The sequence below is a fragment of the Dipodomys merriami genome, unplaced genomic scaffold (assembly GCF_024711535.1).
Source record: "Dipodomys merriami isolate MVZ:Mamm:240054 unplaced genomic scaffold, mDipMer1.0.p SCAF_78, whole genome shotgun sequence".
Lineage (NCBI taxonomy): Eukaryota > Metazoa > Chordata > Mammalia > Rodentia > Heteromyidae > Dipodomys > Dipodomys merriami.
The window spans coordinates 3,025,115-3,092,342 of NW_027206379.1; the positions used below are offsets into that span (position 1 = coordinate 3,025,115).

General features: G+C 61.1%; 3 protein-coding genes, 1 long non-coding RNA gene and 1 other non-coding gene across 6 annotated transcripts; 3 read left to right on the forward strand and 2 right to left on the reverse strand.

Moving 5' to 3' along the window:
• The first annotated feature begins 4,788 nt into the window (after positions 1-4,788).
• Ccnd1 (cyclin D1) lies at positions 4,789-14,862 on the forward strand. Its single transcript, XM_070009706.1, has 5 exons — positions 4,789-5,193; positions 6,514-6,729; positions 7,193-7,352; positions 10,082-10,230; positions 11,835-14,862. The coding sequence occupies exons 1-5, from the start codon at positions 4,996-4,998 to the stop codon at positions 11,997-11,999; spliced, it is 888 nt and encodes a 295-aa protein (XP_069865807.1). The 5' UTR covers positions 4,789-4,995; the 3' UTR covers positions 12,000-14,862.
• Positions 14,863-19,486: 4,624 nt separating this feature from the next.
• Positions 19,487-26,380, reverse strand: Lto1 (LTO1 maturation factor of ABCE1). Of its 2 annotated transcripts, none has more exons than XM_070009729.1 (5): positions 26,197-26,380; positions 24,436-24,541; positions 21,860-21,930; positions 20,694-20,808; positions 19,487-20,493 (listed from the first exon to the last, which is right to left on the reverse strand). In XM_070009729.1, the coding sequence occupies exons 1-5, from the start codon at positions 26,244-26,246 to the stop codon at positions 20,425-20,427; spliced, it is 411 nt and encodes a 136-aa protein (XP_069865830.1). In that variant the 5' UTR covers positions 26,247-26,380; the 3' UTR covers positions 19,487-20,424. The 2 variants fall into 2 exon arrangements, with proteins under 2 accessions (XP_069865830.1, XP_069865829.1); XM_070009728.1 differs by having other exon boundaries at positions 20,694-20,811; positions 26,197-26,379.
• Positions 26,381-26,527: 147 nt separating this feature from the next.
• On the forward strand, positions 26,528-30,968 carry LOC138818694 (uncharacterized). Its single transcript, XR_011369204.1, has 2 exons — positions 26,528-27,257; positions 28,821-30,968. It is a non-coding gene; the product is annotated as an uncharacterized lncRNA (long non-coding RNA).
• On the forward strand, positions 29,645-29,717 carry Trnaa-agc (transfer RNA alanine (anticodon AGC)). The gene has a single exon. It is a non-coding gene; the product is annotated as a tRNA-Ala (tRNA).
• An 8,145-nt stretch (positions 30,969-39,113) lies between the features above and the next one.
• Positions 39,114-42,087, reverse strand: Fgf19 (fibroblast growth factor 19). Its single transcript, XM_070009606.1, has 3 exons — positions 41,862-42,087; positions 41,642-41,745; positions 39,114-39,392 (listed from the first exon to the last, which is right to left on the reverse strand). The coding sequence occupies exons 1-3, from the start codon at positions 42,085-42,087 to the stop codon at positions 39,114-39,116; spliced, it is 609 nt and encodes a 202-aa protein (XP_069865707.1).
• Between the last annotated feature and the right edge of the window lie 25,141 nt (positions 42,088-67,228).

Here is a 67,228-nt window from a genome sequence, read left to right on the forward strand (position 1 = left end):
GTCTGTCCGGGACACACGTGCAGTGGCCAGAACAGGGTGGCCAACTTCCTGACTTTGTTCTATAATAAGATTCTCTCTTTCCTGTTTTTGGTTTTTGTGTTTTTTTCTCCTTTTGGAGACAGTCTATGTAGCAGAGGCTGGTCTCAAACTCACAATCCTGCCTCAGCTCTGGAGGCATCTGAGGAGCCTGGATCCGTTCTGACAGCACCCCAGGCCCCACTGCCCACAGCCGGGCGCCACTGCCAACCCTGAAAACGTGGCTTCTCCCTACCCCATTTCCCGACCTGTGAAATGCAGGAAAATGACGAGCTTGTCAAATACATGGCAAAAGCCAGGCACAGCGGCTCATGCGTGTAACCCTGGCTACTTGAGAGGCAGAGATGGGGGGATCGGAGTTCAAGGCAAGTCAGGGCATAAAAGCTCACAAGACTTCATCTCCACCCAGGGCAGGCACCCCAGGGCAGGCCTGCCATCCTGCAGATTCACACACACCCACAAACGGGAGGATCAAAGTCCAGGCCACCAAATGGAGACCCTATTCCAAAAATAACCAACGCAAAACGGAGCTGGACGTGTGGCTCAAGTGCTAGTGCACCTGCCTAGCAAGCTCAAGGTTGCTGAGTTTAACCTGAGTACGGGGGGCCCATCGGAGAGATTCTGGGGACGCTGTATTTAAGGTGCACAGAAGCAATTAGGCCTCACTGAGCAGCAGGAGCGGCTTCCTGCTCCGGTCTCCTAGGACTTGCACGGGTGGGGAGCAGGGGGTCATACCCCGGCTTGGCTCACCTCCTGGCCTGTGAACAGGTCAGCGGTGCAGGCCTCTGGGGAGCTCTGACGGATCCTCAGATCCCGTACGTGTAATCCCAGCTTACTCAGGAGGCTGAGTTCTGAGGATTCTGGTTTGAGACCAGACCAGGCAGGAAAGTCCTGGAGACTCTTATCCCCAGTCAACTTCCCCAAACTCAGGAGAGGCGCTGGGGCTCAATGGGGCTCAAGTGGCAGAGGTCTAGCCTGGGGCAGAAAATAAAAACAGAAAGCGTCTCCGTCTCAGAGCCAGCACCCAGACGCCCAGTTCCAGCCCAGGCCCAGTTCGAGGCCAGGCCCAGCAAGCATGCCAGATCGTAGCCAGGTGGGGAACATCTTTCTGCTTTCCAAGCGCCTTCCCGACTCTCGGCAAACCGCAAGCTCCGGTGCTGGGGCTGCAGATCCGCGGAGCGACCCCTGGGCACCCCCGGGGGCCCGGCCTTCCGGCGGGCCCGGGACTGCGTGCGCTCGGGAGCGGTCGTGCGCGTGCTCTCCGTTCTTTACGGTAACCGAAGCGCGCGCAGCGACCACGTGGCGGCGGCGGCACCCGGGCCGGGCGGGAATGCGCGGAATGCGCGGCCCCGCGGCGCGTCCCCGCCGCCCCCCCAGCCCGGGCTTCGCCCACCCCCCCGTACCCCCCCCCGCCGGGCCCGGAGCCCAGGGGAACAGCTCTCGCCGGCGCCCCGCTCCCGGGGGCCCCCAGGGCCAGCCGAGGGGTGCTGCCGACCCAGGGCTCTTCAGGAGGGGGGCGCGGGATGCGGGGTCCTCCCCGCAGACAGATCGGGAGAGGGGCCCCCGGGGGCCGGAAGGCTAAGGGTCCCTAGCTCACTCTGGGGGAGGAGGGGGTCGCGCTGGGCAGCACCGAGCAGTGAGGGTTTGGGGGGACGGGTACGCCAGGCGGTTCCTGGGGTGTCACCGAGGCCGGGCCCCGCGGCCGGGGAGTCGCGCTCGGCCGGGGTCGGGGCGGGACGAGCCGATCGGCGTTTAGCGGACATTAACCGATCCGGAGCAGAAACGCGGGGCCGGGGGGGCTCGGGGGTCCCCGCGGCCGGCGTCCCCACGCGGGGCTGCTCCGGTAGGCGGCCGGGCCCGGGGGGGGGCCGGGTCTGGGGCGCGGGAGATGGGCGCCGCGTGGCCAGGGCGGAGCCGCCGCCAGCACGTGGGCCGCCATGCGCGCCCCGAAGCACGCGGCGTGGGAGGAGGGGAGCCCGAGCGCCCCCGGAACCCCGGGCCCGCGGTCGGAAGCGTTTTCCAGGGAGACTTCAGGGCTTCGCCGCGGCGAGCTCGCCGGGCGGGAGCGCGGCGCTTTCAAGTCGCCGCCAGGTATGCGGCTGCGTGACCCCACCTGGGCGCGCCCGCGCCGGCCCCCCCCCCCGCCCCCTCGGGGAGGCCCAGGCCGGGGCCCGGCCGCCAGGGGCCCCCCCGGCCCGGGGGCCGCGCGCCCCTCCCCGGGGCCCCCCACCCGGGGCCGCGCGCGCAGCCGCGCTGCGCCCCGCTCCCGGCTCCTGAATGAACGCGCTCCCCTCCCCCGCGGAGTGAAGTTCCCACCGCCAGGGACGGTGGCGAACTCGCGCTCCCGGGCCGGGCCCCGCTGGGGCCCAGGGCGCAGGGACGCCGGGGACGGCTTCAGTCCGCGGTGGCGTGGGGGCTTTTTGTGCTTCACGTTTTTGTGCCGCCGAGGTCGGGTCACTGGCCTTTGTTTCCCAAAGGTCACCGACGCCCACCTGGCAGGGCCGAGCGCTGTGGCCCCAGGTGCGCGGTCCCTGCTTCGGGGTGGGGCCCACAGACTGGCGGGAAGGTGGGCCAGAAAAGTTGTAAAAGTGGCTTTTTTCCTCTCTTGGGGCAGGGGGGCAAAGGGCCGCTTTGGCCCCGCACACCCCCCCCCCGCACCGCCCCTCCCCAGGCCCGAAGGACGGCCGGGGCCCCGCGGGGCTCCACGCGGTCCGAGCAGGATTCCCAGGGTGGGGGCGGCGCAGCTGGCGCTTCCCGCCGGGCCCCAAATTCCAGCGCCTCCCCCGCGGGTTCCTGGACGGCGGTGCACGCCCGCCGGCCGGGCTTGCACTTTTGCGCCCGTCCCTGAGCGGGGAGATGAACGGAGCTCGGCGCCGAGATCTGCCCGGCCCGCCTAGTAACAGCGCGGCGCCCCCATTGGCTCATGCTAATTCCAGCCCCGCCGTCTTTCCCGCGGCTCGGGGCGGGGGCCCCCGGCTGCCGGGTGGGCGAGCGCTCCCCCTTATGCCCCGCCGCCCCTCGCCGGGGCGCACGCGGGGCCCGACCCCCCCACTCCCCTCGGCCCCCGCGGGCGGCGGGGAACCGGGCCGACGGCGACCGAGCGCGGCCCCGTAAATCATCTGGGCGGCCGCCCGGCCCGGATTTATGAATGAAAAAGCCGCCGGGCCGGCCTCGTGCGCCGGCGGATGCGGCGAGGCTCCGCGGGGCCCGCGGGCGTGGGCGCCCCGAGGGGACACGCGGGGGGGGGGGGACGTCCCCGTCGGGCCACCCACCGCCTCCCGCGCTCCCGGGAGAAGGGGGGCCGCGCCCTCCGGGACCCGCGGTACGGGCACCCCACTTCCCGGCGGGGGTGGGGAGGGAGCGGGAGGAATGCGCCCCGAAAGAGGAGGGGGCTGTCACATCTTAGGGTGTGCAGCGTGGCGGGGGGGGGGGGGTCGCATCACCCCCCACACCCGCTTGACTGTTGGGGGACCGGGTGGTTTGGTGACACCGAACTATTCGGGGGAAAGCAAGTGAAGCTTCCTAATTTGGGGACGGGCTTGTAAAAGATGAAATAGATACAGCGACGGAAAGCCGCGAAGCTGGGCACCGCGTGCTTTTGTTTAAACGCTAAGAGGCACCCCGAGAACGGAGCCCCACGTCCCCCAGCGCCGTCCTCGGTGCCGCGCTCACTTCGCGGGATGTTGGGGGACCCCCTCCTACCGCCCCGGCGGGTCCGCGGGGCCTGCAGCCGGGCGCCCGCGCCCGGGGTCGGGGTGGGGGCCCGCGCCCGCCCGCCCGCCACGCATTCCCGGCGCGTCCTGAGGGTGGGGGCGGCCCCGGCCCGTAACGTCTTCCCAACCATGGAAAGTTCTCCATTAAAAAGTGAGGGGCAGAGACGGCCTGCGTCCGCCTTGCCGCCGGGGAGGGGGCAGTGAGGAGCCCCCCCCGTGCGGGGCCCGTCCAGGTGGGACGTAGATCCCCCCCCACACACACCCCGGCCAGGACGGGGTGAAGGGAATGCCGGCCACCATCTTGAGTTGTTGCTGGAATTTTCGGGCATTTATCTGGTTTTCTGAGCGAGCACATGCCGGGCTGAAGTCCCCTTCGAGGTTCCCCGCTCTCCCCTCGGACGCAGGCCACGACCCCCCCTCCCCGCCGTCCCTGCGCGCGCGGCGGGGCGCAGCCTGGACCCGAGCTGCGGGCTCGGCCCCGCCACCCCGCGCGCGAAACGCGTCCCAAGTGTCACACGTGTTCGAGGAAAAGAAAGGAGATGCGGGTGCCGCGTGGCCCCGCGCCTCCCCGGCTGCGGGGGGGTGCCCTCGTGGCGACGTCCGAGGACACGCGCCCGGTTCTCCCGGCTGGGATCGGGGGCGGCGCCGTACCCCCACATGGCCCACTCCTCAGCCTCCCCCGACTGCGTGTGGCCTGCCCGCCTTCCCAGTGGTCTGTCCACGAAGCCACCCCACCCCCTCCAAGCCTGAGGGGGGCAGCCCCACACACCCGCACCCCTTTCTTCCCCCCGCGGGGGGAGTGGGGGAGAAGGGCCCGCCGGGGCGATTTGCATTTCCATGCAGCCCGCACTTCGGGGGCCCGGCGGGGGTGGGGGGCCCGGCGCGGCGCCCGCGGGATGGCTCCCGGGCTCCGGGCCTCGCGGCTGCCCGCGCGCGGCGCCCCGGCCCCCTCCCCCTGCGCGCGCCCCGCCCCGCCCCGCCCCCGCGCCGGTTTTCTGCCCGGCTTTGATCTCTGCTTAACAACAGTAACGTCACTCGGACGACAGGGGAGTTTTGTTGAAGTTGCAAAGTCCCGGAGCCTGCACAGGGCCGTCGGCGCCGCAGCAGCAGCGAGCAGCCGAGCGCGCATCTGCGGCCAAGGGACCCCGGGCGGCGGCGGCCAGAGCGGAGCGCGGCGCGGCGCACACCCAGCCCAGCCCGGACGCACGGCCCTCCCGCGCCCAGGCGCCCCGGCGGAGCCCCGGCCATGGACCACCAGCTCCTGTGCTGCGAGGTGGAGGCCATCCGCCGCGCGTACCGGGACACCAACCTCCTCAACGACCGTGTGCTGCGGGCCATGCTGAAGGCGGAGGAGACTTGCGCGCCCTCCGTGTCCTACTTCAAGTGCGTCCAGAAGGAGATCGTGCCGTCCATGCGCAAGATCGTGGCCACCTGGATGCTGGAGGTACCTGGGGCGCCCCTCGTGGGCCGAGCCCACCCTCCCTTCGCCCTCCTCTCCTTCCCTTCCCTCCCTCTCCAACTTTGAACTTGGTTACTAGAAACCTGGGTTCTCAAAAGCGGTCGGCGCAGGTATTTTTTGAACGAGAGAGGTGGGGGGGTGGGCGCTAGAAGTTCCTCCTCCCGGTGGGGGGTGGTCTGCCCTCGAGGTCCTCGGGGGGGCGCGGGGGGCGCCGGCGGGGACACCCTGCGCGGCCCCCGTTTGCGCCCCGGCCCCGCTGTGCCCGCTCTCCGGGCCGCCCGGAGCCGTCCGCTCTGGGGGGGGGAGGGGGTCACAGATTTGATTTTTAAATTAATATCCATGGACACGTATGCAAGGGTTGCTCGTGCCAGTATTATGCGCCATCTTTGCTCTCTTATTCCGAAGCAAAAGTGTTTATTAATAATTGGGGCCTGGTGGGGGCGGGGAGCGGCCGGCGGGGCGCCGGGGACCCGCGCTCGGGGCCGCGCGGCCGCCGGGCACCGGAGGGAGGGGCGCGGGGACCGTATCGGAGGGGGGGACCCCCGCTCGGGGTAGGAGGGGGGCCCCTTTGTTCCCGCGGCGGGCCCCGGGACTCCCCGCACGGGGCACGGCCCGGCCCGGAGAGCACGCCGGGCGGCAAGGTCGCGTGGCCCCCGGGTCGCCGGGGGCTGACCCCGCTCCGCGCGGGTCCCCACGCCGGGGGGACCTGCCCGGGGCGAGCGGGGGGCCCGGGCCACGTTTTCCGGCTGTTGGCGGGTGGCTCGGGGCCCCGGAAGTATTTTTAAACCATTTTTGAAAGTGCGGCGCGGTGCCCTTGCGAGAGGAAAACGGCGCCCGCGCCCAGGGCCAGGGGGGCCCCGGAGTTTGAGTTCCCGGGGCTCCCCCCGAGGCCCAGACCGAGCCCCGGACCCCCGGTTCGGATCAAGGACCCCCCGAGGGTCGTTTTCGGGGGGTTTCCGGGCCCCGGACTATTTTTTTGATATTTTTAAACATTTTTTGAAAAGATGACGTCTGGGAAATGCGGCGGGCGGTCGGGGACGCCACCTTTGTGTGCGGCGCGCGCGCGAGCGCCGAGCGCGGCCCCCGGCCGCCGGCCCCGCGGCGGGGGCTGCGGCGCGCGGGGTGCGGGGAGGGGGGCCCGCCGCCCCCCGCGCGGGGCCCCGCCCGCCACGACTTTCCCTTTCAGTTTCGGGGCGGCGCGGGGCTGCGGAAGCGCCCCCGGGGGGGAGGGGAGGGGGACGGGAAGGGGCGCGGGGCTGGGGCCCCGGGGCCGCGTGCGCCCCTCACCGCCCGCCTCGCCCGCAGGTCTGCGAGGAGCAGAAGTGCGAGGAGGAGGTCTTCCCGCTGGCCATGAACTACCTGGACCGCTTCCTGTCGCTGGAGCCCCTGAAGAAAAGCCGCCTGCAGCTGCTGGGGGCCACCTGCATGTTCGTGGCCTCCAAGATGAAGGAGACCGTGCCCCTGACGGCCGAGAAGCTGTGCATCTACACCGACAACTCCATCCGGCCGGAAGAGCTGCTGGTGACCGCGGGGCCCCGCACCCCACCCGGCCGCGCCGGGACCCCGGGGAGGGAGGGGGGAGGGGACGGGGAGGGGGGGGACAGCGGGCTCGGCCACCCCGGGCCGATCGGCCTGCCCGCGGGAGGCCCGGGAGGACCGCGGCGGGGGCCGGCGGCGGGGACCCCCGGCCCTGCCCCGCACCCGGCCGCCGGCTCCCGCCGAGCTGCGGGCCGCGCGCGCCCCCTGGCGGCGCGCGGGCGGCAGCGCGGGGCCTTTTTGTCCCCGCCGCCAGCCTGTCTGCCCCAGAACTTCTCCACTCGCCCCTTTTGTGCTTTGGTCTGGGGTCTCAGGGCACACCCCCCAAACACCATCCCTTCGTCTCTTCCCACTCCAAGACCACACCAAATGCAGGGGTTCGTGGCTGGCGTGTCAGGTCCCCCCCTGGCCCTGACCTTACTCCCCATCTACGCCTGTCCCCCCCCAGCAAATGGAGATGCTTCTGGTGAACAAACTCAAGTGGAACCTGGCCGCCATGACCCCCCACGACTTCATCGAGCACTTCCTCTCTAAAATGCCGGAGGAGGAGGAGAACAAGCATGTCATCCGCAAGCACGCACAGACCTTCGTGGCGCTCTGTGCCACAGGTAGGTCGGTGCCCTCGCGGGGAGGATCCTAGTGGGGCGCTCGATCTCCTCCCTGGGCCCCTGGCCACCCCCACTGTGGGGGCTTGGAGCCCCGGTGGGGAGAGCCATGCTCCTGAGCCTGCGGTCCCCTGCTGGCCGTCGGCACTCCACGCCGACAGGCTTCACCTTGGCAGCCTGGCCGCCTGCCCCGCCTGCGTCCTCGAGGAGCCTGTGCCGCTGGGCCCCCTCCCGGCCCCTCCCGGGCTGGGGCGCCTGCCAGGGGCGCCTGCACCACGTGCTCAGACGGCCTCAGTGCCCCAGTGCGGGGGCGGCCCGCGGAGGAGCCCGGCCTGAGGCCCTGCCAGGGGCGCCTGCGGCCAGCTCCACTCAGCCCTGCCCTGGGAGGGCCTGGCTGGGTCCCGGGGGTCCTCCCTGCAGTCTGTCCTCACTTGGAATAGGCAGACATGTGTACATCGAGTCAGGCCCACGGGGGCCTGGGTAAGGGGCTGTGTTTCAGCAAGCAAGGGCCACAGGGCAAGGTGGCACCAAACGGACCTCTAGCACCTGGCTGCAGGGACAGAGCCCCCCACCATCTGCATCTCCACCCGCCCCCTGCTGTGTGGACTCATCTCCCCCCCCCCCCAGAGGGGACTCTGGTCTCTACCCTCCTCCACCTGCTAAGGGTTGAGCCCCTCCCCCAAGGCCTGCCAAGCAAGGCATGGGGGGAGCGTGGGGCCTGGCGGGCAGCAAGGCGTCATCTGCCTGGGGCGCTTTCAGGGAGAGGAGAGCAGAGGGGAGGCCCAGGAGGCTCCGGGCAGCCTTTTATGGAGCTGAAAGTGGCTTCAGAGAAGCAGTCTCCTGGAGACAGCTCGAGGGACCCAGTGCGGGGCCTCTGGGGAGGCTTGGGCCGCAGAGCCCCAGGCTGAGGGCAAATGCCCCGGGCTGCGCAAGGCTCCCCGACCTGGCCACTCTAGGGCCGCTGGGAGCAGGTGGAGGTGGACACACGGCGTGGTGGCCCTGGCACCAACTGCAGGACCAACTGGTACCAACTGTTACATGCACCACAGAGAGGAACGTGGGGATGAAGCGGAGGTGTGGGGGAACGTGGGGATGAAGCGGAGGTGTGGGGGTCTGGGAAGACGCTCTGGTCCCTGCAGGGGCAAGCACGCCACTGCGAGGAAACAGGAGGCTGAGGGCTGAGGGCCGCGGTTCAAAGCCAGCCCGGGCATCTCCACTTAACCACCAAAAAGCCAGACGTAGAGCTGTGGCTCAAGGGATAGAGCATCAGTCTTGGATGAAAAAGCTAAGGGACAGGGCCCAGGTCCTGAGTTCAAGTCCCAGGACTGGCACCAGGCAAATAAAGCGCACTGGAGGGCATCGCTCCTCTCCCTCCTTGACAGGGCCCCCAGACTTTCAGTTCCTGAGCATGTGGGTTCCCTGTTAGATTAACTTGCCTATCCAAGTGTGCCCCAAGGCTGCTTCGGGAAGGCTGTGGAAGGGGGGGGTCGGTCAGCCGCCACCAAGTGCCATCGGCACTGGTTGATGACCAAACATGTGTTGGGGTGAGAATTCCCTGCGGTGGCCACGCTCTGTCAGCACAGGGTGGGATGCTGCACCGAGGGACGGGGAGGATGTGGCGGCCCCCCCCTTTAGTAACAGGCTTCTCTTTGGGTGAAGGATCCACCCCCAGGATTGTGTGGAGGCCTCTCTTTGTGGTTTCATTAAGCTCATTCCTGGACACTTGTTGGCATGGACGATAGCAGTGAGGGCTGACACATCCCTTCCCACGTCCATCCGCTCTGGTCTGGGAACCCCTGGTTCAACACCTCCCTTCACGGTGCAGCCACGTAGAGGAGAAGTAGGTGTGTCCTCCAGTCAGGGCCAGCACAGGAGACAGCCTTGCAATGCCTGGTGCAGCGCCCCCTAGCGGGCTGTTGCTTCTCCTTCGGTTGGTTTTCGGTGGGGAACCCATAGGGTTCACTGGGTCAAGATAACAGGAAAGGCCTTGGACTACTGAACAGAGAAGAGGTGTGGGGGGGATCCTGGATTGGCGCTCAGTGAAGTCCAGTGGGAAAGGGGCATGGCCGTGGAGAAGGCCTGGCACCCTGGAGGGCCCAGCCCAGGCCCACCGCCCCGCCCCTCCCTGCTGCTGGGCATTGGTTGCAGGGCAGCGTGTCCTTGTCCAATCCCTGTGGCCAGGCTTCTCGTTGCTGGGAGGACTGCCTTCTCCTTTGCCCCATAGGACTGGCGTGAGGTGGGTGCTGTCTGCAGGGCTGAGGAAACCCAGGGCCTCTAACATGCTGGGCAAGTGTGCTCTCCCGCAACTGCACCGGGCAGTTGGGAGGAGTGTGCATGTAAGAGTCTGTCCTGGGGCTTGAACTCCATCTCTCATGCGTGCTTGGCTTTTTTCTCTCAAGGGTGTCTCTGCCACATAAGCCACAGCAGCTCTGTTTCCAGCATTTTTGGTGGTTTATTAGAAATAAGAGTCTCACGGACTTTCCTGCCTGGGTCGGCTTTGAACCGTGATCCTTGGATCTCAGCCTCCTGAGTAGCTAGGATGACAGGCCCAGGTCTCAACCAAGTGGCAAGGCCCAGGGTTCCATTCCCCAGCAGCCTCAGGCTGGCCTTGAACTACACATCCTCCTGCCTCAGCCCTCCCCTGGCACCCGGCACCGTGGGCGGGGTGCACTGGGCATGGATGAAGTCCACGGTTCCCTGCTCACGGCCCCTTTTCTCCCTCTCTGCTGCAGACGTGAAGTTCATCTCCAATCCACCCTCCATGGTGGCGGCCGGGAGCGTGGTGGCAGCGATGCAGGGCCTGTACCTGGGCAGCCCCAACACCTTCCTGTCCTGTTACCGCATGACACACTTCCTCTCCAGGCTGATCAAGTGTGACCCTGTGAGTGGGGGCAGGGCGGCCGCCTGGGGTGCGGGAGGCCATGGGATACAACTGTGCTGTCTCTTCGGACCTCCCCAGGGCCTCTGGGACCTGGCATTGGTGGGCTGGGGCCCAAGTTCCAGACATTCAACCCCAAAGACGCCTCTTGGCGTCTTATTGTCATTTTATTGTCAGCTCTTGTAAAGAACTCAAATAAGCCAGGTGCCGGTGGCTCACGCCTGTCATCCCAGCTACTCAGGAGGATCGGGGTCCAAAGCCAGCTGGGACGGGAAAGTCCATGAAATTCTCATTTCCGATTAGCTATCAAAAAAGGCAAAAGTAGAGTTATAGCTAGCTCACGGGTAGAGCACCAGCCTTGAGCAAAAGAAGCTTAGGGACAACAGGCCCTGAGTTTATGCACAGCTGTATATACACACAGCTATGTATCTGTGTTTTTGTTTATTTGGTGATAGTACTGGGGTTTGAACTCAGGACTCTGCTTTTTCTGGGTAGGTACTCAATGCTGCTTGAGCCACACTTCCAGCCACTTTGCTTTGAGTTCTTTTTGGTGTTTTTTATACAGATACTGGTGCTTGAACTCAGACTGGGCACTGCCCCGAAGCTTTCTTTTTTTGCTGAAGGCTGTGTTCTACTTGGATCACAGCTCTAGGTCTGGCTTTTTGGTGGTTAGCTGGAAATAGAGTCTCACAGACTTTCCTGCTCAATCTGGTCTTGAACTGCCATCCTCAGATCTCTCTCGGCCTCCTGAGTGGCTAGGATTAGAGGTGTGAGGCATTGGCGACCAGCAGAGGCCCTCACTGGGGGTAGCTGGCAGCCCGGGGTCCGAGGACAAGGCAGGGAGTCCCGAGTTGGGCCCCAGCTTGCACTTCTACCAGAGGACTCTAGAGTGGCTCAGAGCTGCCATTCCCTGGGATTCCTAAGAGCTGTGGGTAGAGTTCATGGACAGCCTGAGGCGGTCCCCATCTGTGAGATGGGCTCATTTTTGCCAGCCTTGCGTAAGGACTACATATGGCTGTCCTTGAGTTCCCCAGCCCATCCGTGTGCATACTGCTGCTTGGGGGCAGGGCTAGCCCTGGGTACTGAGCTGGGCCCACAGGCCAGGGCCGCTGGGGAACCAGCTCACAAATCTTCCTCCAGGATTTAGAGCGGCCTCAGAAAGGCTGGTGCGGCCTTGCTCCTTACCAGAAAAATATCCAGGCAGCTGCCCGTGTCTCATTCCTGTATTCCTAGATGCTCAGGAGGATGAGATGTGAGCATGGTGGGGTTTTTTGTTTTTGTTGGTCATGGGCCTGAACTCTGGGCCTGGGCGCTGTCCCTCAGCTCTCCAGCTCAAGGAAACACTCTACTACTTGGGCCACAGCACCACTTCTAGTGGAGATAAAAATCTCACAGACTTTCCTGCCCAGGCTGGCTTTGAACAGTGATCCTCAGATCTCAGCCTCCTGAGCGGCTGGGATGACTGGCGTGAGCCACTGGCACCCAGTGAGGATGGTGGTTTGAAGCTGGGCCAATCAGGAAAGTCAGTTCGGGTGTTGGTGGTGATACCTGGCGGTGGTAGGGGCTTTTGCTGAGATCCCTCCCCTCCCCTCCCCCCCGCCCCCCAGGACTGCCTCCGTGCCTGCCAGGAGCAGATCGAGGCGCTGCTGGAAGCCAGCCTGCGCCAAGCCCAGCAGAACCTGGACCCCAAGGCCTCGGAGGAGGAGGAGGTGGAGGAGGAGGAGGTGGATCTGTCCTGCACACCCACCGATGTGCGCGACGTGGACGTCTGAGGGCCCCACCAGGGCCGCCGAGCCGGGAGCGCCCTGGGGCTCCTGACCGTCCCTCACAGGACATTTCGCTACACCAGAAAGGAGCGGTTCACTCTCCTTGCTGGTTTGGGTTTTTTGTTTTTGTTTTCTTCTGTATTCTTTGTCTTTTCTGTCTCTGACTTAAGCAAAAGGAAAAAAATTCCCTGAAAATGGTCTTTTAGAGGGAGAGAAAGAGAGAAATAGAATTTGTATAGCCCTCAGTGGCTTGTACTATAGAGAGGATTTTTCTAGGCTGGTAATGAACTAGTTTTCTCTCGGTGTTGTTTGAGTTTTAAGAATAGTTGTTGTTAACACACAAGATGTCTCTAGGGAAGACTAGAGTTGATTTGTGTGTGTGTGTACGCGCGTGTTCAGGGGAAAAAAAGCATAAAAGATATTTTAAAAAGAAAAAAAAACGCAAGAAACCTTTTTTTTTTCTTCTTTTAAGTAGAGGAGGCTTTAGGTAGAGAAATGTATTCTGCTTTCCTGAGGAGTTGTCTTCCACACGGCCCTCGTCTCTACCTGCCCGCTCAAGTAGCCAGTCACTAAGCAAGCGTCCTAGGCATATTCTAGTAGAGGAGACCTCTTCGCCTGGCCCACGGCTGGTTGGTCTCTGTCCAGGTACCAACCGGTGTCCCAGTGGTAGTGGGAAAAGCCATCTTACTCGGCCAGCACGCGCCGGCCGAGGCAGGCAGCAAGAGGGACAGAATATATTCTATTTTTATAATCTCGCTATTTTTGTAGTCACCCTGTTGATGAGATGCTGGTTCCCCCTTCCTCCCCCATCCCGTCCCCCACGGCCCTGGAGCCTGCCTACATCAGGTTAAACCCACAGCTACTTTTGTCTTGTTACTCCTTTTGTCTGTTCTCCCTCCTGGGTATTCTAAAACCATTCCGTGTCAGAGCACTTTGGTCCGGTGGTGGGAGGCAGAATGGGATCTGCCACCTTGGCGGCAGGGGGCAGTGTTTGAATGGGATGGTTTGGGAATACATACAATCCTGCTTGTGCAGACGGGGCTGCACCCTGAGTTCGAGTCACTGTGCTGTTAGCCAGGGGTGGGGAGCTGTCTTGAAAGTCAGGAGAAAGTCCTTTTGTGTTGTGTAGAGAAGTTCAAGTCATAGGAGTCTTGGTGCCAGCTGGAGTTTGGAAGTAGGGACCTGGAAGGTACGTAGATACCCAGTAGTTTAAGGTTTACCTTTAGATGTTTCATGACGGAAGGTTTTTAAACACTAAAATATATAATTTATAGTTAAGGCTAAAAAGAATATTTATTGGAGACGATGTTGATAAGGCCAGTATGATTTATAAAGTAATGCAATCTCCCCCTGAGTTTAGACACACAGACTTTTTTGCCCCCAAAGTTTTAGAACTGTTTACAAAAGATTGATCCTTTTATAAGTAAAGGGTTTCAAGGAAAACCATGCCAGAAAATGACAGATTTGGCCTGCTTGGAATTCCCCCCCAAAGTGGTTTGATCCAAGCATCAAGGAAATTAGGGTTCAGTTCTAGCACATTCTGCCCTCTCTGTGAAAAGAAAGATATATATATATATATTAGTGACAGGTAGATAATTTGCACATCTTGGCTCTTACCTTTTATTTGAGGGTGTGGAAGGGAGGTGTGGAGGGCTTGAGGCTGAGGCTGAGGGGATGGGGGAGCAAGGGAGGGAGGACGTCTCAAGGGGAGGAGAGACAGGCTGTGGCTCCGTCTTAACTTCGCTGCTACCGATGAATTCCTGCCCGGTTCGGAAGCAGACTTGCATAGCTTCTCTGAATCATCTTTCACGTTGTTTTGCTGCTATTGGAGGATCGGTTTGTTTCTGTTTTGTTTTGTTTTACGATGTCATATACTGCCATGTTCTCGTTTTGATTTCCTCATAGAAAATTGTATTGCATATGCCCTTTTTGTAGGTTTTTTTTTTAATGTGATCAGTTTTGACTTAATATGATTACTGCTCTATTCCAAAAACAAAAACAAAAAAAAGGTCTGTTCACAATACCTCATGCTTTCTTTAGCTATTGTGCAGGTCCAGTGGTCAGACTCTGTCTGGTCCTACAGACAGACACGGACGGGATCCCAAACAGGCGGGCTGAGGCCTGGGAGGCCACGAGGCCCCGGGCGCCGGGCTGTGCCCCGCTGGGCCCTCCCTCCGTCTGAGCTGGGGCGTACCATCAGTAGTTGGGACAGCTGTATCATTCTGTATGTGTAGTTATGAACATTGCATTATTATTATATTATTATTATTATTTTAACAAGTCAGTCTCATGTGCCGGCGTGGTGCTGAGCCCCGGGACGCCGTCCTTTGGGGTGATAGAAATCGCTTCTGGAACTTGTTCAAGTGTTGGGTGGTTTCATCTGTTGTTTCGGACTCCTGTTCTGTCGGTTGATACTTTGTACATTACGATCTCAATGCCAGGTGCTCACGGGTCCCCTTTAGCCAGCTGCCCAGTCAAAAGGATTTGTGACTGCTGGTGCCCTGCCGGGGGTCAGCCTGCACCCCCAGGACGGTGCCTTCCCACCCCTCAGCTTACCTCAACCACCCTGCCTCGGGGTCCTGGGGGGATGGGGCGGTCCTCAGCGACAGACGGACACAGGCAGAAGCCTTGGATGCCGTGTGTGCCCAAAGGCCAAAGGCTGGTGGCAGGTCCACAGGGCACACGGAGTCGGTCCTGCGGCACGCCGGGCTGTGAGCGTCCAGTGGGGGGGGGACGGGTGGCAGTTTGGGGTCTGTGTGTTCCTGACAGATAGCAGGGCACTTCTCAGCACAGACATGTAACCGGCACGTTTCCAGCAGAAAACAAAGGACAAATGTGGAAAGTCTAGAATAAAATCGATAAAATCCCACTGTGGTGTCTGTTTTTTTTTGGGGGGGGGCTGATGGGAAGACAGAAGAGGCTGGAGGGCCTGCCACCTGTCCACTGGGCTGTCCCAGAGCCCATCCTAAGGAGACACTGCAGGTACATCCCCTGGTGTTTGGGGGGGCAGGGAGAAGGTACCAGGGGCTGCCCCCCAGGTGGGTAGGAGTCTGTGGGTTGCTTTTGCTGCCAGCCCAAGGGCAGGGTAGCCGAGGGAGGACAACAGGGCCAAATGTGCGCTGGGCACGGGCGGTGGGCCTGGCGCCCGTGGGAGGCAGGAGGGCACCTGGGTGGGCTGCTGCGTTTCACCACCAGCTAGAGGTGGGAGGGTCAGTGGTGTCCCTTCAGCTTGGGGGCTGATGACTAGTCATTCTGGAAGGTTCTCAGCTTGGTTAGGCGATATTCTGCTAACCTTTACCAACCAGCTGTGCTTGGCGCACTTAACACCCCTGGATGTGGTATGAGGGTCCCTGTTCTGATCAGGGGCAAAGCTGAGAGTCAGCTGACCTGCCCCCCATCTTGTAACCCTCTTCTTGCCCGCTGCTTAGGCAGGATCGCTGCGCAGTGAGTCTCGGCCTGTCTGATCTCTGCCCACCACTGGGCATTCCGCTCCGGGCCTGGCCTGCCTTTCCTCCCTCAGTTCTGGCACCTTGGCCACCAGCTGGAGGCTGGTGACCGCAGACTGCCCAGGCTCCCACTCCAGGTCGCCTGAGTGCCGGAGCTGCCCTGGCCATCGGCTCCTCTAGAGGGTGGGACTCGGTGAAGATGCCTCCCGCTCTGGCCCAGCTGCCGTTGTCTTCCCAGGCCTCACCCTCGAGGGAGAACGGTGCGGTGCGTGGTCTCAGGTCCCTGTGTGTGGGAGTGGGGGCGGGGGCGGGGAGAGCGTGCAGGAGGTGGACAGTAGCGCTGCCCAGAGCAGCACCCATGGTCGTGAGGACAGCTGGGGCATGGGCCTGTGGGGTGTGGGAGGGGTGGAGTGTGTCTATGCCCACAGAGGGGCAGAGTGCCCCCCCCCATGCTGCCCAACCTCTCTCCTGGGGCCTCCCTGTCACCCCAGGAATGCCTTTGATCTGGGGAAGGCAGCCTGGACCTCTAATCCCTTCCCACAGCCCCCTGGCCCGCCCTCAGGCCCCACCGCCCGCCGCACCCCAGCCGCACCGCAGGGCAGACAATAGCAGCTTGGGCCACGGGCCTTGGGGCCTGCATCCGGGGCCATTGTCACTGCCACTCACGGGGGCACACAAGGAGGCCCGGGCCTCGGTGGGCCTCGAGCCCTTCAAAGGCAGTGGCATCCATTAATCCTTTTGTCACCTGGTGACAGCTGAGCCAGCTGTCAGTCTGCAGCCACTTCAGAGCTGACCGAAGAGGCAGGCCCTGGGCGGGGGGCCCACGCGGCGGAGACCCCGGCCCAGGGCGAGGGGCAGCCTTTGTTCCTTCTCAGCTTTCCTGGAGAACGCGCCCCTAGCAGCCTCTGCTCGTGAGACACCCGGCAGGCAGCGAGGACCCCACCCAACTCCTGCCAGGGGTCAGGGACTTCTTTATCCTTACCAGGCAGCTCCAAGTGGTTGGTCCCTCCACAGGGACAGCGACGCAGCCACGGGCACACCCGCCCTGTCCCCAGCGCCATTTAAACCCATGGCCCGACTGGGCTGAAGCGCTGTCCACAGTCCGCGTCCCCACCCATCACCAGGTCTCTATTTGGTGACCGAACAAAGAACTCCTGGGGTTCGGAGCTGGGGTCCAGACACCAGCTCCCCACCAGTAGGGAGGCGGGGAGGCTGAGGCTCACGGCTCCCCGCGCTGGCTCCCCGCGCTGGCCCGTGGGTCCTCCATCTTCTGAGGCCTCCCCTGACAGGTAGCAGGGGAAACACCCACTCTGCCCTCTGGAGCCAGACAAGGACTGTTCAGGCTTTGTTATATTTTGGTGAGAGCAGCCAGATTGTGAAATAAATGCACAAGAGAGGCTGTGTGCCCATAAAGCTTTATTTATAAAAACGGGCAAAAAGCTGGGTATCAGTGGCTCACACCCGTCATCATCTAGCTACTCAGCAAGCTGAGATCTTAAGATCATAGCTCAAAGCCAGCCCAGGCAGAAAGGTGCATGAGACTCATCTCCAACAAGCCAGCAAAACCCTGGCAGTGGAAGTGTGGGCTCAAGTAGAACAGCAGCCAAAAGAGCTCAAGGACAGCACCCAGGCCCCAAGTTCAAGCCCCAACAGGAACACACTCACACAGTAAAGGAGGGACTAACAGCGTCGCAGCCTCGGGCACACTGCCAGCGAGGCCGAGTTGCGTCCCTGGGCACAAACACGGCCAGCCTGACCCCCAGCTTTCAGGGGGCTGTGGCTGGGGAGGCAACTAAGGAGAATGGGGGTCACTCATCAGGTGGCCCTAATCGCCCTTGGCTGGGTCCTTACAGGAGGACTCAGGCTCACAGGACGCAGGACAGATGCCATCTTCAAGCCAGGGTGGACTTGGCTTGGGAGAGGCCAGCTTGGGACCCCTGGATCCCAGCCTCCAACCTCCAGGGTGTGGGAAGATGTCTGTCTGCCGTGGGAGCCACTCAGGGACGGCCCAGGGCACGCATCACCTATGGACAGTGCAGGCAGATCACAAACACCTGGAAAAGATGAGACCACCTGCATCCACAGCCCCTAAGAGCCAGCTTCTGGGGAGGCTGGGATGGGAGGCCCATGGCGCCGCTCCAGCCAGGGAAGAAAGTCTGTGAGACTGCATCTCAATGAAGGAAGCTGGGCATGGCTGGTCGCACCTGTGATCCCGCCGTTTGGGATCAGAAAAGTTCATGAGACTGGAATCCCAGCTACAGGGGAAGCTGGGATGGGAGGGCTGCAGTTCTAAGCCAGCCCCAGCAGAAAACTCCATAGAACTCCATCTCAACAGAGGGCAGCCAGGAGCAGCGGGCACCACCGACAGCTCAGCTAGGCCAGGACCCTGCACCCAGGCAGGAAGTGAGACCCTGTGCCAAAAACAATAGAGATATGCAGGACTGCAGGCAGGCAAACATACCTCAGAGGTAGAGCACCTGCCCAGGAAGCACAAGGCTGAGTTCAAAACCCCAGTACTGTCAGACAGGAAGGGACAGGGAAATAGCGAGGGAGCTGGGAAGACAGCACACAGTCCTGTCTGCAAACAAAGGAAGCCAAACCCAACAGTGCTGGGCCAGGGGAGCGCTGAGTGGGCCCCAGGGCACTGGAACACAGGGCGGGCCTGCATGCAGGCTGGGGTGCAGCAGGCGTAAGGACGCAGATCCTGTCCGGTGCTGCGCTCTCAGCCCTCTGCTTGTGCGACGGCGGCTGGGCGGCTGGCAGGGGGCTGGCCGGGATCTCAAGGCTGTCCTGTCTAGAAGTAGACTGCCCTCCCCTTACGGTCACTATTTTTTGAAGTGCAAAGGGCTCAAGTAGTAGAGCCCTTTGCCTAGCAACCTCAAGGCCCTGGGCTCAAACCCCAGTATTGTCTAAAAAGTTGCACAAAGCAAAACAGCAAGAAAAAATACACTCAAATCAACGTGAGTTTGGTGCAGGTGGCTCATGGCTACATCCTACTCAGGGGGCAGAGATCTGAGGATCACGGTTCCAAGCCAGCTGAGGGCAAAGTCGTCCCTGTGTGTGAGACTTCTCTCTAACCACCAGAAAACAAGAGGCACTGTGGCTCAAAGTGCTAGCCTTGACCAAGAAGAGCTCAGGGACAGCACCCAGGACCTGAGTTCAAGTCCCACAGCTAACAAAAAAATGAAACAGAAACAACAAAAAAGCATGATAGTACCCTGGAAGTGTAATCAGAAAGTGAGCATCTAGAGTCTATATTATACATATTAATATGAATATAATGTAGCCTCAGGAGGCTGAACTCTGAGGATGAAGATTTGAAGCCAGCCTGGGCAGACAAGTCCAAGACTCTTATCTCCAATAAACCTGCAAAAAGCTAGAAGTTGAGCTGTGGCTCAGAAAAAGCTAAGGCCTTGAGTTCAAGCCCCACTGTGGGTGGACACATGTGTGTGTGTGTGTGTGTGTGTGTGTATGTGTATACACACACATAGATGCACACCTATACACATGTAAGTACAACATGCATGGAAGTATACTTCAGATACATTTATAGATCACATTAATATGTAAGTGTGTATATGACCACGTAGATGATTATGTGTTCGTATATACTTCTGGCACTTTCTATCACACTGAGGATCAAATCAGGGCCTGCTGAGTCACTCCCGGAGTCTGGTACCAGGTCTGGACCCAGGCCTCGTGTGTGCGGGTGCCAAGGGCCACAGCCACAGCCGTTTTCACTGGTCACTTTCCCGAGGGCCTCCCTTCCATGTGGGTGCACACCTTAGCCAGGACCTGCCCACTCTGGGGGCTCCTGTGCTGAAGTGGGGTGTCTGCGCGAGGCCTCTTAGCTGGCGTGCGCTGGGCTGGCGCTCACTCTGGTCACTGTGTCTAACCCAGGACAGGCGCCAGACGCGGCTGCGGTGGTGGGATGAGCTGCGGGCCAGGGCGATGCCGGGGGAGCCCTCGTCTGCACCCACACAATATGAGGCTGTGGCCAGGCAAGGCAGGCAGCGGCCGGAGGTCACTGATGGCCCCAGACAGGTGTGTGTGCTAAAGTCTGTTTATTTTTTCCTCCAGTTAGAAAACACACTACACACACTAGTAACAGAACACACAAGAACACGCCAAGGAAAGCCACAGCCAAGGGTCCCTGGACACGCACGCAGGGCGTGTGGCCGGTGCTGGGGACCGGGGCACGCCACCCGCTCCTGGCTCCCTGTGAGGGTGGTCTGGGCCTGGGGGAGGGTGGTCTCCCGCCCCCTGGACCCAGCTGCGGGCGTCCACCAAGATGTCCCGGAATCTTAAGAGCTGCTGTCTTGGTGGCTCCTGCCGCTCACCCCGCGGGTCCCAGAGGCGGTGGGAAGGTCACGAGTTCCAGGTGGCGCAGCCACGTCGACACTGTCCAACAGGAAACACGGGCTGCACAGGCGCAGGGGCCCCACGGATGGGCCTCACTGCGGCCCCAGAGAGCTTCAGACCGCAGCGGCCCGAAGGTGAGGCCCACAGCCAGGATCCCTGCCCTGGCTGAGCCCGAGGCCGGGGCACACACGGGGGTGTCACCCTCAGGGGCAGCTGGGCTCCACCACAGGGCCCCCACGGGCCAGCCCTGCCGTCCATCTCATCCGTCCCCGGCAACAGTCCCTTCTCCCCTTGCGTGCGGGAGGCTGGACACACCCACTGCTGTGCCAGTGGCCGTGGACTGACCTCGCCCTGTCCTGCCTCTCCTTTCCCCCCAACAGTGCTTCCCTGAGTAAGGCCTGGTCTCAGCCAGGGGCCAGCTGAAGCTCCAGCTCTGGACAGACCCCAGCAGCCCGCAGAGGGCAGGCGGGAGGGGCGTGGCCATCTCGGTGACCCAGGCAAAAGCTCAGGGAAGGAGGCCGGGCGGGGACCCTGGCCGCTTTGTTTGCCTTTAATCACGTCTGCGAACGCAGAACACACAGACATCTGTCCCTTGAGATTTCTTTTCTGCTCATCTGTCATTCTCAAAATGAAAGTCCAGAACCTTCCGTGGTGATTTTAAAGTCAGGCTGAACGTTGAGCAAGGAACAAAGCTGGAAAGAAAAGGTGGTTGAATCTCACTTGTACTGTCCACCTTACACGCGTCCCCTCCCCACCCTGCCCTCCACGTTGCCCCGGGCTGTCCCGGGCTGTCCCACTCAGGAGCAGTCTGGGAGGCAGGCAGAGCCCGACAGTCACCAAGCAAAGGGAGCCTGAGCCAGCCCTGGAGCACAGGCTCCGGCAGCGGACAAACCTGTTTAAATTTCCCCCGGATGCTGTCCAAGTCCTCGTGCAGTTTATCGTACGTGGCATCCTCATAGGGAAAATTCTCTATCATTCCAATCAAGGCCTCTGCCACCTTCACCTTCCTGCTGCAAACAGAGACACAGAGACAGCCCTCCTCCCACACCGCCCCTCCACCCACCCGCCCACAGACACGGGGAGGCAGTACCTCCACCCACCCGCCCACACCTCCGTGGACGGGAACCACCCAGTCAGAAGCCCAAAATCCAGCCCTTGAGTTAAATGATACATGTTTATGTAGCTACACGCGCAGACCTGGCCCACCCACGGCCTTCAACGCCGGCCTCCACCGCGCCATCAGACTTGGACCACAGGCCAGGCTCTGCTCGGAGTGTGTCAGCGGGGAGCACGCATGCTCACAGCCTCGGGCTCAGCCACAGGGACCTGGCCTCTCCCCACCAGGGTAGCACTGTCCCGGGGCCCGAGGCCAGGCCCCTCTGGGAGCAAGATGAGTGTTGCAGAAAGGTGCACAGAGAGGCGCGCAGCACCCCTGCTCCAGCACAGGCGGTGACCAAGCCCCAGGTCTCAAACCACCCCGCCTCCCCTTCCCTGAAAGTCAACTGAGGAAGGCGGAGGGATGCAGGTGATTCCTGAGGCTGATGGGGGACCTCGGGGCCCGTTGCCGGGAGGCGCCGGGCCGGCCTGCCAGCACCGTGTGCTGCTCAGAAGGGGCTCCCCAGGCATGGGGTGCCAGAGCCGCATCCTACCCAGCACACAGGGCAGGTGACATGGGCAGACCCGGCGTTCCCCAGGGGCCTCCAGCCATGCAAATGTCACGTCGTCGCGCTGTAACAGCAAATTGCTCCCTGGCATGCGGGGAGCCACACCCACACCAAACTTCCAGCTTCCAGTTCCGCAGACCCACCCGGCTCTGAAGGCGGGTGGACTGAGCTAGGGAGCACCCACAAGAGGGCATCAGCCGATGAGTGCCTCCTCCGTCCCTCCCAGGGCTGGAGGGTGCTGGACACCCACTTGGCATGCTGGTGACGCAAGGAGGAGAAGAGGGAGAAGTAACCGCGGCCCGCGCCCTCCGCCCAGCACCCCACGGCCGCACACCTCCCAGCAGCACCCAGGCGGGAGACCCAGGCCCGGGAAGGAGGGGCAGCGCAGCCTCACCTGTCTCTCCCGGCGCTGCCACTGTGTAAGAGACACTTCCACGCCAGAGCAAAGCCTTGGTAGCAACCAATCTGCAAGGTGAAAATACGCACAGGTCCACGAAGGAGCCCAGCTCCCTGTCCACCACACCGAGCGCCCACCAGCCACGCTTCTCCTGCTCCTGAAGGGCCTGCTGAGCCCCGGCCACGGGGCCTTGAAAGCTGCCTTCAGCCCAGCACCCTCCTGGGTGGCTGGAACTGCCCACAGGCTTGGGGGGGGGGGAGCAGCAGCCCCCGAGTGAGGTCACTTCTGCCCTGCCCCTGGCGTCCCAGGTGGCCGCTGTCAGGCCAGTGCACCAGCCACAGGTGGCAGCTATGATGACAGCAGTGCTGGGGGACCCCACGGTGGAGCAGAAGCACCCTATCACGCAGCTCCAAACTGCTGAGCCCTGCAGCAGGGTGGGGACTCAGGGAAGTGGGGTTTGGTGGCCCACTCCCTACACCTGTCACATGGGGTGCAATATCAAGCATCTAATTGCCCACACAGGGTCTGGGACAAAGAGTAAGAATACCAGCGGACACACAAGTGCTGGAATGAGGACTGGGACAGCACATGACACCACTGAAGCCCTGGTGGCCACGAGGCTCCCTCGCCTCTGGCTGCTTGGCCCTCCTCTCTCCACTGCTACACCCCGGGTCAAGCCTTCGTGGCTCTCCAGTCTGTTTACTACACACAAAGGCTCACCATGTCTTTCTTTTTGTCTTATGCCAGTACTGGGACTTGAACTCTGGACTGGGATGCTATCCCTCAGCTTTACTGTTCAAGGTTGGCACTCCACCACTTGAACCACAACTCCACTGCCAACTTTTTGGTGGTTAATTGAAGACAAAAGTCTCACAGAAGCCGGGCGCTGGTGGCTCACGCCTGTAATCCTAGCTACTCAGGAGGCTGAGATCTGAGGATCGCGGTTCAAAGCCAGCCCGGGCAGGAGAGACCGTGAGACTCCTATCTCCAATAAACCACCAGAAAACCGGAAGTGGCGCTGTAGCTCAAGTGGTAGAGCGCTCGCCTTGAGCTGAAGAGCTGAGGGACAGCGCCCAGGCCCGGAGTTCAAGCCCCATGACCGACAAAAAAAAAAAAAAAAAAAAAAAAGTCTCACAGACTTTCCTGCCTGGGCTGGCTTTGAACTGTGATTCTCAGATCTCAGCCTCCTAAGTAGCTAGGATGTCAGCTGTGAGGCACAAATGCCCAGCTTTGAAGATCTGTAGTGTTGAGACTTGATTTCCTGGCTCAATCCCACTGAACATCACACTCAGTCATAAACTGCAGATGAAAAAGATCCCCCCCTTCCCCCCCCCCCGCCCCCCGCCAAGTTGTCAGGGATGGCACCCAGGGCCTTGGCATATGCCTTGTTACTGAGCTACATACGCCATACACCGCCTGCCTTTGAGACAGGGTCTCAGTATGCAGCCCAGGATGGCTTTTTTTTTTTTGGTCAGTCGTGGTGCTTGAACTCTAGGCTTGAGCACTAACCCTGCGTTTTTCAGCTCAAGGCGAGCACTCTACCAGTTGAGCCACAGCGCCACTTCCGGTTTTCGAGTGGTTTATTGGAGACAAGAGTCTCACGGACTTTCCTGCCCAAGCTGGCTTTGAACCGGGATCCTCAGGTCTCAGCCTCGAGCAGCTAGGATTATAGTGTGAGCACACAGTGTGTGCCCGGCCCCAGGATGACTTTGAACTTGCAATCAGACTACCTTTGCCTCCTGAGTGCTGGAATTTGGACTGAGAATGCAATTTGTTTACTTACTTTGGGGCTGGTACTAAGACTTGAACTCAGGGCCTGGGCACTGTCCGAGATTTAGTGCAAAACTATAACCTGGGGGGGGGGAGGCTGGGAAGGGATGGGAAGGGGAAACAAAGGAGAAGGCTACAATGCTTGATAAGAAACATACTCACTATCTTGCCCATCTAATTGTAACCCCTCTGTACAGTATTTTCACAATAAAAATTTAAAAAAATAGAAAAAAAAAGAAAAATGAAGTTTACAACTTGGGGGGATGGGAAGGGATGGGATGGGGAAACAAAGGAGGAAGCAACAATGCTTGATAAGAAATGTACTCATTGGGGCTGGGAAGGTGGCTCAGTGGTAGAGCGCTTGCCTTGCATGCATGAGGCCCTGGGTTCGATTCCTCAGCACCACATAAACAAAAGAAAAAAAAAGCCAGAAGTGGCCTGTGGCTCAAGTGGTAGAGCGCTATCCTTGAGCTGAAAAGCTGAGGGACAGTGCCCAGACCCAGAGTTCAGGCCCCATGACTGGACCCCCCCAAAAGAAATCACAAGAAATGTACTCATTACCTTGCTCATGTGATTGTAACCCCTCTGTACCATATTTTCACAATAAAAAAAAATTAAAAAAACTATAACCCTACCACTTGAGCTATAGCTTTTTGCTGGTTCACTGGAGATAAGAGTCTCACAGACTTCCCTGCCTGGGCTATCTTCAAACTGTGATCCTCAGATCTCAGCTTGAGTAGCTAAGAATACAGGTGGGAGGCACTGTGCCTGGGTCTCCTTTCTAAATGGGAGTTCCCACTTACCTCCGATCCCACTCTGGCCCCATGTACGGTGCCATACTGCCTTCCTTCAATTCTGCCCAAAGTGCTGCCTTCCTCATAGCCTTCCCGATAGCCCTCACCATGGAATCTGTGATGGAGAAGGAAGAGTCAGCCAACAAGGGAGAAGGCCAACTTTTCCTGCAAACGGTTTCCTTCGGGATTATGCACACCCTGTGTGACAGAGCACCTTACGGTGGGAAACACCTGAAGCTCAAGTCCGAGGATGGGCGCTCCAGGCCCAGCTCCTCCGGAGCCTCCCACCAGGGCTGTACCTCCAGAAGCCAGTTTCTTTCACGGACACAGAGTGGGCTACATGAGAGACATCTGTCCCGTGGAGCAGCAGGGACAAGCAGGGAAACTTAAATTCAGGGCTCCCTCCCCATAGTTAAATCCAGAATAGAAGGGGACTCTGGTCACCAAGGAAGCCAAGTTCTAGGTTTCCCAAAAACTCAGGCATGTGTCCCCAAAAGACTGTAATGCATTCAGGAAGTTTCCTCGGTCAGCAGATGACGGTCTAACGGGACCTGTGGGACGGGGAGTGGGATGAGGGTCGTGACCCCCCCCCCCAGCCAGGGCCCGTGTGCCCCGAGGGACACAGACAGCAGAGCATCAGGTCCCTGTCCACAGGACAGAGGCGGACCATCAGACGGGGGCGGGACTGAACTTTTCTTCCTGGAGTGTCCCTGAAAGAGCAGCCACAAGGCGACCACCCGGTCCCCGCCCGCGGCGCTCCCCAGGGGGCTGGAGAGAGAAAGGGGTGACCCGGGACCCGCGGAGGGGCAGGCCCGGGAACGCCGCCGTCTGGCCCCGGACGTCCCACAATCAAAGAACGAGACAAAGTGGCGGCTCCCAGATGGCAGAAGCCCGTGCCACGGGCGGCGGGGGTCCCTGCGGGCCGCGGGCCGAGCAGATGCCGCAGGGGCGGGGCGGGGCGGGCGGCTGGCACGTGCCAGGGGGCGGGCGCGACCCACCGCGCCGGCTGCTCTCCCGCCCCCTGCCCGCCCCTCCTCCGCCCCAGCACCCCCGGACACGCCCCCCACGCAGTCCCCCAACCGCCCCAGCACCCCCCCAACACCGCCCCCCACGCAGCCCCTCCTCCGCCCCAGCACCCCCGGACACGCCCCCCACGCAGTCCCCCAACCGCCCCAGCACCCCCCCAACACCGCCCCCCACGCAGCCCCTCCTCCGCCCCAGCACCCCCCAACACCGCCCCCCACGCAGCCCCTCCTCCGCCCCAGCACCCCCGGACACGCCCCCCCACGCAGCCCCTCCTCCGCCCCAGCACCCCCCGGACACGCCCCCCCACGCAGCCCCTCCTCCGCCCCAGCACCCCCCGGACACGCCCCCCACGCAGTCCCCCAACCGCCCCAGCACCCCCCCGGACACGCCCCCCACGCAGCCCCTCCTCCGCCCCAGCACCCCCCCGGACACGCCCCCCACGCAGTCCCCCAACCGCCCCAGCACCCCCGGACACGCCCCCCACGCAGCCCCCCAACCGCCACAGCACCCCCAGACACGCCCCCGCCCCCCACGCAGCCCCCGCCCCGCCCCCCACGCAGCCCCGCCGCGCCCCCCACGCAGCCCCCGCCCCGCCCCCCACGCAGCCCCCGCCCCGCCCCCACAGCAACGGCCCCTCCCGGCCGCGCCCCCCACGCAGCCCCCGCCACGCCCCCACGCAGCCCCCGCCCCGCCCCCACAGCAACGGCCCCTCCCGGCCGCGCCCCGCCCGCCCTCGTTACCCACCGCTCGTCCGCCATCACGATGGCGTCGAACATGTCCTGCCTCTCGGCCATGGCGCCGCGCCCCCCCTCCGCCTCCGCTAGGGCTCCCGCTTCCCCGCGATACGGCCCGCGGAGCCCAGCCGCCGAGAGGCGACGTTTTCCAAGAGGCGAAGCCCACTTCCGGGGGTAGCCGCGCAGAGCAGGCCGGGAAAGGACGGCCGGCGAGAAGGCCCAAAACGATGCCGTTACGCATGCGCTATTGCGGCATTGGCGAAGCTGGGTGGAGCGAGGCCCCGCCCCCCATGGATAGCCACGCCCCCTCTGGACCCCGCCCTCCTCCTCGGTCCCCGCCCCGTCCGGTCCGCAGGGGCGCGGGGTCCACGCGGCGGGTCGGCCTGCGCGGGCAGCGGCAGCATCGGGGAGGTCCGCGGAGACCCCGGGGCTGGGGCGTGGTCCGGCGGCGCCCCGCACGCTGGCGGGGGCGTGGGGGACCCCGCGCGCCGCCCAGACTCCGGATCCGGATAATGAAGGAAAAAGTTGTGTGTGCGCCGCGTGTGTGTTGAAAAAGGTGTGTGCGCCGGTGGAAAAGGTTGTGTGTGTGCCGTTACCTTGTTTTTTTTTGGTCTTTTGTAGCTTTATATGTCTTTTTTTTTTTTTTTTTTTAAACTTAGGGCTGAGAACCGAACCCAGGGCCTTGGGCACGCCAGGCGGGCGCCCTTCCGCTGGGCTAAACCCCCAGCCCCGAGCGCGGCCTCCGCTCGCGGCCTCTTAGAGCCAGAGCTGGGGGGGGGGGGGCCGCGCGGGCCCCGCCCTCCGGAGCCGACCACCGCGAGCCGGGGACAGCCAGGCCGGGAGCGGCCACCACCCAGCCAGTCAATACCAGCGAGAGAACAGCCACCGCCGAGCGACGGCAGACCGGGAGCAGCAACCGAGCACACCCGCGACCAAGTAATAGCAAATAACAGCAACACACCGGGAGCTGATTGTGATTCTTTTTTTTGTCATTTCTACCAAACAAGCTGTTGTTGAACTTACTGTTATTGTAAAGGTGATAGACAGAGGGGTGGCATTTGCATCAATCAGGTAAGGAGGACATTGCTTTCTAGACAGTGTCACCCTTCCCCCTCCTCTCCCAGTTTTCCCTCCTGTCCCCACCCACGAGTCGTGTGGCTCATTGTCCACGTCGTGTCCAGGGAGGACCGCGGCTGCATTTGTGCACCCTTTGTCCATCCATTCCTGGGTCCCAACGACAGGTACGGCAGCAAATAAGACAAAAAAAAAACAAAATAAAGTGAAAACAGCAACGACTAAAACCTCTGTTTCCCTTTCCTGGAATTCATATCGGTAGGTGTCATTTCTTACAGTGAGATGCCCAGAGATGCCTCAGGCCTCGGTCAAACGGCTGCCCTGACGTGTCCGTTACAACTTGAGAGCCCCCAGAAATACCCCCATTCAAACAGGCAGGGAAGCCCCAAAGCCCACACACAGGTCAGCGGCCTGCATTCTGTCACAGAGGGCAGGAAAGCCTCAGGGCTGTCTGCATGGCACCCACATCAGGCTCTGAAAGCCAGCTCAGAGTTCCTAAAGGGGTCCCAATGTGGCCATCTCTGCACACCAGGCCTGGGCTGGCCAGGGCAGAACACAGTGTGTGGTCAGCTGGAATGCCACACCAGAGCCACTCTCCACCAATGACTGACCAACGAAAGAATATTGGCTGCCTGGGAGAAGTCAGAATCCATTCACATCTCACACCTTTACAAAGATCAGGCCATACCACATGCATGCACGTGTTAGCTCTAACACATGTGTGGCATTTCATATGTGACCAGGACCTTAAAGAAAGAAAAGAACCAGCAATGCAAATTGGGGACTGGGGGTGTGGGGGGCAGGCAGCTGGAGTGAGATACATCTGTATGTGAAAATAGAACAAAAACCTAAAAACTGTTTCAAAAAGAGATGTGAAAGTATTAGAGGGTGAATTTGATTGAAGCAAATTGTATGTATGTATGAAACCGCCACAAAGAAACCTCCTTGTACATTAATAAATGCTAACCGAAAAGAGAAAAAGAGTTGGCTATGAGAGAGAGACAGAGAGAGAATAAGAATCTTCGGTGAGCAGAGCTATCATCCTAGCTAGGCTGGAGGCTGAGATTTGAGGGATGCAGTTCAGAACGAGCCTGGGCAGAAAAGTTAGTGAGACTCTTATATCCAAAATAACATAAAAGCCAGAATTGGAACTGTAGTTCAAGTGGTACAGCACTCAGGGACAGAGCCCAGGCTCTGAGTTCAAAGCCCTGGGATTTACATACATACATACATTCGTACATACATACGTACATACATAAAACCATAGGTGGGCCATTGTGGCCAGCCCAGAGCCACTGGCATGTATACTGGTCCTGAGGCTCGAACTCGGGGCCTTGGGCTCTCACGTGGGCTTTTCCACTCATGACTGGCGCTCTCTACCACTGTAGCCACAGTTCCAGCTGTTTGCTGGTTAATTGAAGGTAAGAGATTTGTCAGACCAAGCAGGCACCTCAGGTCTCAGCCTCCTGAGAAGCTGGGATTACAGGCGGCACAGGGAGAAATCAGGAGCATTGTTCGCCTTTTCTAATAGTTCTTTTTATTTTGTTCCTTCTTTTTGAGAATTGCGGGCCACGTTCATTACCCATGGGTGCACAAACTTCAGCTTCTTTTGGCAGAGGAGGTTCAAGAAGAGAGGAAGAGACCTCTGGAAAAAGCTCCATCTCAAGACAGCAGTGCAGAGGAAAAAGTTCATAGATAAGTAAACAGCTTCAAGTGACAAAATGGCAGGAGCAGGGGTAACGGCTTCTGAGCAGCATTGCCGAGGTGACCCAGCGGACTTTCATGTTATTTGGAGAATGTGTGCTCAACAAGCATAAGTAACTTTTGTAAGCATTAAAATAGAGGCAAAGCAAAAACCCCTAGTTATTTGGGAAGTAGAGATCAAGAGAACCAAGACTCCAGGTCAGCCCAGCCAAAAGTTCACAAGACCCATCCCGACCCATAAAGCTGTCTGTGACAGTGCACACCTATCAACCCAGCTGAAGTGGGAAGCGTAGATAGGAGGACTGGGTCCAAGCCGGCCTTAGCAAGAAGTGAGACCCTAGCTCAAAAATAACCAGTGGAAAAAGGGCTGGAGGCGTGGCTTGAGCAATAGAGCACCCACCTAGCAAGCGCAAAGCCCTGAGTTTAGACCCCAACGTTTCTAGTTCAGACAGGCACTCAATTAGATATGATATGCCACAGAAACAACAGTACAGACTGGCCCTTAGCCCGCAGTGTTCTGCAGAGACACCGGCACACCTGGGATTTATCCCTAACCGTGTTGTCTCCACTCAAGACAAAGACCTTGGATTTTCCACATTTTATTTACAAATTGCTGTGTTTTCCAACAAGGGCCAGCCTTTAAAAATTAAGCCTTAAAGAGAGAAGGGGGTAGGGGCATTGGGGATGTGGCTCAGTGGTAGAGCTTTTTGCCTAGCAGGCTTGAGGGCCTGGGTTCAAATCCCAGCACCCCCAAGAAGGAGGGTGAAAGACAATTTCTAACCTGATATTTGTTTTGGTAAGCAGGAAAATTCAAAACCTTTCCTCAGTATGTTAGTGTTTGAGAAAATAATCACGGCATCTGCCCAGTCTTGCACCGGAAAGTGGTAGATTTGTAGCACAGGACAATTTGTTTACACACAAGATGAAAATGATCCAAAAAGGTTCATGAAACCAAAGGCCTTTCTAAGCCTCAGTTTTTAGTGTGTCTGAAAATTTCTGGACTGCCTTTATTTGAGTGGTTTCAGAGCATTGCCACTGGCTGGGGCTGTAGCTCAGTGGCAGAGCATTTGTCTGCCATGTATGAGGTCCTCGGTTCTATTCCTAGCCCTGCAGGAAAGAAAATTATCATTGATTATTTATGTTTTAGCCAAAGACATAAAGGGGATGTTAGCATTAACTCTGATACCCTACCCACAAAGACAAGACATAGTTTTTAAATAGGATAATGTTTCCTCTATTTTTACTCAAGTTCACACACAGACACACACCCAAAGAATAAAATACAAGAGAAAAGTAAACCCATCCAAGTTTGATATTGAAGCACTCCTAGCAGCAAAGGATGGTTTTTCTTAATTTATTTCATTTAAATCTGCAGCAAAAACACCAGGTGGCTAGCACACCCAGCCGGCCCCTGTACATCTAGACTGTTAACCTATAACAACATGCATTTTAGAAAGAAAAGCAAAATAGCAGTAACAAAGACCAAAAATGTGTCGTTGACTCCTATTATTGCTTTAATCATCTTTAAATAGTTGTAGGAAAAGAGAGTTACAATTTAATACATGAGTCAGCTTTTACATTTTGGTTCAAGAAATACATCCAGAAACTTCTCCCCAACCCTGTCTGTCTGCATAGAAACAACTAGAAAAGCAAGAGCCCTGAGCTCCCTGGGGTCAGTTTTAGGAGATGAGACTTTCTTCCTTCAGATTTCCTATGCTTTTCTTCTCAGTCTTGTGACTTGAGCTATGCTGTGATATGAAGCGAGGATGTGTTTCACAGTCTGGGAGATTACAAAGAAGTTGTTTTAGCAGGGCTGGTGGGCCTGTGATTCTAACTAGTCAGGAGGCTGAGATCTGAGGATCAGGGTTCAAAGCCAGCTTAGGCAGGAAAGTCATGAGACTCTGGTCTCCAATAAACCACCTGAAAAAGTTAAAAAAAAAAAAAAAAAAAGGCTGTGGCTCAAGTGATAAGGGCGCTAGCATTGAGGAAAAAGTAAAAAACAAAGCTCAGGGACAGCACCCAGGTTCTGAGTGCAAGGCCCAGGCCCAGTTTTTATTTTTGGTTTTTTTTTTTTTTAAGTATTTTCTTTTCTATTTTCTTTATATTTGTGTATGTGTGTGTAAAACTCTTTAGAATTCTTAAAAGAAAGTAAATAACTTTAAGGAGCTAAGCCTATATCTTTCAAATTCAGCATAAATAAATGACATTACTTAGAAAAACAAGTCATTCAGGGGGTTTGAAACCCAAGTTTAACCCCCACCTGGTGAGGCCTAGGGATCCCACTCCCTGTCTTTGGCTAAACAGCCTCTCCCTTCCTCCCTAAAGGAGATACTTGGAGGTTTGCCCAAGAAGTGCTATTTTCTACCTGCCTGCTGGGGAACTCCTCACAATCCACATTGCATGAGGCCTGGGACAGGGAGTTGTTGGTAAGATCAGTGAGCAAGCACCAGGCTCCCCTGGACAAGGCCAGCTGGGGTCAGCTCTGTCTGCATGCCCCCAAGGCAGCAGGGCCCTTGGGGTTGGATGGTCTAAGCCCAGGCTGGCAGGGACAAGCCCGGGACTTGGGTCTTGGCTTCCCAATGCAGGGCCCCCCAGAATGCCTCAGCCAGGGTGGTCTGGTCTCACAAGCTGACACTGTCCAGAGATCTGGGGGGGTTGCACAGCATCAGGAGGTGGAACTTCCACAGGAGGAGCTGAAGTCTGAGGGGAGACAGAGCTCACTGAGTCCCCGCTTGTGGGCCAGGGGAGGCTGGTGGTACCCCAGAGACAAGCCCTGACTCCGAGCGTGCAGGGAAGACCGCTTCCTGCACAAACTAGGCCCACCATAGAAGGGCAGCTTTCCCTGCCTCGTAGGAACAAGGGTGCCACGGGGGTGAAGGAGGGCATCTAGAAGATGGTTTCTGATTGGCTTAGCCCAGAAGTCTTTGCTTGCTTCTTATTGGCCAGAGCAGGTCAGCTTACATTACTATTGGCTAGGGCTAGTCTGCTTACATCCTATTGGCCAGAGTTACCAGGTTCTAGACTAGCGGCTTCAGCTGGCCTGCTTGCCTCCTATTGGCTAGAACTGGTCATATGCCCTCCCCAAACCCACAAGGGAGCCTGGGAATTGGCCGAGGCCGAGTGCCCCTGTCCTGGGTCAGCTCTGTCTGTCCTGAGATGCTTTTGTATCCTTTGGGTTTTTGTTGTTAAGTCCTCTTAGCCCCCACCGGCCCGGTCAGGGAAGCCTTTCCTCATCAGGCCACAGTAAAGCTCAGATTTCCCCCAGGCTGAAACTTAAGCACCCAGCAGAGCGGCCTCACACGGCCCTCACGGGCTCAGGAAACCCATGTGGACCAGCATGAGTGCGAGTGTGGGGACAGGGACAGGCTTGCTGGCCAGGACGTGTGCCCAGGACCTTTGGGGTGGGGTCGCCTTGATGGAGAGACCTCGGGTGTCCCGGCCTTCTTCCACCTCACAGAGGCCTCTCAGGGCACCTGGGTGAGTCCAGCGGTGCAAGCCCAGGCCCCTGGGGTCGGGTGGGGGGGTCCCAGCCACACAGCAGGCACCGTCCCGTCCACAAACCTCCTTCCGTGCAGGGGGCTCTGCGGGGGCCCCACAGTGCCGGTGGCTCCTCCCTGGCCTTCTCTCTTTCCCACTTGTCTCCCAGGCGGCCACCCCCTCACCTCTCCACCCCTGAGTGGGGAAACACCCCGACCCTGTGCCCTGGACGCTCTGGAGCTGGAGCTGGCCACCTCGCTCTCACACAGCCCCGTTCCACTGGGGAAGAACATCTAGGTGCCGGGGGAGGGGATCTTTCTGGACCCCACACCCCAGCAACCCGGGACAGACAGGCTTCTCCCACTAGTGAGACAGCTTCATTCCTGACCAGCTCTGTCATGCCCTCCACCCTTGGCCCTGGAAGCCAGCCTCTAAGACAGTACAGGAAGAGCAAGGGGAAAGAGTTGTGTGTGTGTGTGTGTGTGTGTGTGTGTGTGTGTGTGTGTGTGTGTGTGTGAAGGGGAAAGATTTCTGTGGGGGGGGGGGTGGTCCTGGGGCTTGAACTCAGGACCTGAGTGCTGTCCCTGAGCCTTTTCTGCTCAACGCTGGCCCTTTACCACTTCAGCCACAGCTCCACTTCTGGCTTTTGGCTGGCTCATTGGAGTTGAGAGTCTCTCAGACTTTCCTTCTGAGCTGGTTCTGACCCATGATCCTCAGATCTCAGGTTGGGGAGTAGGTAGGATTACCGGGGTGAGCCGTGGGCATCCTGCAGGGTGGGTTTCTTGGATGGAGCAGTTGAAGTTGCCTTCCACATCCAGTGGCCCCAGGCCCACGTGAAGAGCACCTGCAATATGAAAATAGGTAATAATATTTTAGAGTAAATGCTTGGTACTTCGGGGGTCAGGCGGTGGGAAGGACAGGGCCTCCTTTCTCCGCCCCAGTGGGGTCTAGACACACAGTAGGGCTCGGCGGCTGCTCCCGGCTGCTGTGGGGCCATCTTCACCCAGCAGGTGACGGGTGCCCAGCTGGGCTGGACTCCTGCCTGCTAGAGCGGCCCCCACCCCAAGTCCCCATTCGTGCCAGAGCCTCCCATCCCGCGCTCCACCACCGGGGGGCAGCCACGCTCTGCGCTCCCGCTGCGGCCTCCGCAGCCCGCCCAGGCTGCTCTGCTCTGGGACAGGGCAGGGAGGGGATGGTGTTGGAACCTTCTCCAAATCTGTGCTTACTTTCCCCAGCCCGGCATTAAGGAAGATCACGGCCTGTGAGTGTCAGACCCATGTTCAGAGCGCCTTCCCTCTGAAGCCGGCGATGCTTTCGTTTGGGGGTTTGGTTTTTCGTTGTGTCTGAACACTGGGGTTTGAACGCAGGCTCTGGGCTGGCCGTGCAGGTGTTCGGCCCCTAGGCCACGCTTCTCACTCTCTGCACGTGGGCCATTGTGACAGGGCCTCGCCTCCACTCCAGGCCTGCCTGCGTCATCCCTGCCACCTCCTGCAGAATCACGGGCCTGCACCACCAGGCCTTGTTGTTTTTAAATTGGGTGAGATGAGATCTTGAGAACTCTGCCAAGGCTAGCCTCAAACCTCAGTCCTCCTGATCTCTGACTCCCTGGTGACTGAAAAGCATGTCTGCCTGCCTGCCTGCCTGTCTGTCTGTCTATGTCTGTCTGTCTGCCTGCCTGTCTGTCTGTCTATGTCTGTCTGTCTGTCTGTCTGTCTGTCTGTCTATCTATCTATCTATCTATCTATCTATTTATCTATTTGTGTATCTTTTCAGTTAATAGGAAATCAGAGACCAGGAACACAGATGTTTGAGGCCAGCCTGAGTTAACAAGTTGAGTCCTCCATCTCTACCAACAAGCCAGGTGTTGGCAGTTCACACCTGTGATCCCAGCAAAAAGGGAGGTTGGGGGTAGGAGGATCACAGATTGACAAAAATCCAAAACTGTATCCCGTAAGTAACTAAGGCAAAAGCACTGGAGGCGTGGCTTGAGTGGTTAGAGTGCTTGCCTAGCAAGCAAGACACTTCACGTTCAAACCTGAGACACCCCCCTACACTCCACCCCCCAAAAAAGAGAAGATAAGGCTTCTCTGGCATGCACGTGCTGCGCACGTGTGTGAGGCCATGCTGCACACGTGTGTGAGCCTGCCTAAACCCCCGGCAACAACAAAGTCTGAAGCCTCCTTTCCTAGCTGTTTGAATGCTGGAAACCAAACGTGCTCCATTCATCACTCGGTGCATGTCTCTTAGATCTTCGTCCTGGAGCAGGGCCAGGACACGGGGACAGATGGGAACAGAGATGGGGAGCCAGGACGGCAGGGGTGGAGATGGGAGCCTGGACTGCGGGATGGGCGGGGGGGGGGGGGATGGGGTGTGCAGCGCTGCTCACTTGGCTGGCCGGAATCCAAGCAGGATCGGCCTGGTCGTCCTTTAAGCCATAGGTTTGGGAGCGAGAAAGCAGAGCAGAGCAGGACTTCCAGGAGCCGGGTGCCAGGGGCCACCGGAGGCTCCCTCCTGTCATCCCAGCTACTCAGGAGGCTGAGATCTGAGAATCCTGGTTTGAAGCCAGCCCAGGCAGGAAAGTCCATAGGACCCTGGTCTCCAATAAACTACTCAGAAAAAGCTGGAATGGCGCTGTGATTCAAGTGATAGAGCACGTGCCTTGAGCCAGAGAAGCTCAGGGACAGTGCCCAGGCCTTAAATTCAAGCCCTGCCACTGACAATAATAATAATAACAATAACAAGAATTCCCTTGAAACAAAGGAAGATTGAAACCCTTGCAGACAACACTCATTGTTGTTAAAAAAATAAAAACAACAGAGGCTGTATGGGGTCGGGCCCAGTGGTGTGGGCCTTCACCCCCCTCACCGCCCCCCCCCAGCCTCCACGGGCCCAGGCTACAGGATCCCCTGCCTGGAAAGAAGAAACAGGAAAATACAGGGCCGCCGTGGGGGTGGGAGAAGTCTGAATCTCAGTTTCCCCCCCTGCCTCCTTCCTGTGCCCTCCCAGGCTGCCCCCCACCAGCATGCCAGCAGTTCGCATTCTCGCCTGCCGTCCACAGGTGGGGGCTCAGCCCCCAGCACCGCCCCACACTTTTGGGGTGTCGTCCCGGGGGCCCAGAGCTAGGACCCCTGGGGTTCTCCGCCCTCCCCAACCACCCACTGCCAGCCATCTGGAAGCTTCCTCACTGGCCTCTGCCTCTGGCCTAGGTGGTCAATCAGCCTTCATCCCCAGGCTCCGTGGGGGATGAGCTAATCCTTCCCATTCTGGGGCACAGTGGGGCGGCTGCCCCTCATTTGCATGTAAAAACCACCCTGCTCCCAGATTCCAGGGTTTTTTTTGGAGTTAGGAGCCAGGAAATGGAGGTAACGCTAGAATCCTCGCACAGCTGGGGGGTGGGGGGTGTCCCCTGCACCCCTTCCCTCCCCCTCCTTCCAGGTCATTCCTCATCCTCCCGGGTTTCTTCGGGCCACACGCAGCCCTGGGCAGGAGGGGCCTGAGGCTGGTCAGTGGGGAACGGGGGGCCCAGACCAGGCCTGCCCCAAGCCGCCGGGCTTTCCCGTGATGAAGCACCCGGTTCCTCACCCAAAGAAAGGAGTCAGTCCCCAGTACCTGGGGCCACCCCTCTTGTGAGCCCTTGGAGCCAGGTCCTGGGGTACCAGAGCGCCGGGCCGCAGCCCCTCCACAGCTCCCCATAGCCCCAAGGGTGCCTGTGGCCGCCCTGCCCACACCCTGCACCGCGTTTGCCTCTGGGGCCCTTTCTCTAACCCTTTGTGGGCACCATGGATCAAAAGGGAGACAGAGTAAGCCCTGTGGCTCACACTTGTAATCCCGGTGACTCTGGAGGCTGGGGATTGAGAGGATCATGCTTCTAGGCCAGGCCCGCCCCCCACCCCCACCCCAGGGTAGAAAGTTCTGGAGGCTAGATGTGGTAGTAGGGTCGTCACCCAGTCTCGGGAGGAGGCATAAGTAGGGGTATGGTTCAGACCAGCCTGGGGGGAGAAAAATGACACTCTCCCTGAAAGAAGTAGTGCAGAAAGATCTAGAAATGTGGCTCTGGAGGCAGAGAACCTGCTTAGGAAAGACAAAACAACACTGGGGCAGCCACACAAAGCTCGGTATGTGGCCACATTTAAATCTCAGGGAGGGGCTGGGAAGGTGGCTCAGTGGGAGAGCGCTTGCCTTGCATGCATGAGGCCCTGGGTTCCATTCCTCAGCACCACATAAGCAGAAAAAGCTGGAAGTGGCGCTGTGGCTCAGGTGGTAGAGCACTAGCCTTGAGCTGAAAAGCTGAGGGACAGCACCCAGGCCCAGAGTTCAGGCCCCACAACTGACCAAAAAAAAAAAAAAAAAAAAAAACCCTCAGGTAAATAGAACATACTTTAAAGAAAGAAAGTGTATCTCAGTGCATGGGTTATATTTATACACAAAAAAGCTAGATGCTAGCATGGCTAGCCCTATAATCCTAGCCACACAGGAGGCTGAGGTCTGGAGGATGGAGGTTTGAGTCCAGCCTGGGAAGAAAATGAGAATCTTTCTTCAAAATAACCAGCATAAAAACAAAAAACAAATTCAAAACCAGGCTGGGGGCATGATTAAAGTGGCATGCACAGGGGGGAGAGAGTTGCGTTCCAACTCCATCCAGTCAATGGGGCATTGTATGCAACACGGCTTAAACAGGCTTCAACAATTGGCCATGCTGGAGGCCCCCTCCAGCCCCCCCCCCAATTTGGCACTCTTGTCAAAAGCCTGTCACCCAGCAACAGGGCAAAGCCAGCTTCAAAGGAGAAGCGGCCGGCTGGGGAGGGGCCAGGAAGGGGGAGGAGGAGGTCAGAAGCAAACCTTAACGCCCCTTCCCAGCCCCCACCAGAATGCCCAGAGTCCAGTGGGTGGGCAGCCAGACCAGGTCCAAGTGTGACATCCAGCATCACTTGAGTAGGAATTAAGTCACCAAGTTCTACAAGGCTCAGAAAGAAGTCTGAGATCCTGAAGGACTTCCTGTGGTGCCAGGCGCCGTCGGACGGGGGCCGAGAGGCGACCTGGGATCTACCCGCATCGCCCACCAGCCTGCCCTCCTTCCTCTTGGCCATGGGCCTCAGGGCCAGCTCCAGGAGCTGTATGGTCTTTAGGCAGTGGGAGAACTTTCTTCTCTTTGAATCACCTCTAGTGGAACTGTACAGATAACAGAGGAGCCCTCCCCCAGCGCGTGCTTTATCCTCTGTGCAGATTTGGGGTGCCCTGGGACTGGATGGAATCACCCCCTAGCTGCCCCTTTACCCCTCTGCCCCCTCCCACCTGACACTGGCCCCAACCACCCTCATCTAGGGTTCTTCCTAGCCAAGGAAGCCCTCCACTTTGTGCTGGGGACGCCCCTTCATAAATGGCAGCCCTGCTCCTGGGGGGGGGTCACAGGTAGAACAGCCTTGGCCTTCCTGCAGGATGCAGTGGTTCCCCGGCTCCAGCCCCTGCACCCCGCGTGGTGGGACAGGAAGGAGCTCCAGCCCCTGCACCCCGCGTGGTGGGACAGGAAGGAGCGGAGCCCCTCCGGGCCGTGGCCTTCCCCAAAGAAACCCTGCGAGTGGAGGTCACTGGTTTCTAGGAAAGGAGCCACTTGGACCCCAGATTCTGGAGATTTCCGCAGCCCACATGGTAACAGTGCCCATCCTGGGCCACCGTGTGGGTCCCTGGCGGACAAGGGGGCTGCCCTGACCCCCAATGTGGAGCGGCCAGTCCTTGCCCCCATTTGGAAAACAGAATCCACCTTCTGATAGAAAACACATGTTTTTACTGTACAAAATGAAATTCATGTACATAAATACAATTTGTATGTGTGTATGAACCAGACGGGGCTTGAACTCAGAGCCTGGGCGCTGCCCTTCAGCTTTTCCACTCACAGCTGCCATGCTACCACTTGAGCCACAGAGCCACGTCCAGCTTTTTGGTGGTTTATTGGAGATCAGAATCTCACAGACTTTCCTGCCTGTCTGGCTTTAAACCTCCATCCTCAGATCTCAGCCTCCTGAGTAACTAGGATCTCAGGAATGGCTCACGGATGCCCAGCCATAAATATAATTTGGGGGCTATAAATAAAGTAAGAAAATAAGAGATGTACACGTCAAAATAAATTATTCATAAATAGCACACTGGGAAGTGCGGCCCTCCGGTCCTTGGCCAGACCCGGGCTGCCATACCCCCTTCCCTGGCCCCTCCCCACAGAGGCCCGGCCGAGGGGTGGCCTGGCTGCTCCTGCAACACCACCAGCCTTGAGCCGGGCATCTGGGGAAGAGGCAGGAAAGCCAAGCACTGGAGTCTACCCAGAAGCTGTCTCAGGAAACGGCAGGCTTCCCCGGGGCTGGAGCAGGGTCACTGGTGGCTGTCTGTCCCTGTCTGGCCTCCCCAGGGGTGAGGCTGCCGTCCCCTTTGGAAATGATGGCAAAGCATCCCAAGGGGCCATTTCCAAAGGCAGCGAGACCCCATCCTGCAGAGATGTCCAAGCGGCGCAGCGCCCAGCCCCGCCTCCAACCAGACAGAGGCACAGGGCCAGAGAGCGTCCGAGGGGGTGGGCGGAGGGCTTACAGCCGTCTGAGGGGCCTCCTGGCCCACACCAGCCTTGACTATGTACATGGAGGACGGTCCGCGGCTGGGGCGGCTCTGGTGAGAAGCCCCGAGTCCCCGTCACTTCTGGAAGCTGGGACTCTTGATCAGGCCGAGTTCACTCGCCATCCCAAAGGGATCCATGCTGTCCGGCTCCAGGGGCAGGGCGGGCTCGGGCTCCAGGGGGTCCGTGTCCTCGGCCTGGGGAAGCAGCGGCAGGAAGTAGGAAGGCCACACCTGGGGTCTCTGCTTGGCGCTGCTCAGGGTCACAGGGCGCTGGTGCGTTGGAGACCAATAGACGTTGTAGCCGGAGTAGCTGATCTCCTCCTTAAAGGCACAGTCCTCCTCCAAGAAGTGGACCTGGGGGGTGGGGGTGGGGCAGACGGGCCTGGCTGAGCCCACGCCCCTGCCCACGCACCCGCCGCCCACGACCACGTATCCCTGCTGTAGGCAACCTGTAGTGGACCGGGCGCACGCTCTCCATGACAGAGTGCACAGCACATTCCACACTCAGAAACTTCACGTCCCACTAAACGCCTCCCAGGAGATTACAGCTGCCGCCACTAAAAGCCCTTCCCACACTGGGGCTGGGGCTGTCAGCCTAGCTAAGCAGGAGGCTGAGGTCGGAGGATCGTGCTTTGAAGCCAGCCCAGGCAGCAAAGTACAGGACTCATAGCTCCAATTAATTACCAAAAAGCTGGAAGTGGAGCTATGGCTCAAGTAGTAGAGTGTCATCCTTGAGCAAGGAAAAGCTAAATAGCAGCCCGTAAGCCCCGAGATCAGACCCCAGGCCTGGCACACACATAAAAGCCTCTATCCTTTTTTTTTTTTTTTTCTGGTGTCAGTACTGGGACTTGAACTTAGGGCTCTTTCCTCTTGCTCAGCGGTAGCTCAAGGTACTACCACTTGAGCCACACCGCTGCTGCTTGCTTTTTACTTGGTTAATTACAGTTAAGACTTTTCTGCTGGCTTTGAACCAAGATCCTCAGATCTCTAGAGTAACCCAGATTATTTTATTTTCAATTAAGAGTTAGCTGCACCCCTGGCCCCCCAACCTGGGCCCCAGATTAAAGCAAGCATTCCCAGCCTTTCTCATGCTAGGATCACCCCATCTTCTGCTCCTCTCTTCCCCCCAGCCCCTCCCCCAGGCCCATGCCTGTGCCCCCCAGCAGGTGGCCAGAAATGCCAGTGTGCGGTGGGATGGTGGGATGCTAGCACAGGCCTTAGCAGATTCCTCCTCCCGGGCCCTACCCCAACAGGTGAGTCCCCTAACCAGCCCTCCCCAAACCCCGGCATGCGCCGGGAGGCAGGCTGCCTGCCCATAAACCCGAGGCCCATTTCCGCCTGAGTGCGCCCGGGTCACTGAACTGCACAGTGGGTGAGTGGCCTGCAGGTAGGCGGCGGCACCCCAGTGTCTGATGACAGCACCCGACAGCAGCCAGCTGCCGAAGCGGCTACTCCGGGAGGGAGGCGCTGTCCAGGCACTGGGAGACGCTCCCTGCTGCGTGAGCAGAGGGGCGCCTTCCTCCCTGCGCTTTGGGACCATCGCTGAGGGACACCCCACGTCTCCATGCGGAAAGCCAGATGAAGTCCAGTTTCTGGAAGCATGTGGAGTCTCAACTTTCAAAAAGGGATGGAGAGGAGGAGACTCGAATTGGCAGCCGGAAAGGGGACAGAAGGTGCAACTCCTCCCAGCCCTCCCACCCCCAGTCTGAGGGGAGCGAGGGGCTCAGTCCCGGCCCCCCCTCCGCCCGCCCCCCCTCCGCAGCCCCCCTCTTCAGGAAAAGTCAAATTAACAAAAGTTACAACGCAGGTGGGCAGCGCGGTGGCGGCTTTCCCGGGGCTGAGCCTCTTTTTTATTAGCATCCTTTCATGGAGATAAGTGGAATAAATGGATTTCAGAGCCACAAAAACAACCTGGAGCCTCCAAACATGCCAAGCCCCGCAGCCATCTGCATCTCTGGGGGCGGGGGGTGAGGACACCCCCACTGCCCCCAGCAGGAGCCCGGGGCTGTGTGGTGGGCCCAGGCCCAAAGACCTCACACAGCTTTCTGTGAGCTCGGGAGAGGAGGGGAGAGGAAGGAGGGGAGAGGAAGGGGGGAGAGGAGGGGAGAGGAGGGGGGAGGGCTGTTCCTTTGAACTCCCAGCCTTTGTTCCCTCCCTGGGGGGAGCCCCCCCGCTTCCATTCTCCCGGCCTCCCCTCGTGTGGAGGGGTCACCTGGGCCTGGCCAGCCTTCCCCCCAAGCCCCCCAGCCCCCCCACCCGAGGGCAGGCAGGCAAGTGCGTCAGACCCCCATGGCAAGGAACCTGGCCCGTCCCAAGCCGTTGGCCTCCTGACTAATCTGTCTTTACTTCTTCATTTTGCTTTCTTGTGGCTTGAGCTGGGGCCTGGGCGCCGTCCCCGAGCTCGAGGGGCTCGGGGCTGGCGCTCTACCACTTGAGCCACAGCTCCACTTGTGGCTTTCGCCGGGGACTTGGCTGCGTGGGCCGGCCGCGGAGGGGCCCGGCCGCCGGGCACGCCCCACACAGGCGGGGCCGGTGTCAGGACGGGGCCTCGGGTCTGCCACCGCCCCCGGCCCACAAGCGCGCCCCCGCCCCGCGCCCCTTACCAGCCCCTGCGTCCGGCCGTCGTCGCCCATGCACAGGTAGCGCGCGCTGCGGACGTCTTTGATGGACACCGTCTGCAGGGACACCGCGCGGATCTCCAGCAGGCCTGGGGCGAGGGGAGCGAGAGGCTGTCGGGGGCCGCGGCGGGCGGGCGGGAGGCGCGGGGCGGGGCTGCGGGGCGGCGCGGGCCGGGGCCGGGGGCCGGGAGCCGCGCGCACTCACCGTGGTGGCCGCGGTGCCGGTCGCAGAGCACCGAGCCGTCGCCGAGGATGCGCAGGAAGCAGTGGGACCGGCCGTGGGGGCCGGCGGCGTACAGGTGGCGCAGGCGGACCGGCTGGTCCCAGCGGTAGTACAGGTGCGGGCCCTGGTCGGACGCGGGGGCCGGCGGGCGCCCGGCCGCGGCCAGCCACAGGCCGGCCAGGACCAGGGCGCGGGCCGCGCTCCGCATCGCGCCGCGCAGGGGCTGCAGGGCGGCGGCCCGGGGTGCGCGGTGGGACGGGCCGCTGCCCGCCCGCCGGCCGCACTGGCGCTCAGGGGCGCACGGGTCCGATCGCGCGCCGCCTCCGAGCCCGCGGCCTCCGACTCCCGGCGCGCCCGACCGGCCCCGCGGCGGGCGCCGGGGCTCCCAGCATATCTTAAGCGCGTGGCGACCGGCCTCCGCCCCCCGCACACCCACACCCCGCCTCCCGCCCCGCAGGCGGGCGGCTCCAGGCCCCGCCCGCGACCCCGCCCCGGCCGCCCGGGGCCCGGGACCCGGGGCGGCAGGTCCTCGGGAACGCGTGCCCGGCGCCGCGGGTAGTTTTTAATGGAACAATGAGCCCTGCTCCGGACCACCGGCTCCCGCAGGGACGCGCCGAGGACGCGGGAAGGGGACCGGGGATCAGGGGGCCCTGGGCGTGGCCTCCTTCCCGCCCCGTCCCGCAGCCCTCCGGGCCGGGCGCACCCCCGGCGCCCCAGCCGCGCGGTCCGGACGCGTCCCGGCCGCCCGGCTGGCGATTCCGGCCCCGCCCCTCCGCACCCCCGACCTGGGTCCTAGCATCCCGGCTCAACCGCGCCCCGACGGGGCCCCAGGCGCGACCTCAGGCGTCGCAGACAATGGCGCGCGGCGCGGACACCAGGCGGCGCTGCGGCCCCGGCTTCGGCCGCGCTGCGCCCCGCACCGCGCGCTCCGCGCCGCGCGCGCCGGGCGGGGAGGACGGAACCCGGGAGCGGGGCTGTGTGGAAGGCCGCCGGGTCGGGCTGGAGCCCCGGCTCTGAGGTGCCTCGGGTGGGGGCCAGCCGAGGCCGGGCGGGCGGGCGGCGCGCTCCGGGGTGGTGTGCACGGGCGGCGCTGCGCCCGCCGGCGTCCCGCCCGGCCCCGGGAGGAGAGACCAGGCGGCTTGAAAGAAAGCGATTCCGGCGCCGGGAAGTAAGGGTCCCGCGGGCTGGCGGGGGCGCCCCGGACCGGCGTGGACGGCGGGGCGCGAGGAACGAATCGACCGCGCCCCGGAGGCTCCGCGGCGCTCCGGTGGCGTCCCCCCCCCCGCGGCTTCCCATCGACGGCGGCTCCCGTTGAACCCAGCTGCCCTCTCCGCGATAACAGCGGGTGCGCTGGGGACGCCTCGGCCGCGCCCCACCCCTGCCTTCCGCGGACAGGGGTCGCGTGCAGATTGGGGGGGCCAGGGAAACGCCTCCAGGCTTCCTGCGCCCCAAACGTTCTCTGTGCCGGTGTGCTCTCCTCCACACGCCCCCCCACCGCCGGGCGGGTGGCAGTGGGGCCGGAGAGTGGCCGTGACCGAGTCACACCTGTGGTGGTGACGCTGGAATTTGAACCCAGATATTCGGGCTGGTAAACCCAGGCTGGGCGGAGTCTGCCCGGGGGTGGGGCCTTGCCTGGGGGCGGGCACACAGCAGGGCACGCCCACTTACAACCACGCCCACACCCGACGGTGCTGGCTACGCCCGCCGCGGCGGCGCGCCACGCCCACACACAGAGGCCACGCCCACGGCCGGCCTTGCCCGGCAGGTCGGGACCCCGCGGACTTGTAACCTCTGCCGGCCCCTCGGGGCGGCCGAGTGCCCGCTATTGTACAAGGTGGACCTGGTGAGGGTAATGGCGCTGTCCCGGGCCGGCAGGGGCCGGGCATTTCCAGATGGCAGCGGTGTCCTGAAGATGGGCCGAAGGACCCAGGCCCGGCGTTTGTCGGATCCCCGATGGAGGAAGGGGACGGAGTCGGCCAGCAGAGGCCGCTGTGGCCACTTCCAGGTTCACCAGGTGAGGGCCTGCTGCCCGCACTTCTGGGCCCCTGGAGACCCCCGGAGCCCCTGCAGATTCCTGAGGCCCCTGCAGATCCCCGGAACCCCTGCAGATCCCGGAACCCCTGCAGATCCCCGGAGCCCCTACAGATCCCCGGAACCCCTGCAGATCCCCGGAGCCCCTGCAGATCCCCGGAGCCCCTGCAGATCTCTGGAGCCCCTGCAGATCCCCGGAACCCCTGCAGATTCCCGGAGCCCCTGAAGACCCCTGGAACTCCTGCAGATCCCGGAACCCCTGCAGATCCCCGGAGCCCCTGCAGATCCCTGAAGCCCCTGCAGATCCCTGAAGCCCCTGCAGATCCCTGAAGCCCCTGCAGATCCCCGGAACCCCTGCAGATCCCCGGAGCCCCTGCAGATCCCCGGAGCCCCTGCAGACCCCGGAGCCCCTGAAGATCCCCAGAAACCCTGCAGATCCCTGGAGCCCCTGCAGATCTCTGGAGCCCCTGCAGCTCCCCGAAAACCGTGCAGATCTCTGGAGCCCCTGCAGACCCCCGGAGCCCCTGCAGACCCCGGAGCCCCTGAAGATCCCCAGAAACCCTGCAGATCCCCCGAGCCCCTGCAGATCCCTGGAACCCCTGCAGATCCCCGGAACCCCTGCAGATCTCTGGAGCCCCTGCAGATCCGCAGAACTCCTGCAGCTCCCCGGAGCCCCTGCAGCTCCCCGGAACCCCTGCAGATCCCCGAAAACCCTGCATATCCCTGGAGCCCCTGCAGACCCCCGGAACCCCTGTAGATCCCCAGAGCCCCCTGACCCCCTGTGGTCAGCTCACACAGCCAGCTTTATGTTCCTGAGAGCCTGGCCCTGCCCGGCTTCCTGTGTTGAAGATGACGGGGCATCTGAGAGTTTCAGGGCGCTGGTGAAACCCCATGCCAGAAAATAAGGAAAGCCACAGGGGTGGGGGTTCATCTGAAAGGCAGCCCAAGAACGGGCTGCAACCGAGAACCTGCTAGAACCAGAACTCCCTCCCCCAAGGCCTTCCTTTTGATGAGGGTCATTACTAACTGAGCCACGCAGCTATTGCAGAAGCTGGCATGGCAGAGTGGAAAAGGTTCCTCTGAGCCTCAGTTTCCCCCCCTAATAAAGCAGCAAGAGGCTGGCCTGATTCTCAGGACCCACAATCCAGAAAACATTTAAAAGAGACCCTGTCTGTGGGTCAGTCCGAGTCTTCCTGGAGTTGGCCTGTGCAGGTGTTTGCTAGAACTAGTGATGATTATTAGACTAGCAATTGTTATTTACTAATTTTTGTACCTGTACTGGGGCTTGAACTCAGGGCCCCCTGCTCGCCTAGACTAGAGTGCTCAAGGCTGGCACTCTACCACTGGAGCCAGAGCTCCAGTTCTGGTTTTTGGTGGTTCATTGGAGATAAGAGTCTCACAGACTTTCCTGCCTGGGCTGGCTTTTAACCATAATCTTCAGATCTCAGCTGCCTGTGTCTGGCTTCCTTTTCCAACTCTTAAAGCAGAGTTACAAGACTATATGGGGTCTGCCCTGTGAACAGTTTGGGGGCCCAGCACTCTCCACGGGGTGCAGCCAGGGTCATCAAGGACCCTTTCATCTCAAAACTGAACCCACACAGGGTCTGGTTTATTTTCTTTTTTTTCTTTTTTTTTTTTGGTCGGTCGTGGGGCTTGAACTCTGGGCCTGGGCACTATCCTTCAGCTCTTCAGCTCAAGACGAGCGCTCTACCACTTGAGCTACAGCGCCACTTCCGGTTTTCTGGTGGTTTATTTGAGATAGGAGTCTCACGGCCTTGTCTCTCCTGCCCGGGCTGGCTTTGAACCGCGATCCTCAGATCTCAGCCTCCTGAGTAGTTAGGATTACAGGCGTGAGCCACCAGCGCCCGGCTGGTCTGGTTTATTTTCAATTGAACATTCTAATCGCCAAAGTACTACTTGCCCATGAAGTTGGGATCAATCCAGAGGGACGCATAGAAAGGCTGCTAGCAAATCTCGTGTCACTCCTGCAGTGTTTCTTGTTTGTTTGTTGGCTGTTTTGTGGTTTTTGTTTTTTTTTTTTTTTGTCAGTTGTGAGGTTTGAACTCAGGGCCTGGGCTCTGTCCCTGAGCCTCTTTGTACTCAAGGCTAGCACTCTACCACTTGAGCCAAATTGGAGCTCAGAGTCTCATGGGGACTGTTCTGCCCGAGCTGGTTTTGAACCACGATCCTCAGATCTCAGCCTCCTGAGTAGCTAGGATGACACGTGTGAGCCACTGGCAGACACCAAGATACCATGGGGTGGAGGGAGATGAGCATGGTGCCACACACCTGACATCCAAATTGTAAACCCAGCTTGGACTTGGTTCAGACCTGTCCCCTTCCTACCTGAAGATGGCTGCCCGCACTGTGGGCTCCCTCCCTCCCCTCCCCTCCACCCTCCACCATGGCTGGGTTTTTCCGTCCCCCTTCCGACTTCAGACACACAGCTGGCTCCGGCGCTCTTGGAAGAGGAACACTGGGGACTCTCCCCCAGGGGGCGCTGTCCCTCTGCCAGCACCACGATGGGAAGACATGGCCAGGAGCTCTAGAAGCTTCCCTGCCAGCTCCATCCTCAGGCCCCCACCTGTGTCCAGGACCATCGGAGCCCCGGCCAGCCTTAGCTGCAGGTGGCAGAGGCGTTGGGGTCCCGACCGCCCTTGCTGCCAGCTGAGAAGCCAGGCCTGTGCCCCGCGCTGCTGGGCTCCCGGGCAGGGCGTGGGTAGAGGGGGAGCTGTAGGTCATCTGGGGGGCGACAGGAGTCCCCGGACGGCCGAGCAGAGAGCAGGCCCCTCCTGCCCTCGGAGCCCCATCTTGAAAGCAGAGCTGGCTTCCAGGAGGGACGTTTTGATGACCAGGACTTCCTGTCTTCACTGGGATGCGCAAGACGCAGCAGGAGAGAAAATGCCAACGGGGAAGATACTGACTGCAGGAAGAATCCGTTTTGGTTTTGTTATCTTGGCTGGGCTTGACCTCAGGACTTCACACACTCAGTTGGCTCCTCCACTCAGGGGCTGGTGCTCTCCCTCTTCAGCCACAGCTTCAATTCCAGCTTTCTTCTGGTTCCTTGGAGATAAAAGGCTCACAGATTTTTCTGCCCCAGGCTGGCTTTGAACCCCAATCCTCAGATCTCAGCCACCTCCTGAGTAGCTAGGATGACAGGTGTGAGCCACTGTGCCCAACCTATGTGAAAAATGTCAACCATCACCAGCTCTGGCTGATGGCTGGGGACTGGCGGGGGGGGCATTCCCATATCGGGGTTCCCAGCTGTGTTTCCATAATGCTCACCTCCCCCCAGAATCTGGTCAGCCCTGGCCAGCTGCCCTGATGGCGGCACAGAGGACGAACTGCTTCCGGTCTTCTGCAGGGAGAGTTTCCCAGGCAGCCATTCCCTGGGGAGCGGCCCCGAACTCCTGCGCCCCGCCTGCCCTCCGTGTGTGTGTGTTGTGGGGGGCTCTCCTGCACCCCGCCGGCCCTCTGCGAGCTCGGGGGTCTCTCTTCTCACAGGGTGGGGTTCAGCAGATGCTGTTGTATGAAGGGGGGCTCTTGGCAGCTTCACTGGGGCATTGGAAGCAGGGAGCCTGTGGTTCCTCACTTTCATGCCGGCCCCCGAGAAAAGCCCTTCCAGGTCAAGTCCTGGACATCAAGCCTCTGTCCAGCATTCCAGGACATTTGGTGCTGTGAGTTTGGGCCACACTGGGGTGGAGGGGTGTACATGGGGTCACCATGGAGGTGTGTGTGTGTGTGTGTGTGAACACGGAATCACTGTGGAGGTGCGTATGTGTGTACATAGGGTCACTGTGGAGGGGTGTGTATGTATGTCTGTGTGTGTGTGTACAGGGTCACTCTGGAGGTGTATGTGTGTGTGTACACAGGGTCACCATGGAGGTGTGTGTGTACATGGGGTCACTCTGGAGGTGTGTGTACACAGGGTCACTGTGGAAGGTGTGTCTGCACGCGTGTGTACCGGGTGTGCCCCGTGTGTGCTCTCTTCCAGGCTGGGATGGAAGGGGCCACGCGTCTGCCGAGGGAAGGGCACAGGCCCCGCACGTCCCTGACCCCTGAGGTCCGCCTCGCCTCAGGCCTCTCTGCCCGCGGTCGGCCGCACCCCTGCAGCCCCTTCTGCGGGCTCGGGTGAGTCTGCGTCACCAGGAGGAGGGGCCGCAGGGAGGGGCCCCGGGGCCTGGGGTCTTGGGGGGGCACATCCGGGGCAGGAAGGAGAGGATGCATCCCAATCTCCTACCACAGGCAGCCGCCATGCCCGGCCTTGCCACCAGCACGGTGTCACAGCCCGCAGCTGTCCCCCGGCCCCACCGCGGCCAGCAGAGGCCTGAGATGGCACAGTGATGGCGTTGGCCGCCGCTGTGCAGAGACTGTGCGGGCGGGACAGGGCCAAGAGGCCCTGCGTCACAGGCTGCGGGGCAGCCCACAGGTCCCTGCGTCTCCTCCTGTCCCCTCCGCCTCTCCTCCCATGGCCCCTCTGCCTCTCCTCCTGTCCCCCCTGCGTCTCCTCCTGTCCCCCCTGCGTCTCCTCCCATGGCCCCTCTGTAGGCCTTCCCTGGGGTCCAGCTTGTTCTTGTGGTCACCAGCCCCTGGCTGACGAGAGGTCATTTCCGTCCCCTGCATGGCCACCAGGAGGACCCAGCACGCTCTGCTGCGCACTCCCCAGGTAGAAACCCCCACCCGACGGGCGTGTCTCCTCTGTCTTCTGGTGGTTCCCATGGTTAACTTCTGGAAGCTTCCTCCAGTCTCAGCCCCACTTGAAGGCGAGCCTGGTGACCACAGTGTTCATGCGACGTCCCTGGGGAGTTGGGCCCCGCGGGCTTCTCCTGCGGGGGTGGGGATGCTGGGCCCCCTGCAGCTCAGGCTGCCTCCTCCCTCACTCCTGGGGCTCCCCAACGCCCCATCCACCCTGGCCAGGTCTGTGTCACCAGCCCGTCTGTCCGACTGTCCCGTGGCTCTGCCGCACCGTGCGGGGGTGCGCATGCGCGGTGGGCGCTGAGACGCGGCACACACTCCTGCTGGGAAACGTGGTCCTCCGCTTTCTACTTACTTCATTTACTTTCTCTAACTAGTTAATCTCTGAAAAGCAACCTTAGCTCAATGGCTGCGTAGACTGGGCAGGAGGGCCTGGACCAGAGGCTCACACCTGTAATCCTAGCTACTCAGGTGTTCAAGGTCAGCCAGGCAGGAGAGGCTGTGAGACCTTTGTCTCCATTAAATGTTTTTAAAAAAGCTAGAAATGGAGCTGTGGTTCAAGTGGTAGAGCACCAGCCTTGAACACAAAAGCTCAGGGACAGCACCCAGGTCCTGAGTTCACGCTTCAAGACTGGCTTAAAAAAAAAGTAAGACTGCTAATTAATTCTATTCCATTCGCTCTCTCTCTCTCTCTCTCTCTCTTGCTCTCTCTCTCTCTCTCTCCCTTCTCTCTTTCTTCCCCCCCTCAGGCTCCCCTCCCCTATATTTCCCCTTGGGAGACGCAGATCTCCTCTGGTCTCCCTGAAGTCCAATGATACTCATCATTTCTCTGTGGTGCCAGCAAAGGTCTGGCTGTGTAGCCCTGCTGCATGCCCCACAGTCCATCCTGGGGTTCACGGGGGCCTGGCTGTCCACACAACTCCCCTGGTCCACAATGACCTTGCTCTCCGGGTCCACCAGCCAGAACCTTCCGTGTGGGCCAGGGTGAGGAATGCGCCCGGCCACCCCTGTGCCTAGCTGGCCACCTAGTGAAGGGGATAACCCAGTCCCGGGGCGGAGCTCTGGACCGGGCAGGGCGGGGGGGGGGGAGCACTTTGATTTACCAGGCAGATGGTCCCCACCCACCACTTGCAGGACCCCCGGGGGAGGTGGGCGGGGTTAAAGGAGAACAGGGGCTTGGTCCCCAAAAGGTGGCATCTCTGCCTGACTCCTCACGCTGGCTCCTGTGCTTCGGAGGCGGGGCTGCTGACAGGCGGGGGACAAACTGGGGTGGCCACCTGTGGCTCATCCAGCAGGGGTGAGGAGGGGGAGGGGGAGGGGGCTGGAGGGATGGAGCAGGGGGGTGTGGAGCAGGTGGGGGGGCGTCTCCTTGCGGGGAGAGCCGCTGCTCTGCCGGCCATCTGACACTGACCCGCGGCTGCCCTAGCTTCCGTCCCCCACGCTGCAGAGAGAAGAGAATGAGGCACAGAACATTCTAGTGTATTTATTTCTTGAGGTGCCTTAGGGGCCGTCACTCTTGAGCCGCTGCTATGAGGCGGGAGCGGCTGGCTGCGTGCTGGCCTCTGGGGGCTGAGCACTGGGGAGCCAGGGGCGGGCGGGGGGGGGGGGGCCCAGGTTCCGGGCCACGCGCACAGCGGTGCTGGCTGGGCACTGCGCACATCCACGCTTGGTGGGTGGAAGGACGTGGCTGCCCGGGGCCGCCAGAGGGTGGGTGAGGAGGGAACAGACACCAGGGTGCCACCTGACTCCCAGCCCCCCCCATCTCCTCCCTGGCTTCTGGCCTCCCCGTGGCGCCCAGGGCAGGGGCTGAGCCGCACCTGCGCCCCGCCGGCTCAGGTCTGGTCAGGACTTGTGGATGAAGGAAGTGGGGAAGACCATGCTGGGGGCTGGGGGGGCTTTGGAGAGGGCACACAGGTGAGGACTGAATCCCATACCGCCAGCATGACAGTCGAGTCGCAAGGCGTCTCCAGAGCACGTGCCAGTGCTGACACGTGGGGAGCCCTGGGCCCCAATGCGGTGCTGGGTGCATGGGAATGGGGTGGGGGCGGGGACACAGGTGAAGCCAGCAGGGGGGCCGTTTCTCTCTCTTGTCGGCTATGGTGCAAAGAGGACCCCACTTGGATGTCCAGCCTTGGAGATGGGGGGACCCCAGCATGGTAGCCAGGCCAGGCCAGGAATCATTTGCTGGTCCAGATGGAAGACAAGTGCTCCCCAAAGCTGTCTTTGTAGGAGCCTGTTTAATGCTGAGAGAGAGAGAGAGAGAGAGGGGGGGGGGAGGGAGAGAGAGAGAGGAAACACATGGCTGACACCAGGGGCTCACACCTGTAATCCTAGCCGCTCAGGAGGCTGAGATCTGAGGATCGCAGTTTGAAGCCTTCCCAGCTAGAAAAGTCCCCATGAGACTCCGATCTCCAATGAATCACTCAAAAACCAGAAGTGGTGCTGTGGCTCAAGTGGTAGAGCGCTAGCCTTGAGCACAAAGGGGCTCAGGGACAAGCGTCCTGCGGAGTTCAAGCCCCAGGACTGGCAAAAAAAGAGAAAAGATAACACTGGGCACTGGTGGCTCACGCCTGTAATCCTAGCTACTCAGGAGGCTGAGATCTGAGGGTCGCGGTTCAAAGTCAGCCCAGGCAGGAGAGACCATGAGACTCTTATCTCCAATAAACCACTAGAAAACCGGAAGTGGCGCTGCAGCTCAAGTGGTAGAGCGCTCGCCTTGAGCTGAAGAGCTGAGGGACAGAGTTCAAGCCCCACGACTGACAAAAAAAAAAAAAAAAAAAAAGAGAAAAAATAGAGCACTAAGTAAGGTAGAATGTAGTATAGCAAGCAGCCTCCACAAGGCTCGGGGTCATGGGTTCCGGCCACGCGGAGCACACTGGCAGGTCCCAAACCCCTTTGCGCACATGCAGATCCAGCAGTCTGGGCAGGACAGCGGGGCGAGGGTGGACCATGGCAGGGCCCCAAGGCCCCCCCTCGCCGGGAGGCAGAAGTGGGAGGAGAGCCTGCTCCACTCGACTCGAAGGACTTTGTCTGAAACATAAGAAAAGCACAAGAGACTCAGCATGTGATTCAAATGGTAGAGAACCTGCCTGGCCGGCCCGAAGCCCTGGGGTCAAGTCAGGGGGTAGAGCAGACTGAACCAGCATGGCTTCCAGGAGCCTGAGACACACACAAACATCTCCCTCGCAGTGACATGTCCGTCCCCGTGGCCCTGGACTGAAGCAGCCAGTCTAGAGGGGCAGATAAATAAACAGTGAACATGTGTACCATGAAATATTAGACAGCAAAGAAAAATGGAACCGGCTTCAAGTTCCTGCACCCACATGAACAGATCTCGGGGGGGGGGGGGGGGGAAAGGCCTGACACAGGCAGAGAAGATGAAAGGGAATTCCCTGGGGAGGCGTGTCCAGGCTGTAAAACAACAAAGAACACAGAGAAAGGTCAGAGTGTTGACGCCGAGGTCACGGGCCGGGGGAAGGGGGGGGGAGAGTCCAATCCAGTCTGACTCTGTGTGGCCCCCGACCCTGTGGGCATCTAATTTTAAATGACTGGTTAAGTGCTGATGACTCAAGCCTATAATCCTTGCTACTCAGGAGGCTGAGATCTGAGTTCAAAGCCAGCCTGGGCAGGAAAGTCCTTGAGACTCTTATCTCCAATTAACCACCGAAAAGCTGGAAGTGGAGTTGCGGCTCACATGGTGGAGAGCCCCCCTTGAGTGAGGATGGCCAGCCCTGAGCTCAAGCCCCAGGACTGGCGTGCACACACATACACAGACTTGTGGGATGTGGTTTCGGTGGCGCTGTGGATGGGGAGGGAAGATGGAAAGGGGGGGGTCTCCCTGGGGTCCCTAGAAGGTGAGAGGGTCAGCCCCGCTTTGATGTTGACACAATTGAAGCAGCTCCCAAAGCCTTTGTGTTGGCCCTCATTTGACAATTGCCATCTAATTCCAGCCTCAGGATGGTTCTGGAAGGGAGACTTTATTGTCACTTTCACACCTGGGGCCCTCAGCTGCCAGCTCTGAAGAGCCTGCTGCCTCCCGGTTCACCCTGAGGGCCAGCGGCCCATCCTCCAGGGGAGGCTGGCTCTGGGCAGCTCCCTTGCCCAACCTGGGCGCCAAATGGCCAGGCCACCAGGACTGTGGGCCGTCCCTTTCCCGGCTACAGGCTGGTTGTAAAGCACTGGAGACCAATTGGCACCCAGACAAGGAATTGCACGGCCGTCATAAACGGTGCCGAGGACACAGGCATCTGGGGGCTGCGGTGGGGGCTGCTGTTGCTCAGAGGGGTGCAAAATGGCCCTTGTCCTCCGCAGAGGAGGGGACCTGGAGCAGAGGCGGCCTTGGGACGGAGCCTGGCGGAGCAGAAGGGTGTCCGGTGTCCTGGGGTCCCTGCCCTGGGGGGAGTGTCTCCTACCTGGTTGGGCTCTGGCCGCCTGTGGCCAAGGTAGAGTTTGATTCCCCAGCAGAATGAGAAAGGCCACACAAATGCCGGGAACCTTCCAGCCATAAGCAAGCCCGTGGGGGCGGGGAGGGGGGAGGGGGCTGGGTGTGGGCCTGGGGTGTCTTGAATTCTGCCACCTGCTCACTGTACATGCCAGGAGCACGGAGACCCACCTCGCCACCTCATCCCGTGGGCCCACAGGTCACCCGCTCACAGAGGGGAGACCCCTGTGTGTGCCCAGCCCGGAGCCATGGCTCGGACCCAGCACTGTACACGCGAGACTGGCCCGCGGCCACAGAGCCGCGTCCCTCCTTCCTCCCAGCCGCGGCAGGCATGCTGGGTTGCAGGCCGGCTGGGCAGGGCTAGGCCGTGAAGAAGGACAAGTCTCCCTAGGGCAGGGAGTCCAGCCTGGAGAGAATCTGGCACCCGGAGTCAGCATGAAGATGGGATTCCAGCTGGTGGCGACAAGCCCAGTCCACGCCGTGGGGCCGTGGTGGGGGCGGGAGGGGTGTCCGCATCTGGAGCGGCAGGTGCAGGTGCCGGCGTGTGGTGGGCTCGGGGGGCTGCGGAAGGGCTGACCGATGCCTGCAGGTCTGGCTGCTCCCCGCCCTGTTTTTGTGCAACCCAGAAAGAGGCATGTCTCGCTCTGGGCGCACAGTGCAGTGGGCGCTGGACTCCAGCCAGGGGAGAGCTGGCTGCAGAGCAATCTGTGCAGCCACGCTGCCTCTGTGGTGTGTGTGTGTGCATGTGTGTGCACACTCACAGGTGCACCCCTCAAATGTGCCCATGCATGCGCCCGCCCTCCAGCGTGGACGGACAGCGGGAGTCTCGAAGGCCCCGGGAGCCTGTGCGGCTGGCGGTGTGGGCCCGGGACTCCCCGGGAGGGAGGACGCGCTGCCCTGTGCAGCCTGGGTGCAGCACTGAGGCCCGGGGGCTTGGAGAGGTTGGCCGCCCTGCCCGGGATGGCCGGGCACCGTGCCCTGACCTCCGTCCTGTTTGTGAACCTGGAGCTGCGGAAGCTGATGGCGTCCGGCTGCGTCTGCCTGCCGGGGCTCTGAAGTCCTGGGCACGAGTGGGGCGGGGGCTGACACCCCAACCAGGCGAGCAGAGTCCCCTGGGCCTGGGGGTCGGAGGTCACTCAGGCCCCCCGGGGCCAGGCCAGAGGCACCATGTTGAAGCACCCTGGGCCCCAGTGAGGATGTCCATGTCCGACCCTGGCTGCCATCTGGGGCGCCGCTCTGAGGTTCATCCTCATGACCTCTGGTTCAGGGTCCAAATGACCCAGCAGAGGCCTGGCTGAGAGGCAGAGAAGCTGACGGTGAACCCAGACAAGCCACAGCCGGTCCCCCATGCTGGGCACCAACAAGGGGGTGCCCCTCACCCAGCGCCAAGGGCCGGCGGCTGGAAGCCAGGCTCCCGAGCCCTGAGGACTGCACTGCGGACACACAGCTCCCGCCACCGGGGGCAGGCAGGGCAGGCAGGGCATCGCTGCCCAAAGGGCTTCCCAGGGACCTGTCCTGGAGGGAGGGGGCGGGGTGCGGGCCTCCCCTGTCCCAGGGACCTGTCCTGGAGGGGTGGGGCGGGGGGGGGGCCTCCCCTGTCCCAAAGACCTGTCCTGGAGGGAGGGGGCGGGGGGCGGGCCTCCCCTGTCCCCAGGGGACCTGTCCTGGAGGGGTGGGGCGGGGAGGGCCTCCCCTGTCCCAGGGACCTGTCCTGGGGGGGGCGGGGGGGCCTCCCCTGTCCCCAGGGGACCTGTCCTGGAGGGGGGGGCGGGGGGGGCCTCCCCTGTCCCAGGGGACCTGTCCTGGGGGGGGGCGGGGGGGCCTCCCCTGTCCCCAGGGGGCCTGTCCTGGAGGGGGGGCGGGGGGGCCTCCCCTGTCCCAGGGACCTGTCCTGGAGGGAGGGGGGTGGGGGGTGGGCCTCCCCTGTCCCCAGGGGACCTGTCCTGGAGGGGTGGGGCGGGGTGGGCCTCCCCTGTCCCAGGGACCTGTCCTGGGGGGGCGGGGGGGCAGTGTTTGTCCACAGTGGGGTCTGGTAAGAGCCAGGCTGGGCCAGGAGGCCTGTGGTGCGGATGGGGTGGGGCCGTGTGGATCAGCTCTTTTCTGATTGCAATAGCACGTGCATCTACCAAGGGCAATGGGAAAGAGTCTTCTAGCAGGTTCTAGAGGCCTAGACACATGGCCAGAGAGATTAGATCCCTGAGGTCACATCGAGCGAAAGGGGTAGCGGGCGTGTGTGCATCCCTGCAGGGGTGTCCAGGGCAGGGGTAGCGGGCGTGTGTGTGTGCGGGCCTGCGGGGGTGTCCAGGGCAGGGGTAGCGTGTGTGTGTGTGGCCTGCGGGGGTGTCCAGGGCAGGGGGTAATGGGCGTGTGTGTGGCCTGCGGGGGTGTCCAGGGCAGGGGTAGCGGGCGTGTGTACGGGCCTGCGGGGGTGTCCAGGGCAGGGGGTAATGGGCGTGTGTGTGGGCCTGCGGGGGTGTCCAGGGCAGGGGTAGCGGGCGTGTGTGTGTGTGTGCGGGCCTGCGGGGGTGTCCAGGGCAGGGGTAGCGGGCGTGTGTGTGTGTGGCCTGCGGGGGTGTCCAGGGCAGGGGTAGCGGGCGTGTGTGTGTGTGGCCTGCGGGGGTGTCCAGGGCAGGGGTAGCGGGCGTGTGTGTGTGCGGGCCTGCGGGGGTGTCCAGGGCAGGGGTAGCGGGCGTGTGTGTGGCCTGCGGGGGTGTCCAGGGCAGGGGGTAATGGGCGTGTGTGTGTGCATCCCTGCAGGGGTGTCCAGGGCAGGGGTAGCGTGTGTGTGTGTGTGCATCCCTGCAGGGGTGTCCAGGGCAGGGGTAGCGGGCGTGTGTGTGTGTGCATCCCTGCAGGGGTGTCCAGGGCAGGGGTAGCGGGCGTGTGTGTGTGTGGGCCTGCGGGGGTGTCCAGGGCAGGGGTAGCGGGCGTGTGTGTGTGTGCATCCCTGCAGGGGTGTCCAGGGCAGGGGTAGCGGATGACCGCAGCAGCCCTTTTTGGGGTGTACTGGAGAGCAGAGCTGCCTCAGGCCCTGTGGTCTCCTCGCAGACTCTGTGATTGTCCCATACCAGCTGACCTCTGACCTGAGAGCCCCCAAGCTTGGGTCACGGGGGGGGCACTCTCATGAGCCCTTCCTGTTCTTGGGCCGCTCCTGCCCCTCACTGAGCTCTGGGGGGTGATGACAGGCCCTGTGCCCACTGCTTGTCCAGAGACCTGGTGTGGTGGACACGGTGTGGGGACACAGCATGGGGGACGTGGTGTGTGGGGGTCACAGGGTGTGGGGACAGGGTGTTTGGGGACACAGGGTATGGGGACACAGCGTATGGGGCATGCGAATGAGGACATGGGCCTGGGGCAGCTCTGTGGACTCCCCTGGGAGGCCCGGCCAGGCTGAGGCCCCCCAACTTCCTCATGGTGTGGAGGCAGAGGCAGGACCCGCCTGTGCAGGAGTGGCCAACATGGCTGTGCTGGAAGGGTTGGGGGGAGGGGGAGGGGTTCTGGGGGGAGGGGAGGGGTTCTGGGGGGAGGGGGAGGGTTCTGGGGGGAGGGGGAAGGGTTCTGGGGGATAAGGGGGAAGGGTTCTGGGGGTAGGGGGAAGGGTTCTCGGGGGGAGGGGGAAGGGTTCTGGGGAGAGGGGGGAAGGGTTCTGGGGGGGAGGGGGAAGGGTTCTGGGGGGGAGGGGGAAGGGTTCTGGGGGAGGGAGGAAGGGTTCTGGGGGGAAGGGGGGAGGGTTCTGGGGGGGAGGGGGAAGGGTTCTGGGGGGAAGGGGGGAGGGTTCTGGGGGGAGGGAGGAAGGGTTCTGGGGGGAAGGGGGGAGGGTTCTGGGGGGAGGGGGGAAGGGTTCTAGGGTAAGGGGGAGGGTTCTGGGGGGAGGGGAGAAGGGTACTGGGGGAAGGGGGGAGGGATCTGGGGGGAGGGGGAAGGGTTCTGGGGGGAGGGGGGAAGGGTTCTGGAGTGGAGGGGGAAGGGTTCTGGGGAGGAGGGGGAAGGGTTCTGGGGGAAGGGGGGAAGGGTTCTGGGGAGGAGGGGGAAGGGTTCATGGGGGGGAAGGGGGAGGGTTCTGGGTCCCAGGGGTGCCGCCCCTGCCAGCTCTCTCCACAGACGCCCCCAGTCCTGTGCCAGGAGCCCAGCTGCGCCCACTAAATGGAGCGAGCTCCCTGGCCAGGCAGAGCCCCCCTCCGGCGCGCCCTGCTCCCGCTCAGGATGGCAGACCTGCCGCGCCCTGCACTGGGCCTCGCGCCAGCTCCTGCTCAGGCCTGGCCAGCCCCCCGCAGCTGACAGGGCCCTCACTGCAGTCCAGCCAGCCGCTGGCCCTGAGCACAGCCGGGGAGCACTCCCCACCCCAGTCCACCCCTGCTCCGCAGCGGTCTCCATCCCTGCTCAGGGACAGAGAGGGGTTTGTTTAGGCTGACAGTCATTTGTTTTCCAGGCTAATCTGATGGTGGATCTCCTTGGGGGATTGGCCATCGTGGCCTCTTCAAAGGGCGGGACCCCCTCCCCGGCGGCCTATCAGGGCAAGGCCAGCCTCTGCCCCCCCCTCCATGTTCAGGTGTAAATAATGACCCATGTGTCAGGCACATGAGCTGGGGAGCTGGGGCCTGGCACTGGGGCTCGGCAGAGGGGACCTGAGCCCTGAGGGAATTGAGGGTAAGGGAGAGGCTGGGAGGGAGGCCAGGAAGGGGAGGCTGGTGGATAGCCAGGGGCCGCTCCATCCATCCTGAGGCCCAGAGCTGGCACGGGGTCACCCTGTGCCCCGCAGGGAGACAGGCAACACTGGGCCCTGGTGGCTCACGCCTGTGATGCTACCTCCTCAAGAGCTGAGGCCTGAGGACTGCAGTTCAAAACCAGCCGGGGCCGGGAAGCTGGCTCAGTGCTAGAGCGCGTGCCTTGCATGCATGAGGCCCTGGGTTCCATTCCTCACCACCACGTAAGCAAAGAAAGCCAGAAGTGGTGCGGTGGCTCAAGTGGTAGGAGCGCTCGCTTTGAGCTGAAGAGCTGAGGGACAGCGCCCAGGCCCAGTGTTCAGGCCCCACGACTGACAAAATAAATAAATAAATCGAATAAAACAAAACCAGTCTGCACAGAATAGCTCACAAGACTCTTATCACCTGCCCCAGCGTGTGCATGCAGGTGCACACACACACACACACACACACACATACACACACACACATACACGCACGCACGCACGCGCGCACGCAGTCAAAGCAAGCATCTCACAGCATGAGGAGCCATGATTCTACGGCGCGGCTCTGTGACAGGCCCTGCTGGACGGAGCCTGGCTGCTGGTCCAGGCTTCCCCAGACTTCTGGAAGGAGCCAGCAGCCTGTGGACGTACCAATTACCCTGTATCAACATAAAGCATCCATTATAAGGGGAGAGGGGAAGAGATAGACAGAGACAGAGAGAGCTGGGGGCCATCTTTCTCCCATGGCTGCCTGGCACTGCCAAGAGGAAAAAGCAAGGACTGTCGGGGCCCCGCATGGCTGGGGAGACCCCAGCCCCGTGACCTTTGCAGGCAGACGCCCCTTCTTACCCACCCAGAGCTGGCCGGCCGGAGGCAGCTCTGCGCTTTCCTCGGAGGGTCAGGGGGAAAGCACCCCTCGGCTCTGCCCCCCAGGAGGAGTTGGGCCAGGACACGCTCACAGTTTGCTTTGCGTTCATGACCAAACTCCCGGGGTATCTGCAGGCTGGCTGATGTTCTTTCCTGCGATGTCTTACTGCGTGCGTGGCCAACACCTGGGCTTGGGAGTCGAAGGCACCACCCTGGCTTGGCTGGCCGGCCTGGGCGAGGCGGGGTCAGCTCCTGGGACCCGCGTCACCCGTGAAGGCCTGGTCCTCGGTGCCTCCCTGCCCCGCGGGGCCTGGCTCTTCACCTGTCTCCCATTGCTGGGAGCAAGGTGTTTCTAGGGCTCCGCTGTCTTCCAGGGAAGCAGGAAGTGTGTCCCCCGACTTCCTCCCGCTCCCAGCGCCGCCGTCCCAGGCCGGCGGACGGCTGTCCAGGCCATCTTCGCCACCCGAGGTCCCCCCAGGTCTGCGTGCCTCTGGCTCCCCGCAGATGAGGACCAGCCTTTGAGTCCGAGGCCACCCTCGTCGCGGGAGACCTCCCCTCACCACTCAGAGCCTGGTGTGCATGGGACCGGCCTGGTAGATGCGAAGACTCCAGCCCTGGGCGGAGAGGATGAGGCCCAACCTGTGAGGGCCTCAGGCAGTGTCAGAGATGAGAGGAGAAGTCAGTGTCTCCACCAGGGACCCTTCACCCCATGGAGGAAACTGAGGCACTGGCCCAGGCAAACCATTAGCGACAGTCTAGACTGTCACCAAAATGTAAGTTCTAAGAGTTCAGAAGACATCCCCTAGGGCTGTCTGTAAGGAAGAGAGAGAAAGAGAGAATGAGAAACAGAGAGAGAGAGAGAGAGAGAAGGAGGGAGAGAGAGGGAGAGGGAGAATGAGAGATGGGGGAGAGCAGAGGAAGGAAGGAAAGGAGAGAGAGGGGCAGGGAGGGAGAAGGAAAGGAAGAAGGGAGAAGAGAGGGAAGAAGGGAGGGAGGAAAGGAACAAGCAAGCCTGGCAGACAAATCTGACTCTTATTTCCTATTAACTAGCGAAAAGCTGGAAGTGGAGGTGTGGTTCAAGGGGAAGTAAGCTAAAAAAAATCTCAGGAATGGTACCCAGGCCCGGGACCGGTACAGAATCAGTCAGGGTGTCTGTAGAGCGTGCGCCCGGTGAATGGCCGTTGCCTCTTCAGTTTCTGGCCACTCCTGGTGTCCCTGTCCTCCTGCCGGCCTGGGCCTGCTTCTTTTCCGGGTCTCAGGGGCTTGCTGGCCGTGGCTCGGGGCCCGTCCGAATCCAGGCATTCGGCGTGATCTTCGGCAGCGGTCCCTGGGATCACGGACGGACGTGGGCCTGGACCTGGAAGGCCAAGGTCACGCAGATGCCAGCTGGACATGCATCCGGGGGTCCTGCTTCCAGCCAGGTCTCGATTCCTCAGTCCATGGCTCTGTAAAGTGTCGGAAGGTTCTAGAGCAAGGCTGAGAGGCGGGCCCCATTGCTCAGAGAGGGCCCATGGCAAGCCCCACAAACACGGCGCGCGACCCCGTCCCGGGGCTGGGGGGGCTGGGACTCGGGGCGGGCACCTCGCACTCCCGGCTCTCCCTGAGCTCCGGCTGGGGGCTGCGGGCGTCTCCAGGTGGACTCCGAGGCCATCAGACCCAGGTAATGATCCGGGCCGCTCGCAGCGGGTCTGGCAAGCCGGGCCGTGATTACAGGGAGCGTTCAGGGGCTTCTCCCTTTGAAATCGGCCGGGCTGCGCAGGTACGGGCGGGAGGCCCGTTTGAAGTGGTCTTGCTCCCGGGAACATCTGGCAGCTGTGTGGCTGGGCCGCAATGGCGCCGGCTCAGCTGGCCCTCAGAGGCCGCCCGGGCCCCGCGCCCGGGCCCCGCGCCGGGCCAGACTCGCTTTTCTCTCGCCCCAAACTCCAAGGAGCTGCCTGGTGTTGGGGGGGGAAGGGGGACTCGCTGGGGGCATCTTTCCTTTCATTTCTCTCCGAGCTGAACTTCAGAGAGTATCAACACCAAAGAGCCCAGGTTGGCTCATTAATTCGGGCTTAGCGAAGAGCCGAGAGATTACGGTAGATTCCCACAACAGTTTATATTTTTTTTAAAAAGTGAACATTTGGGAGCAGACAGCTGCCCTGATCAGAGAGAGCCCTGTTCCCGGGGCGGGGCGGGGGGTGGGGGGGAGGGCTGAGCAGCGTGTGGAGACCCAACAAGCCCCCACCCCCATCTCCCTAATTGCTGGAGCCTTCAACAAACAGCAAGCACCTACTGTGTGTTAGAACCCACCCTGAGGTTAAACCTAGCAAGTGCTAAGGTCCTGGGGTAGAAAGCGCTTGGAGCATCAGAGGGTGACCTGAGTGGTCAGGGTGGTGGGCAGGAGGTGTCGGTAGGAGAGGCGGTCAGAAGACTGGGCAGGTGCCTGATTGGGCACCCCGGGAGTCTGGAAAAGAGGGTGATGAGTAGGAGGTGGCTCTTTAGGACTCCACCTATTGTCTCTGAGCTAGCAGAATTCCTTCCAACACGAGTCCCTAGCAGGCCTAGATCTGACTCTCTGTGTGTGTGTGTGCGTGCGCGTCTGTGTGCTGGTACTGGGGTTTGAACCAGGGTCTGGGCTGTCCTCAGCAGAGGGGGATGCTGGAGAGAGGAGGGGCCTGAGCTGGTCTCACTGGGGTCAAGGGGTGGGGAGAGGCCGGAGAGGCCTGGTTCTACTTCAGACAAGAGCTGAAGAAGGGGAGCTAAGAATGTCCAGCCAGGCCAGGCGCCGGTGGCTCACGCCTGTAATCCTAGCTACTCAGGAGGCTCCGATCTGAGGGTCACAGTTCAAAGCCAGCCCGAGCAGGAAAGTCCATGAGACTCTTTTTTTTTTGAGTCCGGTCGTGGGGCCTGAACTCTGGGCCTGGGCGCTGTCCCTCAGCTCTTCAGCTCAAGGCTAGCACTCTACCACTTGAGCCACAGCACCACTTCTGGCTTTTTTTTTTTCTTTTTGCTTATGTGGTGCTGAGGAATCCAACCCAGAGCTCAGACATGCAAGGCAAGCGCTCTACCACTGAGCCACCTTCCCAGCCCCTCCATGAGACTCTTATCTCCAATAAACTACCAGAAAACCAAAAGTGACACTGTGGCTCAAGTGTAGAGCATTCGCCTTGAGCTGAAGAGCTGTGGGACAGTGCCCAGGCCCAGAGTTCAAGCCCCAGGACTGAAAAAACCAAAAGGAATATTCCAGCCAAATGCTGGAGGCTCAGGCTGGAGGCTGAGATCTGAGGATGGAGGTTTGAAGACAGCCCGGGCAGGAAAGCCTGGGAGGCTCGCACCTCCAACAAACAGGCAGAAAACCAGAAGAGGCGCTGTGGCCCAAAGTGGTAGAGCCTCAGCCTTGAGCAAAACAACTCAGGGACAGTGCCCAGGTCCTGAGTTCAAGCCAAGCAACCGACAACAACAACAAACCCTAAACAGTTCCAGCGTGTGGGGACTGCTTCTGGGTAGAAAGGCACGTCTAAGATGCCCACTTGGGGACAAGGCAGGCCAGGGGCCAGGCCCAGCCCTCAGGATCTGAGGCCCTGGGGAGGGGGACACACCTAGGGGCCCCAGAGTGCCACCCAGAAGGGACCTGGGTTGTCTTTGGGGTAGGAGGAGCAGGAGTCAGGAGGGAGCGGGTATAGGGCGCCTGGGCTGGAGAAGAAGGCAAGGCCCTGGGCTGGGAGGGCGAGGGCCTGGCTGGCCGGCCTAGCATGCCAGCACGCCCAGCACCGCCCTGCGGCCCATGGCTGAGCCGTGCAAATGCCGTGTGGGAGGTGGGCCAGGCCTCGCAGGGGGGTGAGGGACAAGGCTCAGAGGCCTGGGGCTCCGGAGTCGGAAGGGCCGCGTGGGCTGCAGAGGAGAGACGCAGGGCCGTCTGGAGGGTCCGTGGCCCCGGGGGAAGCGTGGGACTGAAGGGATGGCGGCCCTGGTTCTCCCAGGTGCTGGCAGAGGCTGGCTCCCTTCCGGCTGCTCCTCACACCCTGGCGGCCCCGGGACCCCCAGCCCCACCCTCCAGCTCCTCTAGCATGAGCCCCAGTCAGACCAGGCCCTGGGCTCTGCCCAGCAGCCACAGGCTCTGACGTCAGAGCCTAGAACAGTCTCTGAGCTCTGTCACCCAAGGCTGGTGCTCTACCACTACCAGCCACAGCTCCACTTCTGGCTTTCTTGGTGGTTAGCCAGGCGCTAGTGGCTCACGCCTGTCATCCTAGCTACTCAGGAGGCTGAGATCTGAGGATCGCGGTTCAAAGCCAGCCCGGGCAGGAAAGACCGTGGGACTCCTATCGCCAATAAATCACCAGAAAACTGGAAGTGGCGCTGTGGCTCAAGTGGTAGAGCGCTCGCCTTGAGCTGAAGAGCTGAGGGACAGCGCCCAAGCCCAGAGTTCAAGTCCCATGACCGAAAAAAAAAAAAAAAAAAAAGAGTCTCACTGAGGGCTGGGAAGGTGGCTCAGTGGTAAAGTGCTTGCTTAGCATGCATGAGGTCCTGGGTTCCATTCCTCAGTACCACATACACAGAAAAGGCCAGAAGTGGAGCTGTGGCTCAAGGCTCAAGCAAAAGAAGCTCAGGGACAGCGCCCAGACCCTGAGTTCAAGCCCTAGGACTGGAGAGAGAGAGAGTGTGTGTCTCACCGACTATCCTGCCTGGGCTGGCTTTGAAGCATGACCCCAGCCTCCTGAGATTACGGCTAAGATGGCAGGCGTGAGTCACTGACACCGGATCATTTTCTTGTTTCCTGTTGCCCAACCCCACCAGGTGCTTGGGCCCCTGGGGAGCGGGACTCTGCTTTTCTGGGGGCATCAGGGCCTGGGTGGGCACCGTGAGCACTGGACCTGGAGCCCCTTGCTCTGCTATGCTCTGGCTCAGCCTGGGACGGGGCGTGGAGAGTCACAGACCCAAGAGGACTTCAGACGGCCCAGGGCGCACGTGGACTGGGCCTCACACAGCAGGACGGGGCTGGGCAGGCTGGTCCTGGGGAGGGGAGGGGACAGGGCAGCCCTCACTCCCGGCAGGGAGGCCAGCCTCCAGCCGGAGGGCAGGACGCTGTGGAGGAAGCAAGAGAGGCAGAGGCGGCCCGGACAGAAGCTGCGGCCCCAGGAGGTCCAGGACGCCATGGTCCCCCCACAGTGCCCCCCCACTTCCTGGAAGAGAGTGAATTCGTCGGTCCAGGCTCCAGCCTGGAGAGCCACGAGCCCAGGGGAAGATGGGCACCGGCGCTCATGCCTAGCCGCTCAGGAGGCTGAGATCCGAGGATGGAGGTTCAAAGTCAGCCAGGGCAGGAAAGTCGATGAGGCTCCTATCTCCAGTCAACAAGCAAAAAGCAGGAAGTAGCGCTGTGGCTCAAGTGGTAGAGTGCTTGCCTTGCATGCATGAGGCCCTGGGTTCGAGTCCTCAGTACCACATACACAGAAAAGGCCAGAAGTAGAGCTGTGGCTCAAGTGGTAGAGTGCTAGCCTTGAGCAAAAAGCTCAGGAACAGTGCCCAGGCTCTGAGTTCAAACTGCAGGACCTGTGAATGCACGTGCATACACACACACACACACGCACACACGCACGCGCGCGCGCACGCCCATGCTCACAGGTGCTGAGGTGCAAAGTTGCTGAGTTTGGTGGGCAGGTGCGCTGTCAGCACCAAGGTCAGAGGTCAGTTAGAGCAGGCTCTGGTGTGGCCAGGGCCTGGGGCGGGGGGGGGGGGGGTCCTGGTCTGACAGCCTGAGTCAGGACGCTGCTCCAATCTCAGGTGGATGTCTGTGTGGACCCCCCAGAAAGCCCACACCAGCGTGTCCAGCAACGGGCACCCCACGGGCTCTGTCTCTCCCCACCCCGCTGGCCTCAGGGCTGAGCCCTTCCCTGGGGTTCCAGGGACTCCCTGGAGGGGTTCCTCCTGGAACCCCAGTGTTCAGAGCCCCCCAGCTTCCTTTTGCAAGGAAAGCCGGGGCCCCGCCGAGCCGGGGGCTCAGGTCTGTTCATCCCAGCTACTCCGGAGGCCCGCATCGAAGGGTCCCTGTTCAAAGCCAGCCCAGGCAGGAAAGCCCATGAGAGTCTCATTCCCCATGAACCCCCAGAAAACCGGAAGCACTGTTTCTCAAAGTGGTAGAGCGCTTGCCTTGAGCAAAAGAGCTCAGGGACAGTGCCCAGGCTCTGAGTTCAAGGTCCACAACTGAGAGGAGAGGACAGGGGAGGGGAGGGGAGGGGAGGGGAGGGGAGGGCCTGGCTGTGTTTGCACACCTCTCGCTACCTGCGCTGCTGTGGTTGGGGGGTCAGCAGGGCCCTCTGGCCGGCCGGCCAGTCCCTCCGTTGGCCTTGTCTCCCTCTGGTCCACTTGGTGAAGCCAGGGCCTGGGGGTGGGGGGAGGCCCAGAGGGGGCGTTTGCACATGAATAGCCCGAGATTTCCTGAGGCCCCGGTCGCCATGAAAATGCACATTTGTCACCAAAAGGGCCCTGGCCGGGCACCACACCAGCAAACGGCCAGCCGGGCTGCCCCTGCCCCAGGTGTGAAGGCTGCGGGACCTTCCCCGGGACGGCCTGGCTCTCACCCAGCCGGATGAGCCATCCTCGGGTCTGCAGGGAACAGGGGACCCCCGCCCTAGGTCCCCACCTGACCCCACAGACAGGAAGGAAGGAAGGCGGAGCTGCCTGGCCCAGGACCCTTGGGGCTACAGGGACTCCGTGGGGGGTCTCAGAGCTCCTTCATTCACTCAGCAAACAGCCATCCAATCTCTGAAGGCTGCACGGTCTTCTAGACATAGGGGTGCAGCAGTGAAGGGGAGCCTCGCAGGCTCAGAGCCAGGGGGACACTTGGGAGAAGCTGCCCCGTGGAAGGCTGGGACACCACTCCAGTGTGGGAAGGTGGCTTGCAAGATGGAGAAGCCAGCTAGCAAAGATTAAGGCCAGAATAGTGCAGGTAGAGACAGCACAAGCAAAGGCCCTGGGGCTGAATGGGAAGAGGTGGGTGAGCAGCTACATCCTTTGTAGCTAGCAGGGCTAGCTCCCACCCCTGGAACCAGCTCTGAGGGACCCCTGCCACTGAGGAGGTCTTTGCTCTGACTGACACAGTCACACAGGGCCCAGTCCCTGGCACTGGGCACGGCCAACTAGGCCAGTGCGTTTCCCCCTCTGCCCACAGCCCAGCCAGGCTAGCTGACGTGGGATGGGCAGATCCTCCTGGCTGAAGAGAGCTGCATGGTGACCCCAAAAATGTGTCCATCTTCTCACGCCTGGAACCATGGAGTGGCCTGGCTTGGAGTAGGGACTGTGCAAACATGGCGGCTCACCTAGGCATCCACGTGGAGACTCAGTGTAATGGCAGGTGCGTGGAAGGGAGAGGGGAAGAGAGGGGACAAGAGGGAAGAAGGGAGGAGAGGAGAGGAGAGAAAGCGGAGGAGAGGGAGAGGAGAGGAGGGGCTTTCCGCTAAAGGTTGGCACTTTGCCACATGAGCCACTGCTCCATTCATGTTGTTGTTGTTAGTTTATTGAAGGTAAGAGTCTCATGAATTTTCTGTACACACTGCCTTCCAATTCCTTCCGTCCTTCCGTCCTTCCTTTCTCTTTCCCTCTTTCCTCTTTCTTTCTCTCTCTCTTTCTCTTTCTCTCTCTCTTTCTTCCTTTCTTTCCTTCTTCTCCCAAGTTTGATCCTCACCTCTCCTGAGTAGCCAGGATTTTGGGCGTGAGCCACTGGCACTGGGCTGTTTGTCTATTTGGGGGTGCAGTGCTGAGGCTTGGTCATGGGGTGTGAACTCTGGGCCTGGGCGCTGTCCCTGCGCTCTTCAGCTCAAGGTGAGCACTCTTCCACTTGAGCCACAGCGCCACTTCCAGTTCTCCGGTGGTTCATTGGCGATAAGAGTCTCACAGACTTTCCTGCCCGGGCTGACTTTGAACTGTGGTCCTCAGATCTCAGCCTCCTGAGTAGCTGGGGTTCCAGGCGTGAGCGCAGGGCCCTGGCTGTCAGGTCTGTGTTGTGATTGTGTGGGAGCCCTGGGGACTCCTGCTGCCCACTGAGCCCTCGGTGGCCCGCAGGCCCCTCCTCTTTCCAGTGGGGACAGTCTGGGGTAAGGAGGTTTGGGGCCTTCCGCAGCAGGAAGGCGTTGGTGGTCCAGTGTTGAACGTAGGCTCACCTGTCCCGCCAGGCCCAGCCAGGCTCGGGGAGGCCCTGGCCTCCAATGCCTTCCAGGTCTGGGGACAGCAGCCCAGGCTGGGCCCAGTCACCCCACGCCCTTCCTGGGGTAACAGGGAGGGGGGCGGGGGGGAAGGCTATTTGCGCCCATTAACACTTGCTGGTGAGAAATGTCTCTGATGTACAAATCAGGCCTGGGTTCAAAGGGGCAGATCTGCGGACCTGGGGCTTTCCCTGCCCCTCCTGCTAAACCCACTCAGCTCTGCAGCTGTGGCTGGAGCTGGGAAGGCCCAGGGCCTCCGTGGGGAGGGTGGAGCAGAGTACAAGGAAGGAGAGACTGCCAGACTGCCCACTTCCAGGACACACACACACACACACACACACACACACAGGCTCAGCACACCTGGCCGCCTGGGCGGGCTGCAGGTAGAAAGCGGGCTCTGTGGTGTGCTCCAGGCTCAAGAGCCGGCCTCCCCTCTCTGCAGTGGACAGGCTGC

Excerpts from the sequence above, each read along its gene's own strand:
- Fgf19 (XM_070009606.1), bottom strand. The coding sequence starts at position 42,087 with ATGCGGAGCGCGGCCCGCGCCCTGGTCCTGGCCGGCCTGTGGCTGGCC. Across the intron at positions 41,746-41,861 it reads CCGGCACCGCGGCCACCACG|GCCTGCTGGAGATCCGCGCG; the intron begins GTGAGTGCGCGC and ends CCCTCGCCCCAG. Across the intron at positions 39,393-41,641 it reads ACGGCCGGACGCAGGGGCTG|GTCCACTTCTTGGAGGAGGA; the intron begins GTAAGGGGCGCG and ends CCCACCCCCCAG.
- Ccnd1 (XM_070009706.1), top strand. The coding sequence starts at position 4,996 with ATGGACCACCAGCTCCTGTGCTGCGAGGTGGAGGCCATCCGCCGCGCG. Across the intron at positions 5,194-6,513 it reads TGGCCACCTGGATGCTGGAG|GTCTGCGAGGAGCAGAAGTG; the intron begins GTACCTGGGGCG and ends CCTCGCCCGCAG. Across the intron at positions 6,730-7,192 it reads TCCGGCCGGAAGAGCTGCTG|CAAATGGAGATGCTTCTGGT; the intron begins GTGACCGCGGGG and ends GTCCCCCCCCAG.
- Lto1 (XM_070009728.1), bottom strand. The coding sequence starts at position 26,246 with ATGGCCGAGAGGCAGGACATGTTCGACGCCATCGTGATGGCGGACGAG. Across the intron at positions 21,931-24,435 it reads GGGCCAGAGTGGGATCGGAG|ATTGGTTGCTACCAAGGCTT; the intron begins GTAAGTGGGAAC and ends TTCACCTTGCAG. Across the intron at positions 20,494-20,693 it reads TCCGGGGGAAATTTAAACAG|CTTTGTTCCTTGCTCAACGT; the intron begins GTTTGTCCGCTG and ends TTTTCTTTCCAG.